Source organism: Dioscorea cayenensis, chromosome 9 (assembly GCF_009730915.1).
Source record: "Dioscorea cayenensis subsp. rotundata cultivar TDr96_F1 chromosome 9, TDr96_F1_v2_PseudoChromosome.rev07_lg8_w22 25.fasta, whole genome shotgun sequence".
Taxonomy (NCBI): domain Eukaryota; kingdom Viridiplantae; phylum Streptophyta; class Magnoliopsida; order Dioscoreales; family Dioscoreaceae; genus Dioscorea; species Dioscorea cayenensis.
Window position 1 is genome coordinate 12,265,325 of NC_052479.1, and position 72,089 is coordinate 12,337,413.

At 33.0% G+C, this 72,089-nt stretch overlaps 6 protein-coding genes and 1 long non-coding RNA gene across 8 annotated transcripts in view; 4 read left to right on the top strand and 3 right to left on the bottom strand.

Annotated features, from left to right (window-relative positions):
- Nucleotides 1-129: 129 nt before the first annotated feature.
- On the top strand, nt 130-965 carry LOC120268301 (ethylene-responsive transcription factor 3-like). Its single transcript, XM_039275748.1, has one exon. The coding sequence runs from the start codon at nt 304-306 to the stop codon at nt 925-927; it is 624 nt and encodes a 207-aa protein (XP_039131682.1). The 5' UTR covers nt 130-303; the 3' UTR covers nt 928-965.
- Nucleotides 966-3,293: 2,328 nt separating this feature from the next.
- Nucleotides 3,294-4,529, bottom strand: LOC120268487. Its single transcript, XM_039275877.1, has one exon. It carries the CDS (start codon nt 4,527-4,529, stop codon nt 3,294-3,296), a length of 1,236 nt encoding a protein of 411 aa, XP_039131811.1.
- Nucleotides 4,530-10,937: 6,408 nt separating this feature from the next.
- LOC120269414 (non-specific lipid-transfer protein-like) lies at nt 10,938-12,496 on the bottom strand. Its single transcript, XM_039276749.1, has 2 exons — nt 12,095-12,496; nt 10,938-11,106 (listed from the first exon to the last, which is right to left on the bottom strand). The coding sequence occupies exons 1-2, from the start codon at nt 12,469-12,471 to the stop codon at nt 11,097-11,099; spliced, it is 387 nt and encodes a 128-aa protein (XP_039132683.1). The 5' UTR covers nt 12,472-12,496; the 3' UTR covers nt 10,938-11,096.
- Nucleotides 12,497-25,645: 13,149 nt separating this feature from the next.
- LOC120269464 lies at nt 25,646-26,958 on the bottom strand. 2 transcript variants are annotated; one of them, XR_005539166.1, is made up of 5 exons: nt 26,818-26,958; nt 26,646-26,717; nt 26,459-26,568; nt 26,050-26,131; nt 25,646-25,803 (listed from the first exon to the last, which is right to left on the bottom strand). It is a non-coding gene; the product is annotated as an uncharacterized LOC120269464 (long non-coding RNA). The 2 variants fall into 2 exon arrangements; XR_005539165.1 differs by having other exon boundaries at nt 26,050-26,568.
- Nucleotides 26,959-33,749: 6,791 nt separating this feature from the next.
- On the top strand, nt 33,750-37,120 carry LOC120269444 (NOI-like protein). Its single transcript, XM_039276773.1, has 4 exons — nt 33,750-33,797; nt 35,951-36,508; nt 36,580-36,789; nt 36,869-37,120. The coding sequence occupies exons 1-4, from the start codon at nt 33,792-33,794 to the stop codon at nt 36,890-36,892; spliced, it is 798 nt and encodes a 265-aa protein (XP_039132707.1). The 5' UTR covers nt 33,750-33,791; the 3' UTR covers nt 36,893-37,120.
- A 17,354-nt stretch (nt 37,121-54,474) lies between these two features.
- Nucleotides 54,475-62,514, top strand: LOC120269385 (EH domain-containing protein 1). The gene is made up of 16 exons (XM_039276723.1): nt 54,475-54,682; nt 54,798-54,877; nt 56,675-56,743; nt 56,932-56,989; nt 57,119-57,171; nt 57,263-57,311; nt 57,388-57,446; nt 58,030-58,143; nt 58,271-58,373; nt 58,474-58,523; nt 59,745-59,873; nt 59,966-60,217; nt 60,382-60,461; nt 60,668-60,794; nt 61,168-61,311; nt 62,008-62,514. Exons 1-16 carry the CDS (start codon nt 54,598-54,600, stop codon nt 62,191-62,193), a joined length of 1,638 nt encoding a protein of 545 aa, XP_039132657.1. The 5' UTR covers nt 54,475-54,597; the 3' UTR covers nt 62,194-62,514.
- A 5,422-nt stretch (nt 62,515-67,936) lies between these two features.
- The window catches only part of LOC120269328 (tropinone reductase-like 3), a 6,014-nt gene continuing 1,861 nt past the window's right edge, over nt 67,937-72,089 (top strand). Inside the window, exons 1-4 of the mRNA XM_039276664.1 lie at nt 67,937-68,120; nt 68,192-68,308; nt 70,927-71,061; nt 71,160-71,285. Of these exons, the coding sequence (XP_039132598.1) occupies nt 67,998-68,120; nt 68,192-68,308; nt 70,927-71,061; nt 71,160-71,285 (501 nt within the window). The 5' untranslated portion in view covers nt 67,937-67,997. The remainder of the gene's footprint in view (nt 68,121-68,191; nt 68,309-70,926; nt 71,062-71,159; nt 71,286-72,089) is intronic.

The following is a 72,089-nucleotide window of genomic DNA, read 5'->3' on the forward strand; positions in this document are numbered from 1 at the left end:
AAAGAAAACCATCATTTTTATTTTCCATCTTTTTCAAAAAAACAAGGGCATTCTTGTATTTTCACCTTCACAAAAACCAAAGCCCAAAAAAAATTCAAAAATACAAAAAAAGGTGAGCGATTGGTAGAAGAAAGCAATCAACTCAGGCTTGTGTTTGAGCATATTGCAAACATAGAGAGAAAAACAAAGAAACAAAAGAGAAAAAAAAAAAACAGAGAAAGAGATCGAAGAAAGAAACCCTACCTCATCACCGCCCTTCTCGATCTCCGATCTCCGCCCTCGGATCCCGATCGCACGGCTACGATGCGCAAGGCGAGGGCCGTAGCGGCGGCGGCGGCGGCAGCAGCAGCAGCAACGGCGGCGGCGGAGGTGAGATCGGAGCTGAAGGAGACGAGGTACAGAGGCGTGAGGAAGCGACCATGGGGCCGTTTCGCGGCGGAGATCCGAGACCCATGGAAGAAGACAAGGGTTTGGCTCGGCACCTTCGACTCCGCCGAGGACGCTGCCCGTGCCTACGACGCCGCCGCCCGCGCTCTCCGCGGCCCTAAAGCTCGCACCAACTTCCCTTCTCCTCCTTCCCCCGTCGCCGCCCCTCCTCCTCCTCCCTTCCCTCACCCCCAGTTCACCTCTCCCCCTCCACCGCCTCGCCCAACCTCCAGCTCCCTCAGCAGCACCGTTGAGTCCTTCAGCGGTCCTCGTCGCTCCACCCCTCTTCTCCGGCCACCGTCCTCTCTTCACCCTCGCGCTCCCCCTACTGATGCCGCCGCTGATGACTGTCACAGCGACTGCGGCTCCTCCTCCTCCGTCATCGACGATGGTGACGCCGCTGCCTCGTCTTCTCTCCGCCAACCTCTTCCGTTCCGCTTCGATCTCAACCTTCTCCCTCCGCCGGACGACGATCTCCAGGCCACCGTTCTCCGCCTCTGAGCTCGATCCAGATCTGGTTTTCCTTCTCGATCTTGGGTATTTTTCATGATCGATATTATGATCTTGGATGGTATAAGAAAAAAAAACGGGTTGGTTTGTGGTAAAAGATCCGATTTAGAGGATCTTAACGGGTCGGATCTGGTTGATGTTTTTCTATCTTTCTTGTAAAAAAAAATTGATGAACATCTATCTTTCTCTAATTCAACGAATGATGAAAAACAAAACCCAAAAAAAAAAAAACTAATTTACTCCATCTATTTTGTTTTAAATAATTAATTAATAAAAAAAGGAAGAAAATGAGATAAATTTTCTCCTTGTTTAGAATGAGTTTCTTATTATTATTTTATTTTATTTTTTCTTAAAGTTGCTTGTTGTTTAAAATTGTTTGCCTTGGAAATGTGGTTAGGTTTTGTGGACCAATTTAGCTCAAGGTCTTTAACTTTTTGAGGCAATGTATTCAATCTTTTGGATGGGAACAAGCAACCACCATTTTTCTCCTTAAAAAAATTTATTAGAGATAAATAAATAATAGTAGGTTAGGTTAGTGTTTGTATTGTATAATTGTTTTTAATATATGTATATATTATATGGTTTGTGACTAATGGAGTTTTTAGGAGCCACTAATTTTAAATTAATCCAAGTGTTAGTAATTATTATTACTAATATATGAATATTAGAAATATAGGTATTATATTATTATTATTCCAAGGTAGGACCAAATTCTTGGCCACATATAAAATGGTGTGTGGTTTATGATTTATTGGTTGTGGGTTTAATTAATTAATATTTATCTAAAGAAATTAGAAAAATAAAGAAATAAATTTGGCGTTGTGTTTGAGGTTGTGTATGATTTGGGGTGTCTCATTGAAGCTTTCCAAGTGGAAGCTAATCTCAATAATTTATTTGCTCATTATATGAGCAAATAAAGGGGAAAATTATTATTAATAATATTTAGCTTTAATTATTATTATCTAAATGACTATATGTTGTATATAACAATTATATTTTTGCATAGTAACATAGTTTTATTAAAAAAAAACTCAAATAATAAAAATTAAAAAAAATGTGAGTCCAATTTTGGTTTTGGTCCTTAAATAAGATTTTAGTAGGTTTAAAAAAGAAAAAAAAGATTTGATCTTTGGACTAAATCTAAATTTTCTTGGTTGGAACTCTAATAATAATAATAATAATAATAATAATAATAATAATAATAATTTGCAGATGAAATAAAAATCAGGGTGAGTTTGGAATTTAGAGAAGAAAATAATTAATTTAATATTTAAAAGAATATAATTATAATATTTTATATGACCTAACAGTGATTCTGACTTTAAATCGGTCATTTAATTAAATACTATATACATAATACATATATATTTATATGATCAATAAAAATTATATCCCTACCACAATGGGGAACATCAATTTTAAATAATTTCTAATTAAAAATAAAACTCACACTTAAAGAAATAAGTTCTTCGAAAAAAATACCTTCTAATATTATAATTCCTGTAATTTTGAGTAATTCTTTTTATTTATCATGAAATTTTTAAATAGATTATATAAAATTAAAAAAAATAAATAAATTTACAATTTTAATAAAATACATCTTTAATCTTATATATATAACGATTTTAAGATAGACGCCTATGCTTGTGTGTGTATCTATATTGAAATAATTGTATATGTTTTAACTCAAAAAAATTATTATAATGTCCTATAAAATATTTCCGTCAATGCAATTTTAATTAATTTTGTTAAAAAACTATGAAAATGTTAAATTCTCAAATTATTTTTATTTATTTATTTATGATTTCTAGGAGTACATATAAAATGTATAGTTATTTGGTAGGTATTCGTTGTTGCCTGAATACAACAGTGAATTTGTAGGGGACCTCAAATTGGTAGAATTTCGAACTTCGACTTGGAGATCGAACAAAAGGAGTTGGAGTCTCTTCCTTCTTCAGATGCCAAGACCTGTAGCAGTGTGGGAAGTGTTCCCCACAAACACTCCGATGGCTAAGTCAGTAGAGAAAAACACTTGTCTTCCTTTGCTCCCCTCTTCTTCTCCCCCCCTCCTGATGTTGGAAACTTCATTAGCAGATAGCTTGAAGAGAGCACAGCTCTCATGTCATTAAGCAAAGGTCTTCCTAAGATGGCATTGTAAGCTGGTGACACGGACTTAATTACCATAAAATTTGCCATTCTTGTAATGTGACGTGGTTCCTCTCCTAGCGTGATCGGCAACTGGATTGATCCCATGATAGGAACTGATTCTCCTGAGAAACTAAACAGTGGGGATGACACCTTCTTCAATCTATCACACGATAAATTCATCTTCTCAAAGCAGTTCCAATAGATAAGGTTTACAGAGCTCCCATTATCAATGAGAATTCTCTCATCGGGAACTTCATAATGGTTGCGGAAATAACCATTGCATCATCGTGGGGCATGACTACATCTCCTTGATCTTCGGAAGTAAAAGTGATAGGTTCTTCATTCTCTTGTGTTTTCATGATGTTGTTAACTTCATAAGCTTGCCTTGCATAAGCTTTCCTTGATGAAGAGGTCTCACCTGCTAAGGTTTCACCCCCGATGATAACATGTATTGCTGGGTGAGATGGGTTGTTATCTAAAGTGGGGGTTTTCTCCCTCGTCTTGGAGTCTTTTTTATCCTTCATCCCCCTGTTATCTTCAGATCTTTCCTTTTTTGAGTAAGTCGGTTTCTCGTTTCTCCATGCTTCTGAGTAGACAAATCTGTTAAGCTTTCCTTGGCGCACTAGAGATTCAATCTCATTCATCGCCTTCTGCGATCTATCGACTGAGTGTCCATGGGTTTTGTGAAACCCCGCAGTATGCGTCCCCGTAAACTTGCCCATTGTCTTGTTTGCCTTAGGAGGAAAGGTGAGGAGCCCGGATCCTTCTATACTTGCTAGGATGGTAGAACGTGGTTGGCTTAATGGTGTAAAAGTTCTCAAATTTGAGTTTTGGAACTTGTCTGTGTTCATTTCCCTTCCAGCTCTTTCTCCTTCATCGCTCGTTTCATCTCTATCTTTTCTTTTCTTATCTCTCGTTTCCGAATTGATGTGCCTCATAACATCTTCCGAAAGGATAAACTTATTAGCTCGACTGAACAGATCTCCAAGAGTGAGGGGTTGATCTAGGGAAAGGGATTTTTGAAAATCTCTTGACCTTGTCCCTTGAAGCATTCCTGAGACGGCCACTGTGGCTTGAAGATCCTGTACTTCTAAGGTAGCGGCACGAAATCTTTCAACATAGTCTTTCAGGCTCTCTTTCTCTTCTTGTTTAATGGTCAGAAGATACGAAGCGTCCTTCTTTCTCCTAGCATTAATGAGGAACCCATCTATAAATTCCTTCCTCAACTGATTGAAGTTTGAAATTGATCCTTCCTTCAGATTATTAAACCATATGCGTGCATGCTCTGTTAAAGTAAGCGGAAATGCTCTGCACATGATTGCGTCCTCCCATCCATGGAGAAGCATCACTGCCTCATAGTTTTGCATATGGTCATAAGGGTCCCCCTTCCCGTAATAAGTTGTTAGGCGTGGCATCTTGAACTTTTTGGGTAGTGGCTTTACCATGATTTCTTTCGACTGAAAGGTACTTTACTTCTCGTGGTGTTTCCTCGGAGGGAACCAGACTTTCTTCTGCTCCAAAGACTGCTCAATCATCTTTTTAGATCACTGTCTCCTTTTATGCTAAAAGGTAGATTCCTCCGCATCTCTCTCAAACGCTCTTGATTCTCCTTTGTAGGTGCTTTCTACCACCTCTTGGATTTTTTCTGTGTTTTTTCCTGCTAGTGGAAGTTCAACCCTTTCTTGGTTATGAGGACGCGAATCACCTTGCTCTTGTTGTTCCATAGCTTGCTTTCCCTTATGATAGAGGTTGGATGGGAGTGTTGCTTGAGGTAGAGCTTGTTGGACAAAAGTGCATTAAATCATCCAACTTTCTCGTTATTTTCATCGAACTTCTTTTTAAGCGCTCATATTCGCTTAAGGGAATCGTTGGCATTAGTATCTTTTGAGGGCTCAGGTGGAACTTCTAATTGTTCTTGAAGGTTGACACTTTGAGGAATCATTTCATCTTGAGTTGTAGCCATTTGAGAGCGTGATGTCTGGGACTTCTTTGGTGGCATTAGCGTAGACTGAAGAGACTATACGAAAGCAAGCTTGTGTGATGGCCTTTTGATCGGTGTCCCACAGACGGCGCCAACTGTTGTTGCCTGAATACAACAGTGAATTTGTAGGGGACCTCAAATTGGTAGAATTTCGAACTTCGACTTGGAGATCGAACAAAAGGAGTTGGAGTCTCTTCCTTCTTCAGATGCCAAGACCTGTAGCAGTGTGGGAAGTGTTCCCCACAAACACTCCGATGGCTAAGTCAGTAGAGAAAAACACTTGTCTTCCTTTGCTCCCCTCTTCTTCTCCCCCCCTCTCTCTCTCACTTAAATGAGGGAGGCTATTTATAGATGTATACACAGTTATGTAAGTACTTTACGTGTTCGAGATCGTGGGTGCAAAGGGAGATTGTGGGTGTAATGTGAGTAGTGGGTGTGATGTGAGTGGTGGGTGTGATGTGAGATAGTGGAGTGCTACGTGGATTTGAATTAGTCCACATCAGTAGGTATTCACATAAACCCCTAAAATGTATTATAACTGATGTTTCATTTATTAAATTATTTGAATAGATGGACAAATTATTGAGATTACATAATCAGAATGAAAATTTGTAGATAGCTTTTGTTGCAAGCTCAGTTCAGTCCTAAATCGCCTAATTGAGAGAGAGTCTATATGCATATATAAGGAGGTAACCACACCCTATCAGGCCAGTGCTTTCGTTGGGAGCATGTGGTGTAGAGTTGGGTGAGGAGCTGACCAGCGGAGGGTTATGACTAGCAGCAAAGGGGTTGACTAAAAAATGATTTTTAACCAAGGACAAACACTGAGTGAAGTGTTGTTGAGTAAAATGTCATTGAGTTAAGCTTACCTAATCCTATCAAGCCGGTCTTTTGGGGTTATGGGTCTTCTATTGTGTACAACATCTGGCCTAGAGGAAGGGTTCTGACCAGCAAAGGGGTTGATCAGGGACAAATCCTAAATAAAATACCCTGAATGAAACGCTGTTGAGTGAAATATCGTTGAATTAAGCGGGGACGTCATGTCTGATCGAGGGAGCAATGTTGCAAGCTTGGTTTAGTCCCACGACACCTAATTGAGGGAAAATCCATTCACAAATATGAGAGGAGCAACCTCACCTTATCAAGCTAGTCTTCTGGGGATGTGGATCCCATGTAATCGAGCTTACAACAGCTATCATCTATCAAATGTATATCTATCTATAGATATATATATATATATAGATACGTGTCAACATAAATTTTTATTTTATTGAGATTTTTTAATAAAAATTTTCATTCGGATGATTTAATCCTTGTGGTTTTTCCATTTAATCCCATATTATCAATATTTTAATTATACACCAGAAATAATTCTGCCATCGATGGTGGCGGGATATAGGATGACATTGCGCGGGAACATGCCAACGGAAACATGAAGAGTGTGAGCTCGTCCCTCTCGCTCCCCAGCAAGCACTACAGTGCAAGCTCAGTCAAGTGTGAGACTTCAATTTAGATCTAAAACTAAAAAACTTAGAAACCAATGATATTTTAAAAATTTTAATAAAATTTAAGAATTTTTTAGGAATTGAAAGCATTGGCCGGACTTGCTATTTCTTTTTATTTAAATATATAAATCTTATACCAATCTATATAACAAGAGAGTTGATATTTTATTTTATTTTTTTAAATCATAGATTTTTTTTATACAATAGACGACAAGCACCCCCCATTTAAAAATAAGTCAGGAACATACACATATAAAGAATAGAGCTCAATGCCTATCCCGTGCACTCACCTTGCACGGACATGAGATTTGATTTCAGGTTCTCCCGAAATAAATGCCCTACACAAGTATCCGATTATCAATCATAGATTAAAAATTCAAATTCTTTGTAACTCGGAGATTAACCGCAAATTTTTAAAAAAAACAAAAAATTAAAAATGAATAAAATAAAATTTATAAAACTTATTAAAATTTGCACACATTTCAATTGAACGCATGTGGCCTCACTGGGCCAAGTTGAAGCACTGCTGATTGGTGAAGCAGAAGCACAAGTTCAAAGTTTATATATCTTCTCCTTTTTTTTTTCTTCCAAATATCAATTCATTTGAATACTTAGGTATATATATTATTCACTGATTTCACTAACGGTCTGTTTGTTTTGCAGGATTTACAAATACTTGGATGTGAAAATCCCTGGATTTTAAAAATTCCCCGTTTGTTTGAAAGGATTTCAGAAGTCCATGTATTTCCAGATCCCAAAAATGAGGGATTTTGGAATTCGGCCAAAATGGCCGAATTCCAAAATCCATGAGTTTTGAATCCACTATCTCCACTATAATCTATGTTTAAAATAACTAACCCACTATCTCCAACATTAACTTTATCACAATTAAATATTTTTAACTTTATCATAATTGATATATTTAATTAATTAAAATTTAAAATAAATAACTATAATTATTTAAAAAATTTAAAACACATTTGAAAATTTTATATAGTGAGATTTTATCTTTAAAATTTTTTTAACAACCTTACCTATTAATATAATATAAAATTGATATAATTATTATATCCATCATTTTAATAAATAATTAATATATTATATTTTATTAGAATAAATTAAGTATATATTAATTATATTAATTATATAATATATATTAATTATTGATATAATATATATTAATTATTTATATTAATTATTAATATAATATAATATTATTATATCCAAATTTACAAATCTCTCTAACCAAACACAAAATTCTGTGATCCAGTATTACAAATACATCCAACCAAACACTAGATTTGACTCTTCTGAATTTAGAAATCCAAGGATTTCTAAATACAAATCCACTGCATTTTCAACTACATCCAACCAAACGCCCCCTAAATGCTTGATGGTGCTAATTTACATAAATACCCTCAAAATCTCATACATTAGTTTATGTCCTACTATCCAGACTGATTTAACACTTAATGATCATGGTTAGATATCAAAATAACAATTAAATACTTTATATATATATATATATATATATATATATATATTTATATTTATTTATAAAAAAAAATCTTTGACCCTCTGCCTATTTATAAAATTCAAATTAAAACATTTCTAATAAAATAATGTTCAATTTTATTTTAATATAAAATAATAATATAATATAGGACATTTGAAAAGGAGGAATTTTGTATATTTATATTTATTTATTTTATTAAATAATTTATCTAAGTGTACAACAATGGGTTTTGCATATGCATATTTATATATTATTTTTTTAGATATAAGCTTATATGCACATTTATATCAACATAAGCATGTGTGCTCAACCTTGTCAAATTTATTTATACATCATATATAATAAATATAAAAATAAAAACTAGATTTATTACTTTAGATGTAAATCTTTCTGTGCTTACATACAACAAAGTTGTTTATGTTTTAATTTATTTATCTTAATTATGTTTGGTATGTATATAATATTTTATTAATCTCATTAATTTCATAGTTGTCCAATTATGTACAATATAATAAACCCAACCACCATTTCCTAAGGTAATTGATTAGCCTATTTTTCTTCCAACAGGGTTCGAATGTCTATATATATATATATATATATATATATGTGTATACACACTCATAATAATTTCTTTGAAGTGGTTCATAGACTAATATTTTTTCTTTCACATTTTCTCAAAGGTTAGATATTTTTAAATTATTAAATTGTATCTAGAACAAATTTGGGCATCACAAAACTAATGAAACAATAATAATGAAGGAATAGATGAAAAGGAGTACAGTAGTTCAATGGAAAATATCGGTTACCTCAAGCTTAATCTAGGCCTTGCCCCCTCATTCTTTCTCTAGGACTTTTGTGAATTTTTCAAGATATTTTGATATGTTTTGTTTTGTTGTCGGTGTTGTTTTTATTTTAACTTCATATCTAATAGATATTTTTTTGTCTCTATGATTTTTGTTGTTTATTTTTTTTTTGTTGGTGTGTTGTTTTGTGGACTCTTAGACTCCTTATTTTCTATTAATGGTGGTAGTGTATTCATATTATATATATATATATTAGTTAAATGTGAAAAATATTTAATTATATATATTTTTTTAAATTGAATAGGTTTCTTGTAGGACCTTTCCGGCCCATTTATTATTTGATAGAGATCTGTCAAGACTGTTCAGTATTTTCTTGCTCATTTTTTACAAACAATTCATTTTTATAGTAAATCTTTACATATTTTCTTGTTGACATAACACATGAAAGTTTTAAATTTATCAAAAACTTCCTTCCTTTAATACACACACATATATATATATATATGTACACAAATATATATACATATCCCCATCCCATGTTTGGCTGCGGATAAATTTGGTAAGCATTTTTTTAATTTTATTATATATATATACTTAATAATTAAATTTAGCAATTTTATTAATATTTAATGATATTTTTAATATTTAAAAATTACAAAGTTTTATTAAAAAATATATAATTTTTATTATGATAAATAATCTAAATATTTCCATATCTTTTCCAGCATTTCTATATCAGTCAGCAAATTTTAAAAAGTTTTGATTTAGTCCTCTATATTTAATTTTTGTTACAATAAGATCGCACTCACCTACCGTGTTAACAACTAGTACACATGGCTTATTGTATTATAAATCATGTAGACCTTTAGGTGTGATCTTATTGTAAACCACGTATAGTCGTTGTTAATACCGTAAGGCTAGGGACCCTTATTATAACAAAAACTAAACATAGGAAATCAAAGCAGAATTTTTTAAAGCTGAATGATCGAAATAAAAATGTACAGAAAGATCGGTGACTATTTAAGTTGGATACCTTTATTATTATTATTATTATTAATTCAGTCGAATCCTAATATTTTAAAGTTTGTAATTCTTTAATTTTTATTATTATTAACTCTATGGTCAACAATAACATTTTGAATAAACTTTGAACATATGTGTGTGATGAGAGGTATGCACAATACACTATTTTCATCTGAACTGACCTATAACAAACTTTTATAAAAATCAAAACACCACCCATGAACTCATCTGTGTCTATGTCTTTCTATCACCTAACTGTTGCCAGCTGAACGTTTTACAAATTGTCCGTAGTTGATGTATCCACTATATATATCATGTATATATTTATAATTTAAATTTCCAAATTTACTCTTTTAAATATTTTTATTATTTACACTTAAATTTTTTTATGCTCTAATGGTTAATGTCAAAATATCTGCCACTAATAGTGTGTGTGTGTATGTATACATATATAATTATTATTATTGTTGTTGTTATTAATGCTCATTGTTCCTTGAAACTCTTTTATGGAAGTTCATGTAGTACAATGTACACCAACACCCACCTCAGTCCACACCATTTATATGGAGATCTCAGAATCCAGAGTCCATAACTTTGTACTGCATCACTTATTAATATTAGCACTGATCATTGATCTCTCTCTTTCTCTGCATGCTCTGCCAGCTAAATTTATTATAATGATCAGCCAAAGAGGCACACTTTCTAATTCCATGTCCATGTTTTTTATTTTTAATTTTTTAATTTAATAAATTGGTGACAAGCATCTTTTTTATGTTTTGCATTGTACTTAAAAGATTTCGAACTCGAGACCTCTCAAACACAAGCAAGATAGAAAACTACCAAAGCTATACTTTGGTTCCTATGTTTTTTATTTTGTCTCCAAAGTTTCTCTCATTATAATTATTATTAATTTGCTTCTCTTCATCTCTACCTTATTACTGTACTACATGCATTAATTATATATACATGTAACATATATGATATATGTTAACTTGGGAAGACATATTCTTGATTGAAAAGAGGAAATTAAACATAGAGACCAAACTACATCGTCACTCAAACATAATACATGCATGATAGTAACTAAAGACACACAGATAATTAGAGCAGAAGAGCATGAACTTCCAAATATTCTAGTTCTCTTGTAACTCTAACTCCTTTCCATTCCATCCATCTTCCATGCTTCATCCAATCCTGCATGAATTATCAGAAGTAGAATTGAAGTTAAATGTTTATAGTACCAACCTCTTCTAATATAATGTTTATTGTATAGGAAAGTGAAAAATTAAGAGTTAGCTTTATGAAGCATATATAGAAGAATAGCACTGGGAAAAATATATAGAGAGAAACTAAAGCAAGAACAAAGAATGATATAAGGTAAAATCAAATGTAACAAATTAATTCTTTTAATTAGAAGTGGTTTATCCACCTTTTCAAAAAAAAATGTAACAAATTAATAACACAAGCACTTAACACAGAGAAAACCAAAATCAGGTACTGTTAAAATAAAGAATGGCAGTGAAACAAATATCAACTAGAGCACTGAGAGAGAAAGAGAACAAAATTCATGATCATAGAAGTTATAAAAAGTTCTAGAAAAATAATAATAATAAGACAAATATAAACTAGAGACCAGAGAGATAAGAACATAATATTAGTAGTATTAGAAGAAAAAGAAGAAGAAGAAAAATATCAATGAAACAAATATACACAAAGGTAACCAAAATCAAGAGTAAGAATAACAACAAAACAAATATTACACACAGAGAGGAGAAGAAGAAGAAGAAGAAGAAGAAGAAGAAGGAGGAGGAGGAAGAGGAGGATAGCGGTTAAATTAAGAATAAGCATAAGAATAAGAATAAGAATTCCAAGTATTGGCAGTAGAACAATACAAAAAAAGAAGTAATAGAAGTATTAGAAGAAGAAGTAGAAATTGTACTAGTATTAACTATATAAAGTAAAAGTGGAAGAGTACTCCTATATATACTAGAACAAGATCAAGAAGAAGCAGAAAAGGAAATAGTAATAGTACATAATAGTATAAGAAGAAGTGGAAGTAATACTAGTCCTAGAAAAAGAAGAAGATAGAAGTATATGTTAGAAGAAGAAGAAGAAGCAAAGAATAACAACGGAACAATTATATATCTACAGAGAGAGAGAGAGAGAGAGAGGGTAAGTTTACATGGAGCAGTTGACATTAGAGTTGATAGAAATAGTAAGGTTGAGCTTGCAAAAAGATGGCAAATTTTTAGCTCTCTTTGGGTTAACTCCAAAAGAAGGTCCAGTATCCTTGAAACACTGACAAAGCTCCCTTCTTGCCTCCACCGTTTTAGCCATCTTTTTCAACCCTTGCGCACTCGCACAGCACTGCGCGCTCGGATCTTCAGCCCCGTCTCCGATCAGGTACGACCCACACGGTATCAGCGCGTTCACTGCATCACCACATGACACTCCCTTTGCATGCTTTGCCATTACCAACATTCCCACCATGCATGCCACTGCCATGCAACCCCACCATGATAATGATGTCGTTGCTGCTCCCTTCATCTTCTTCTCCATTCTCCAAAACCCAAACCCTCCCTAACCCTAATTATGGTTATGAGAGAGTTTTGTGAGTTATCTCAACCTAAGGAGCTATTTATAGTGGTTTGAGTCACAGTGTTTGGTTTGAGACTTTAATGCATTTTCCTTCTTGGAATTTGTAGTCACAAATTTGCTCTATTTAAATTTTAGGGTTTTTCTTAGTGATTTACTTAATATGGATTTTTATTTGGAAAGCATGTATTTGTTTTAAAATAAAATAATACTCCCTCTGGTTACTTTTATTTATCTATTTTAATTATTTTATATAAATTTAAAAACTCAGTTAAAATTAATTCGTAATCTAAAATTTATAAAAAAAAATTATATTATTTTTTTAAAAAATACTTTTTATTTAAAATATAATTTAACAACATGTGTAGTTGAATATGATTTATTGAAAGTTGTAAAAGTACATAAAATATAAAATATAAATTTTTTTTTAAAAAAATATTTAATGTCCATAAATTTTCTAATTTGACAAATAAATTAAAAAAACATAAAACTAAGACAGATTAAAAAAAACCGAAACTAGTATATTAATTTATTTCAATTAGCAATGAAGGAGTTGACATTTTAAATGTCAAAATTTTATGTAGGGTAATTTAGGGTATCCACCCCTAGCTATCATCTTAGATTGATAGCACACCTCTGTATTATTATTTGTTTTGTGATAGTTTTGTGTTAACTTCACTGTGTTCACTTCAATCGCTTGTAATGGTATTTAATTTTTAATGATGTAGTAGTTGATAATAATGTGAAGTCACATATAGAAAAATAATTATTTTATGCTTGCATTATATATATATATATATATATATATGTTAAAATTAATTATATGACTATATAGTAAAATTAAATAAATTAATATAAATTAATAAAATATTATTCTCTCCGGTCTTTTACTTGTCCCAATTTAGAGTTTTTTCCCCTATTTACTTGTCTATTTAGAAAAAAATATTGTTTTTTCAAATTTATCATTTATATTTAATATATTTCTATAACTTTAGTAAATACTCCCTCGGTTCTTTTTTATCTGTCGTGATTAACCGAATCTCACATATTAAGAAACTTAGTTATTTCACAAAATTTTATAAAAAATTAGTTATCTTTCCAAAATTACCCCTAATTCATATCTTTATATTTCTTTCTCATATTTAATTCTAAGAAGATAATTGAATATTAATACTAGAGGTAATTTTGAAAAAATAATAAAAGGCTTATTTATGTAAAAAAATGACAGATAAAAAAGAACATGGATTTATGATAAATAAAAAGAAATGGAGAGAGTAATATTCAACTGCACAGTTTATTAAATCATATTTTAAATAAGGATAATTTTGAAATATTAATATAATTTTTATAAATTTTAGATTATCAACTAACTTTAATTAAGGTTTTTAATCAATGTGAATTAATTATATATAATTGTGTAGTAATATTAAAAAAATTAATATAAAATTAATAAATATTAATTCTTAATTATTTTTTTTAAGTTAATTAATTTCCCTTTGGTGTTAAAGAAGAGAATGGTTGCATTGAAGAGAAGTGGTTGGAAGATTTATGGTGAACCTATCCAAGAAAAGAACCTTGGAAATGTGAGGACTCTGCAAAGAGAATGGGATATCAATGTTTGAACATTAAAGTAAATAATATTTAAATTTGGAAAAAAAAAAATGGGAATAGCTTTCAGGTCATCCATGCATTGATTATTTGTATTATAGGTTGGCAGGTGAGTTGGAGGTAATGGTTATTAAATAGAGGGTCATTAATTCTATCAAAGAAATATTAATGGCAGCAGGACGGGGAAAAAATATTTTTAGAGGACCAAATGAAAAAAAAATCATGAGGGATGAAATAATAATCTTCATAAATATTTTTAAAAATATAATTTTTATATTACATATATTTAAGTTTATAAAAAATGGAGATCAAACAATATTTATTTATAAACATTTTTTTTAAAACATAATTTTTTAAATTTTATATACAAATTTATAAAGAATAAAGTAATAAACAAATAGATTTTTATAAATACTTTTTTAAAATATATGTAATAATTTATACAAAATAATATTATATCATGGAATCACTCAATACACTGTAAACCAGAGATAGAGAGACAGAGAAATTATGAGGTTCATGGGTGGCGCTCGCGAACCGTACGGTGGTGCTCGGCTCCCTATCAACGGAGCTCGCGGTCGCGCTAGGAAACCTCTTGGTGGTTCTGGTGGCGGTGCTCGCCTTTTCACGTTGGACCTCGTAGAGACTCTCGTGCCTCCGCTCCCTCACACCACTTCATCAGCGGTGCATCTTCTGATTCTCCCTCCCAACCTCCTGAAGCTAGAACATTGACAAACAAGAACTCTGCGGTGAAAGATGGCGTCTCCTTCGTTGAAGTAGTTTGTCACTCTCCTCCCCGGAGAGCTCTCGTCCTCCCAAGTCAAAGTTGGATGCTGGCCCTTCTTCCTCGCTGAAGAGTCGCCGCTCGCCGGAAAATGATGAAATTTGCAAGAGATGCTTAAGATCGGGTCATAAAATTGAAGATTGTCGTCATCAACTTACATGTCATCGCTGCTCGGGGACTGGGCACTTCGCTGCTAGATGCCCACTGAAATATTCCAGCTCCGGATCTCTACCGGAGAAAGATAGATCGAAGAGGCCTCCGCCGACGTCCAAACCTTTGCTCCATGTTCCTGTTACTCGTTCTATCACTGAATCTCATTCTCTTAGGGTTTCGTTGCCCATCTCTGAGGCCATCATTCAATCTAAAGAAGACTTAAAGAGAAGGGTGATTATCAAAGTGATTTCAGGTAATGCGAGTGTGCGTTCTCTTCATAACGCTTTGCCGATACACCTGAACACCGATCAGTGCGAAAATATTACTCCATATGGCGATGATTTCATTCTCACCCTATACTCAATTAGAGCTGTTGTTTCTATTGTTAAAAAGGGCCTGGCTTACTCTAAACACCATTCATGGACCTTGCACCGTTAGCCTCTCTCATTGGACGCCAGAATTTGGCTCTCACGCCGTCGCCGCCGGTAACTACAACTGGGTGTGAATCTCTAACCTGCCTCTCCACTGTTAGAATTGGGACTGTATCGTCATAGTCTTGAAGCCTTTGGAAGATCTCATCTTTGTTCAAAAAAAGCAAGACGTCTCATTGGAATACATGAGAGCTTTGGTGAGGCTTAAGTCTCCCACATCTTTCCCCTTGGAGATGACTATCGATGTGGGTGTTAGAAGCTTCAAGGTCCGTCTTGTTGATGACGGTGTTCCAATCATACGCTCCAAGATCGTGCACGACCCTGTTGCTCAGAAGAACTCTGACGTCTCCGCTTCCTCTACTACTTTGAAGACGCTACCAATATCCGATAATAGAGCTCCTCCTGTTTCTACAAGCAAGACACGCGCACCTCCCGTTAAGCTCAGACCGGCTTCTATAAGCTTAGACGACATCCCCTTGGCTGAGGGGAGTCGGAGCTCCGGTGATCGGCACAAAGTGGTCCCCCAGATTCCTCCGGTTTCTCGGGCGAGAAACGAGGAAGGGGACACATTGTTAATGCATAGCGGCTACGTGATGGCTGAACGCATAACAACCGCTCGGGTGCCTCAGGATCGTACTCCTCCAGATCATCTTGGATCCAAGTTGGTGTCTGATGTGCCTCGTGATCAGGATCCCTCTGATTCCTTTATTATTTCAAATTAAATTCCTTCTTCTGATAATAATTCCAGCAATACTTTAGCATCTCCCTGTGATAATAATTCAATCATTCTCAACATTACACAGGAGAAGGACTCACCTCGGGAATTGAACCCCACTGAGATCCCAGCACTATCTCAAGTCGTTGTAGTCCCTGATTGTGATAATAATTCACTCATCACCAATGTTTCTCTGGAGAAAACATTGCCTCGGGATAAGAACCCCACTAAGATCCTTGCACTCTCTCAAGCCGTTGAGATTTTGCCTCGAGATAAGACCTTATTAATCAAAACACAAGCTGATTCTATTCAATTGAGCCCACTTCACACGAACCCAATTAATATTAAGCTTGATTTAATTAAGAATCCAATTTCAGCTCCTATCCAAGATACTATTATTGGTAATTCTAAAGGCAAGGAGATATTAATTCCAAATGATTCTGTTAATCCTAATAATGTTGAATTACCATCTCATTTGAAATCATAACCTCCGAATATTTCAATACCTGAGGGATATAAATGGATTTTTATCCATGGAGGTTGGACTTTGGTTCCAAACGTCAATTCAAATAAATTCTACACACAAGATCTATCCCCCCAATCACTCCCACGAGTGCTCATTCGACGATGAACTTGTCGATTGGGGTGACGACGATGATTTCCCTATTGAAGAAATTGCAGATGATAACCTTATTCTCAGTGAGGAGAACCTCTTGCAATTAGATGATAACTCGGAAGATTTATCTGCTATTCAATTGCCTAATTATGAGGGGTTTCTCCTAAGTGGTTTGGAAAATCCTACAGACACGGGTACCGAGATGGCTCCCGCCACACTTCTACCTGATAAACAAGTTGCTGATTCCTCTTCACATTGCCAGGCTCAGAGGCAAGTTAGAAGAAGCGACAAACCAAAGAAACCTTCAGGTCGATGGAATGAAGAAGCTGGATTTATTCCCCATCCACCCAGATCTTCTAAGAAAAAAATCCCTGAAGATCTAAGAGACGGTACGCCCAATATTATAAATTATGTATTTACTTCTTGGTCTGATGCTCAATTCTTTAATTATAGCAATGCATGCGGGGTGAAATTCTTAGGCTCACCTGATCATAAATTCAAATGTTTGGATAGAATCTGAAAACTTGAATCTATTAGAACTGAACCTTCTTCATATTCGTCAGGATCTCATTCGAGATCAGACAACTAGACCATTACCTTTACTGATGTTAGTTTTATGCTGGAATGTTCGTGGTCTTGGCAGACCCTCTAAACGCCACCTTGTTAAAGATATCATTTTTAATTCTCGCGCTGACATTATTTGCTTACAAGAAACGAAACTTCAAGATATTCATCGCTCAATTTGGAGATCAATTGGTGGTTCACGTCTGAACACCTTTAATTTTCTCCCAACTCAAGGTACTTTGGGTGGTATCATTATAGCTTGGGATCACTCTCAAGTTAATGGTACCCTCATTCACAAGGGTACCTTCTCAATTACAATTGAATTCACAAATCATTCTAATAATTCAATATGAGCTTGCACTAGTGTTTATGGTCCTAATGCTAGCTCACTTCGTATAGAATTTTGGAAGGAACTGCATACTATCAGAAATCTTCATGCATTACCCTGGATAATTTGCGGAGACTTCAACACTTTATTTACCTTGGAAGATATAAATAAAGGAGAATTAAATTCTAGAGATATTGCTAATTCCCAAAAGCACCTTGGTGATCTTAACCTGATTGATCCCCCTTTACATGGGCGGAACTTTACATGGACAAATGGACAAGCTGATCCTACCTGGGTCCGTCTGGATAGATTCCTTTATTCTCACGACTGGCCCCTATTATACCCTAGATCCTATCAAAGTGCTCTACCTAGAATTGGCTCTGATCACTCTCCAATTTTTCTAGAATTTGGAAACCATCAATCCCGCTCCCGTATTTTCAGATTTGAAAAATCTTGGTACACTAATGAACACTTTGAGAACCTAGTCCACAATTGGTGGTCTGCTATAAGCTTTGAAGGCTGTGGCGCCTTCATCATTTCTAAAAAATTCACAAACTTGAAAACAAAACTACGCATTTGGTCGAAAGAGACGTTTGGAGCTTCCAATATTCAAAAAAAAAAAAAATCTGCTTTCTGAATTAAATTCTCTTGATTCCCTACATGAAAGTAGACCCCTCACTGAGCAAGAACTTAATCGTTTATCTCTTATCCATTCGGAGTTTTATACTATTCTAAAATAAGAAGAAATCTACTGGAAACAACGTTCTCGGATTACTTGGCTCAAAGAGGGTGATTCAAACACTAAATTCTTTCATCTGCTAGCTAATGGTAGAAGGAGCAAAAACTTCATTCCCCGCATTCGCAGTAATGAACTTTGGATTGAAGGAAATCATGAAATTGGTAAAGTCTTCACTGAACACTTTCAAGCCGTGCTCGGTACTCCAATTAACCACATATTCCTACTCAATTGGCAATATCTATTTGAGTTCAAGGATAGAGTTGACCTCTCTTCCCTCGAACAACCTTTCACCATCGAAGAAATTAAGCAAGCTGTGTTTGAATTAAATGCGGATAAGGCTCCTGGACCTGATGGTTTCCCGATATTCTTTTTTCAAAAGCACTAGAATTTCATCCATGAAGACCTTATTAAGCTTTGTGGTGACTTCTACAATGGTTCTATTAATTTTGAACTCCTTAATTGGGTTCACATCGCGCTTATCGCTAAAACAAAAGCTCCTATTGAGGTTTCAGAATTTAGACCTATTAGTCTCATCAATTCTACTTGCAAAATCATTTCCAAGATTCTCGCCTCTAGGTTGAGTAAAGTGATTAATTTTATAATCGATAATTCTCAATCTAGTTTTATTAAAGGCAGATGCATCGCAGATAACATTATTGTTGCTCAGGAAGTGATTTTTAATCTTCAGAAAAAGAAAAGACTCGGATTTGCTTTTAAAGTTGATTTTACGAAAGCCTTTGATTCACTAGACTGGAATTTCCTTCTTGAGATTCTAGTGGCTAGAGGCTTTGATAATCGCTGGATTAATTGGATACATACCATTCTCAGTACTGCAAAAACACAAATTCTCATCAATGGTACTACCCAAGGGTATGTACGCTGTAAAAGAGGTTTAAGACAAGGTGATCCCTCTCACCTCTTCTTTTTTTGCTTTAGCGGTCGACGCTCTCGAGCTATGTTCAATCACGCTATTAATTCCAAAGTTCTGGCAGGAGTTCAAATTGACCATGTTAATAGCATCATCATTTACAATACGCGGATGATCTAATAATCTTCTCAACTGGAGGGCATGATGATCTTCAAATAATCAAATTAATTCTTTATCTCTTTGAAGATTGCTCTAGACTTTCAATAAACTTCTCGAAGAGCTGTCTATACTCTACAAATTTTGGATTTCAACCTCACTCTTCTTCTGCAAGAATTTTAAATTGCAATAGGGATTGTCTTCTATTACATACTTGGGAGTTCCCCTCTCTGGAAGACGGCCTAGACGACAAGATTGGACAAAACTTATTGATTCTGTCCGATCTAGACTCACTCCCTGGAAAGCTTTATACCTTTCCCTGGGGGGTCGTCTAACCCTTATTAACTCCGTTCTCTCTACCCTACCTGTTTACTGGATGTCGGTATTCAAACTACCAATTTGGGTTATTCATGAGATCGACAAGATTAGAAGAGATTTTTTATGGAAAGGGCCTGATCTTGGATCTAAGGGTATCAGATTAGTCGCTTGGAAAAGGATTTGCTACACCCGTTTCATGGGTGGATGGGGAATTCTTGATCTTCAGGAGTTCAACAAAGCCTTACTTGGAAAAATGGTGGTGGAAGATCACTACTACATCGAATTCTTGTTGGTCTAAGATCTTAAACGCAAACTACTCTTTTAATGGATCACCTGGAAACCTATTTCAACATCCACCAAGAAATAAATCCTTCTTCTGGGTTGGGATTAACACCGTTCTTACTCCTTTCCGATCATGCATAAATTACCAAGAGGACTCTTATTCCTGGCCTCTCGAAAAAAATGGTATTTTCTCTGTCAAATCATTCTACAATTTCTTAATTGACGGAGGGCTTCGAAGTCAACTTTATCCTCATTTCTGGAAATCCAAATCCCCAAGCAAAATCACTTTATTCTGCTAGTTGGTTAGAGAAAACAAAATTCTTACTCTTGATAATCTATTCAAAAAAGGTTGTAATCCTAATGCCACTGACACATGCATTCTTTGTCATAATAACTCGGAAACAGTGGAACATCTTTTTCTTGATTGCAAATACGCGGAGCGTATTTGGTCCTTCTTCAAACAAAACCTTGATATTGAGTCTTCCCCATCCTCAGTATCTAATATTTGGACCATTTGGATCCCCTCATTAACTTCCTCTCGTCGGAACCTGGGGGACCTCTGTTCTAGAGCCATAATCTGGAATATTTGGCTTGAACGAAACAATTGCATTTTTAACCTTACTTGCCTACCTATTATTTCAATTTTATACAAGTCTGCTAATATGCTGCTTTCTTGGCTTTCAACAGATTTAGAGAACCTTCATCAGGATACCACTGAGGCCACTCAAAGGATCAAGCGCTTTCTCAAGTTCCTGGGCACTAGACCCACTGATTTCATCGGCGATTCGGTGCATACTGCTGATCAGGAGTAGTCCTCCTATCTTTGTAGCTTGGCAGGCTTGTGTCTCCAGACGGTTGACTTCGCCGTCCCAGCTTGTTTCATTTTCTCTTTCTTCCTATCTTGCTTTTGCTCACTGTTTTCCTCATCTCTGGTGAGGATTTCAGTATGTTAATTTCTTTTAGACTTTTCTTGTTCGCGACCTTTTCTGTTGTACTCCTCTGCTCTCTTCTTTTTTAATAAATTGGTGGTTTATCCACTTTATTCAAAAAAAAAAAAAAATTAGATCCATAACTTCTCTTTCAACTTCTTAAACTATATAAAATTTTATTTATATAATAAAATTATTTAACAGTTTGACACATATATGTCATAGTAGGACATATCTCTTGTATTCAATGTGTGGGTATATATATATATATTAATATATGTGTAAAGGGATGAAACCAAGGGGCATGACCCCTTCTCCCACCCCTAGCTCAGCCCCTGAGTGACAGGTTTACCTAGGTTCATAATAACATTTTAGCTCATATGTTTTTCAATTTTATATATTTAAAATATTTCATGTTTTTTTTAAATTAAACTTTAAAGGTTCATTAGACACGAAAGATTTTAAGAGATATCATATAACAACTTCTATTGTTATGTGGTTAATTTACAAATAAAGTGGGAGTACAATACAAACTATTAAATCGGTGCAATATAACTTTATAATTTTATATAACTTTTTAATTTTTTTGTACCGCCAAAACTACAATGCAAAAATTTTATCGAAGTGCATGACAACTTAAAAACAAAACTGTCCCTATTTAAAATTAAAAATTACACTACTATATTACAAAAGTGATAGCATGATTTATTTATTTATTTATCTCTTTATAAATTTATTTATTTATTTGACTATTGATTTATTAATCTAATAGGACTAAAATTTTAATGAAAGTCTGTTTATTGTAGATTTAAAGTTTTAAAATTATGTTGTATTTGGATTTAAAATTACTTAGTCTATTTTATAACTTATTGCTATGTTGTTGGCCCTCATTTTTTTTATATGGAATTTGATTATATTTTCATAAATTATTGTTGTGGTTTTTTTTGTCAAAAAAAAAGGTATTATTGTAATTTTATAATTTTGTGTTCAATACTTATGCAAATCAAATTGTTGTCAATTCTTGGTTTTATAATTTTTATAATTTTTAAAGGGTCATTAAGCCACCATCGCATTGTCTGGATAAAAGAAATGCACAATATATATATATATATAACAATGAAATCAACAAAACCAAAAAAATATAAAAACTATATTGAATATTTGCAAGTATAAAAAACCCAATAAACATTAGGACTAACTAAATTGATGAAAAATGTACTTAACTTTTAATATAAAACTATAAATATGTGTGTTAGAATATTGTATGTATATATAAATGTATAAATATGGTTGATATCTAACAAGGAATTCTATTTGATAAGTTCCTATAAATAATTTATGAGATGTTGAGACAATATGATGTCAATTATTTAGTGTTCATGCTCATGTGACCCTTAGAGTCCGTTTGATTCGTTAACGAGAACAACATAAGCAGTACAATATAAATAGTTAAAATATAACACAAGTGCTTGTGATGTTCTATATCTGTTTTTCATTGAACAGTACAAATTTTTGTGTGTTATTTAGGAGTTGTTTGGCATCGTTTTTGTTTTGTTTTTGCTTAGTTTTTGTGTGTTGAAAGACATGCTTGTAATAAGTGGGTTAGGTAACTATCATGTTTGCTACATGATAGTTTGGTAAGTGTCTTGTCCAACCATGGTTAAGTTAGCTAACCATGGGTTTAGTTACTTAAGGGTTAAGTCTCTTGGAGTCTATATAAGGCCCCTTGGTTTGTAAGAAGAGGGCATCTCATCCACCCTTATCTATCTTGGGATCCTTGCATCCTTAGTCTCATTCTTTGTATCCCTCTCATAACTACAATGCAACAAAGAAGTCCCTCTTTGTTTATACATCTCTCTATCCTTAATATTTATGCTTATGCTTCCTTCTCTCTAATTGTTTTAAGCAAAGGTTCCGCCCTAACCGTTACTTCACCCCGGATGACCCCGGCATCCAGAGTAAGTTGAACGGCATCCCCAACATCCACATCCCCGAGGAGCAGGCGCATGTGGATCGGTAAAAAGTGGGATGCACAGTATTTTAATCTAAATCATTCAACCAATTTATGCACAGTAACTAAAATAATCTCAACCGTCCAAATCCATTTCTACTAGACCTACAGTGCAGAACACAAAAACTTAAATAAAACCCACAACACACCACACCAACAATAACTGAAACAATCTCAGCCGTTCAAATCTATTTCTATTGTGGACCTACCGTGCAGAACATAAAAACTTAAATAAAACCCACAACAGACCACACCAACCCAGTTGAACGAAGTACTATGATTGGTCACTATTTAATCTACCAATTTATCTTTATCTCTCTCCTCCCTAGAGAACACTTTCTATATATACTAGATTAAAAACCCGCGCTAACGCTGCATGTTGAATATATTCAATATAAAATATTACAAAGATAGTATCAATTGAGGGAAAAAAATACCATTGTTTATGTCAATTTTTTAAATCATTTTGAAGTATATCTGCAAAATGTGAAGGATTGTGGAATATATTATTGGAACATGTTATTTGCATAAGTATTTTTTTAGAAAACGATGGATTTGTGGTTTATTTATTTTCTTTAGGAAAGTAGCTTTTTTTTTTTAATCTATACTCCCTCCATTACTTTTTATCTGATTCCTTTTTATCTGTCATTTTCTAATATCAAGAAGCATTTATTATTTTTTTCCCCCAAAACTACCCTAACACTCTATTCAATTCTCTTCTTTGAATTAAATATGAGAGAGAAATGTGAAGATATAAATTAGGGGTAATTTTGGAAAGATAACAAATAAGGTATGTGAGATTCGGTTAATCACGACAGATAAAAAGAAATGGAGGGAGTATTTCAAATAATAGTTTAGTTATTTTATTTAGGAAATTAAATTTTATAGTTCATTAATATCACAAATTAAATTTAATTTGTATTTAAATAAAAATTTATTTTTATGGATGTATAGAAATTAACATAAGATAACATATTAGCATACATAAATTTTGTTGGATAATATGGTAAAAAAATTTTGATATAACAAATTATTTATAGATTTTTAGAAGTTAAGATAAGATAACCTATCAAAACAATTATTTGGAAAACAAAAAAATAATTTCACGGATACATCATTTATGGTATTAATAATAATAATATCTTAAAAATCATCATTTATATAAGATAGGAGAGAAGAGCTTGAATTCCTCCACCAATTATAATGAAAAGTCTAATGTATCCATTTTATTAAAAAAATAATAGTTAAAATCATTCAATTTACCTAATTACTTGTTTATATTTTTTTTTTAAGAAAATAATTACTTGAAAATATATGTTGTTTAAATTCTTATCTATATAACATAAAAATTATAGAAGTTCTATTAAAATATATATATATTAATCGGTTAAATTGTATTATCTATAAAAAAAAGATATGGAAAGTTTTATTAAAAAAATACATAATTTCAATTTGAAAACAAACTAAACTTTTTCAGTATAGAAGGAAAATATATCTTGTTTAAATTCTTATCTCTATAACTATTATATTATATTATATTACATTATTTTAACTTTGGATTATAGAAGTTCTATTATATATATATCTACCGGTTATATTATATTATCTATGAAAAAGATATGGAAAGTTTTATTAAAAAAAAATCCATAATTAGAATTTGTAAACAAACTAAAATTTCCCCACTTAAGCATCAAAAGAACATATATTTTGTTTAAATTCTTATTTTTTAGGTTCAATGTAAGGAGTGTTATTTAGAAAATTATCTATGAAGTTTTCACGTGCAAAGTGCTACTGAAAGTTAATTTCAAGAAATCATTGTCATTGGAAGATTGCCAACATGCTCTTGTAGTTCAAGCATTAATATTATTGATTGAATAGATATCACACTCATAATGAGAAACATGAGTATCATTTACATAAAACTTTAGCTAAACAATAATTATATCTATTAGACATAACTATGGTTAGCAAGGAGATTTTCTTTTGTATTTTATATATATTTTTTTCATTTTCTAAATATTTTATTATCCAAAATTTCATCATTTGACACATTATCCTAAGTTCTATAAAAATCTCTATAACTATTATATTATATATTACATTATATTCACGTCAATATATATATATATATATTAAAGTTCTATTCAATATCATATACATTTTTTGAAAAAATTATATAATAATAATAATAATAATAATAATAATAAAAATAATAATAATAATAATAATCCACCGGGGTTTACATGCACTAATGCTCTCCTATAAATTGCTTCACGTCAATATGCACAATTTTTTTTTGGGTTAAAACGTGAGCAAAACTTACTAAAAAAATTGAAATTATTGGTAGAATTAAACATTATTGGATATTAATTTGATCCTAATTAGTCAACTGTTTTTTGAAAAAAAAAATAATAACATGAATATCATAAATTTTATTTATCAATTATCCAATAAAAAATGATAATAACTATACAATTTACCTCGTTTTGGATAACCTCAATCAGTACCTAAGCAATCTTAATTTTGGGTGTGAATTATGTAGGGATCAAATGCAAAAACTAACTTTGCAGTAACATACTTGAAGGAACATCCTTTTATTAGTAATGAATAATATTTTTATTTATTTTATTTCCTGTATATGTACATAAAAAGTCAGAAATTTACACTGAATGTCAAAAGTGTCAAAACTTCATATGATCACATTTGCAACAAATTATATATCTACACCATATCAACAATTATGGTCATTCAGCATATTCAACAATTTAGACCCATGTTTATCCAAAAGTGGGGCCTGCCAAGAAATGAAATTAGATTTAGTTTAATAAATCAAAAAGGACTTGATTTTCAAAGTTATCTGATTGTTAATTAAAAATCAATCAAAAAGGACTGAGTTTTCAAAAATAACTAACTGATTTCATATAAAAAGAGTATTTCTCTACCACCGTATCCATTCTATCCTATTATCAAGGATCATGCTTTACAAAGAGAAATAATTAATAAAACAAAACAAAACCAATGAATGAGTTTGGATGTGTACCTGTCATTTATCTTGCCTCTCCGTCGCTGCTCTGAACGTGCTGGAGCAATGCTCCTTCAATCCATCTTCCCAGTCAAACTCACTGTATAAACATCACTCAAGAGATAACATCAACCATTAATCAAGAAAATTAAATAAGAAAAAGAACAAAAGAGCACAGCACTGGTGGATCATGAACTATTCATCTTAATTACATTTCATAATCATGAAATTTCTCAAGAACAAAATCAACCCCACAGCATAACATCACCTAGGGGAAAAAACATCAACCTTAATTCAAGAAAAAGAAAGAACAGAAAAAACACAACAGTGATAAATCATGAACTGTTCATCTTAATTTCACTTCACAACATGAAATTATCTCAAGAACAAAGCCAAAAATAAAAAATAAAATAATAGAAGGAGAGACCTTTATGGGAGGCACCGTCATCCTGTTTGCTCCAATAAAAACCAAGATAAAGAAAAGAAAGACAAATCTATTACCTTCCTAAGTCCACCAACAACCTCAAAGCAATATACCTGAAAATCAAACCATAAAAAAAAACTTAAACAAATAAAAATATAAATAAAAACAAAGAAGAACTCCATGCACTTACAGCTTTTGAAGGTTTTGGAGGCATCGTAACTCCGACGGAAAAACGCCGGTGATGTTCTGCCCCTTCAGAGGCCTTCAAATCAAATCAAATTAAACCTTTTTTTATACAAAATAAACCCCAAAAAACACAAAATTAAATTTATAAAAATTAAAAAGAGAGGGAAAAAAATTACATGGAAACAATTGACTAAGTGTTATCTGTGTGGCAATGGCAAGTAATAGAGCTCTCTATATCTTGGAGTGCACTGGGAACGATCCAGTTACCTTTTCTGGTGCAAGGATCAACGGTGAAGTTCCAATTATTCTTTCCCATAATCCCTCGCTATTACTCCCGAGCTTTCACCGCATTAATTACACAGAGATATATTCATTTCCATATTATATATATATATATATATATATATATATATATATATATATATATAATCAAACACAAACAAGATCGGGTATAAAATAGCTCATCTGATGGTTTTAGCACTCTCTCTGTGTCAATAAGCTTCTAGGTTTCTCCGGTAACGCTGGGGAGAGGAACAACATGGATCACAAAGAGAATGAGGAGGAAGAGCTTGATCAGATGGATAGCCATGGCCACGAAAGTTGAGAGAGGAGATGATGAAGAAAAAGAAGAAGATGGTGATCTATCATAAAAGTCACAAAGCATCACTCATAAACTGCAAAAACGGCTCTGCAACATTCGAACTCACATAAGAAGCAAGCAATCCATTAAAATCCGGCAAAATATTCAAGCCAAGTTCATCACAAAAACCAATGATAAAACACAACTGGCAAATAAAGGTAGTACCTTTGGAGGTCGGAAACTGTTCACCATCCTTCTCAAAGTACTCCTTGATCGAAACCAAAGTCTTCCCTCGAAACTCCTGCAATGTCACCCTCCTCTTGTTGGAATGCTGCAAGACACAAACCATTAAAAAAGGTCTCAAACCAAACAAAAATCAACAAAAACCAAGCTATCAAATCTCAGAATCACCCAGCAAATGATGAGATTGTCGTCGTCGTCAAACTCCTTCTCCCCACGCTTCCCTTCGCCGTCCTGATACCTCTTATCCTCCTTCTTGGGCGTCCTCGACCTTCACTTTGCTTGGATTTGAGGAAGGACTCAACCACTGATCGTACAAAGTGCTTGCAGCGGCGATGGGAAAGGTCGATGCTCGAGGCGCTACGCGCGGTACCTGACCTTGAACTCGGTGGTCTTCTCCATGTCGGTGGTGCTCAAGAAGTCCAAAACCATGTCAGAGATCTTCTTTTTCATCTCCTCATCTTTGCCGATGTGATCAAAGAGCACAAAGAGAAATAAAAAGAGAGCGAGAAAGAGAAGCCCAAATCTCGTCGCCCTTAAAGCTAGAGGAAACCCTCTATAAATTTATCTCCAAGCCCTCGGTGCAAACCCTCTCCAGCTCTCTCGGTCATTGTTACTCATCCTCTCGAGAGGCTCTATATTTGTCGTTGCTTTCATCTAAAGGCGGCAGGCTGAGAAGAAGGTCTCCCATCTCGCCGCTCGCCGTTGTTGCTGGATAGAGTTAGAAACTGCTGTTAGGGGCTAGGGTTGGAAAAATAAAAGAAGTAAAATCTACCATTGATTACAAAGGGAGTGAAGATGAGAGATCCAGGCCGCTGATTGTCCATCAAAGCGTAGATCCAAGCCGTTGATTGTCAAAAATGCTGAACCAATCACAACGGACCAAATGCCCATACCAGAAAAAGCTTCAAAAATAGTGTTTTTGGGGGATAGGATTAAGATTTAGTATATATATGTAATCAGAATCCAATCCAAATCTAAACAAAGATTTGGATTTTCAAAGATATGATTTCCTATAAGAAAAGTACAAATTCTATCCAGTTCATATAAACTTCATACTTATCAAAATTTAGATTTTCAATTTCCTATAATAAAAATACAATGTTAACGTGTATATTCTATCCAATTCATATATCAACTTCATACTTATTAGAGAAAATCATAAGCTAAAACAGATGGGAAGCAAACAAAGCATATAAACAATTTAAAACCTCCCAATTATATGATATGCATGCAAGCATCAGAATAATGGAAATGAGCCTCTCAGGAACTTACCTGTTCATTGGTGAATGTACGTTATTGTTATTCCAGTAGATGAATGTGAAATGCATCATTAGACAAACGAACACGGAAGGACAAAATCAGAGACCAAAAAAGTACCAGGTCTAAACTTAATCACAACAAAGAACACCACTCCTTCAGGTTTATGAATAACAACCACTGTTAATCCATCAAATTAACTGTGTACTCCTCGCAGCATGGACACTTTACAGCATGGGATATGACATGTATGAAAAAGAAAATATAACAATAACGGTAGTAGTAGTGTTATCACAATCATACCGATAATTTATTTATAAATGCGAATGTCTTGTCACCTTTAGTTGATTAATCTGAGCCTAAAGAGAGTGCAGGTATTCTGTTTCTCCAGCTTTATCAGCCAACAAAGCTTTGTCTTCTTCTTCCAAGGATTTAATGTCCATTTCTTTTACTTCCAGCTATACACATTCAGATGAGCATAATGTGGAAGTCTTAGAAGCATAACATTTAAAAAGAGAAAAGATGTATAAAATACTTTTTCAGATTTAGTGTTGAACTCACTGAGTTTATTGTTGAATTGTTCAAATTGTTACTTGGACTGGCAAAGAGTATAAAATCAATTTGGTTTTGTGCACGAGATACTTGGATTGGATGGAAGGAGAAATGGTGGGGAGGTGGAGAAGCTCGAGAGGGACCAATGCGGCTGTCTTTGACAGAGGAGAAGGGTATGTAGTGGGGGTTCTCGTTCTTGTGCTTTGTCTTCGTCTTCTTCTTCTTCTCGTCCTCGTTAGCCAACAAACCCTAGCAGGGGAAAAAAAGAGTATGGGGAGATTTGGGGATTTAGGGTTAGGATTTCGGCTAGAGGGTTGATGGGCAGCTAGAGGACGGAGGAGAAGGGTCTGAAGTGGGGGTTCTCGTTCTTGTGCTTTGTCTTAGTCTTTCCTTCTCATTATCCCTCTTATTCTTATTCTTCTTCTCGTCCTCGTTAGCCAACAAACCCTAGCAGGAGAAAAAAAGAGTACGGGGAGATTTGGGGATTTAGGGTTAGGGTTTCAACTAGAGGGTTAATGGGGAGCTAGAGGGGTGGTATACTGAGCCAGATTTACGGTTAGGGTATGGCAACCATGGTGAGCGAGGATGGTGAAGTTGGTGGGGAGATAGGTGGTGGTCGAGGGCAAGGGAAAGGAGAAGGAGGAGGGGGCAAGGATTGGATGGAAGGAGGGATGGTGAGGAGGAGGAGAAGCTCGAGAGGGGCCAAAACGGTTGTCTTTGACATAGGAGAAGGGTTTGAAGCGAGGGTTCTTGTTCTTGTGCTTTGTCTTCGTCTTCTCCTTCTCATTGTCCCTGCTTCTTCTTCTTCTTCTTCTTCTTCTTCTTCTTCTTCTTCAAGCTCGAGAGGGGCCAAAAAGGTTGTCTTTGACGAAGGAGAAGGGTTTGAAGTGGGGGTTCTTGTTCTTGTGCTTTGTCTTCGTCTTCTCCTTCTTATTGTCCTTCTTCTTCTTCTTCTTCTTCTCATCCTCATCCGCCAACAAACCCTAGCAGGGGGAAAAAAAAGGAGAACGGGAAGATTTGGGGATTTAGGGTTAAGGTTTCGGCCAGATGGTTGATGGGGGAGCTAGAGAGGTGATATACTAAGCCGCAAGAACTCAGTAACAAAACAAACACCCAACCAATACCAGATGGGCAAATGTCCTCTCAAAAATCAATTGAAAGAGAAGATTTTTAGAGAGGTGGTATACTGAGCCACAATAACTCATTAACAAAACAAACAATTGAAAGAGAAGATTTTTAGAGGGGTGGTATACTGAGCCGCAGGAACTCATTAACAAAACAAACACCCAACCAATACCAGATGGCCAAATGTCCTCTCAAAAATCAATTGAAAAAGAAGATTTTTAGGGGATAAGTTTAAGAGTAAGTGTATATATATATATATATGATTTAAAATCATGGAAAAATGGGATAATAGACACAAGAAAATTATGTTGCCTAGTAAAAGTCGTTTAATTAATGCGGGACAATACCAATCAATTTCAATATTTCTACTTGGGCAACATCTTAACATACTAATCAAATAGTGTCTAATTAGATCAAATCATCTTGTAAATTAAATATAAACTCAAAATGTGGCAAATAAATAATATGAACTAATTTATCCCCAAAAAAAATCCAATGACCATTTTACCCTTAGCCATTTTGTGTTTTCCAACATCACATGATAATTTTTCCAAATAAATTATACTAAAACATATATATATATATATATATTATACTAGAAAAATTCAAGACATTTCTAATAACTTCTATGTTTTCTTCAATTCATAAAACTGAAAATAATGGTCAAAGATTTCAACTAAGAAGTGCCAAATAAATACTTCAGATACTTACCTTTATATATCATTGTCTTAACATTTATAACATATTTATATAAAAACTTTTATTTAGTAAATTTTTTTTATATATAGAAATAGAGTATACAAACATTTGGATTAATTAGAGTTGAAACCGGACCCAACCGGCTTGGCACTAAGAACAAACACCCAAACCATTATTGTGGTCAAGTCTGACCATGTTGTTCCATCTATTAAAAACAGACTGTGGGCTTAAAATAATTGAAAACAAAATCCAATGCATAAAAAGATTTAATTATTATAAAAAAAATAAATAAATAAAAAGTAAAAAAAACACATGTGTTAATTATTTTAGGACAAATAATTTGTTTTAATTTGTGAAATCTATTTTACAAAAACAATTCCAGTAAGTTTTTAAATAAACATGACAAAAACATTTTATATATTTATTTTGTCATCAAATGAGTTTCATGTTTAACACTGTTATTCATTGAATAACATTTAATTCATTATCAAAATATTTGTCCTTATAAATAAGGAATTAAGTACTCCACATCATTTAGGAACATATTAAAATGTGGAATTAACATTTTAACATATTTGTATTCTAATATTATATAAATTTTGATGTTTTTATCTTAAATTATCTTCGACACTAACATCTTATGCAAAAAAAATTAATATTAATAAATTAATATATCGTTTGTCATTACTGAAATATTACACATATCATTCAAATACTTGATATTTCTTTTCATAAAAATCACAATATCAAATAAAGAGAGATAATCTCTCATATACATTGGTTTTGTTAGATAAATAAATAGAATTCTTCATTTATATTGGTTTCTATTTGTAATTGTTTATTTGTGACAAGTCATTAAAAGTTATAAATATATCCGTTGTTTGTTTTAATATGCAAAACTATTATTATTCTGGTAATTCTCTTTTTTAATTTGAACAATTAAAGTACGTAGAATAATAAAAAAATAATAATTTTTACAATCTCAATAAACAGCTGCTCTTTTTTTAACATCACAGCGCTCTCACTCTATCAACATAATTTTCTTTAATAATGATATTTTTAGAGTTTTTAAAAATATGAAAATTATTTAAAATAACCAATAATATAATCATCGGCAGAGGGAAAAAAAAAAGATGTCAATGATAAATGGATTTATTCATTGGTAGGCAGGATCTACTGTAACTGAATCTTTTTTTTTACATAATAAATGATAATCTTAGTAAACAAGCAGTGGCATATCGACAAATGTCATTATTGTTACACTGACCACCAGGCCGTGAGGCTTTCCCACGGGACACATGACAACTGCTGGACAAGTAGTTTCTTACTTTGACAGTTAGTGAGCATACGCAGATTCAAAATTCATCGCGTCGAGGTATTATATTATTATAAAATATTATTCACACATTATTTATTGGGACTAGATACTATATACTCGGGGTTGTATTCTTTGTCCATTTAGAATTGTATGACAGAGGATTTACTATCATAAGATTATAGTCTCTAATGTATCATTTTCAGCACATACGGTTCACTGTTATTACTTCATATGTTACTATGCCCTATATAATAAATTTTTAAGGGCTCATTAAACTATCATAATTGCTACATCTCTATACTTATATGTCCCGTCCTTTTGGCACCTTATGTGGCCCATATATATATATATATATATATATATGTGGCAAAACATCTTTTATGGGTGTCCATAAATAAGAAATCTATGGATATTTAATTATCAGTGGTTGGATTGCAATCCAATAGTTGATATTGATAAACAATACTGTGTGTTATACTATTCCAAACAATAACTAATGTAATTATTACTGTATTAACTATTGTTTATCATTGTTGCCCGTTGGATTGAGATCCAACGACTGATAATAGACGTCTATAGGTTATAACCGCTCATAAAAGAATGGTCCTCTCTCTCTCTCTATATATATATATATATATATATTTATAACGCATAATAAATAAATACCAATGGCCTTTGAGTCAATTGGTATCGAGTCCTTTGCGTAGGGCGTTCATTTTGGGGAGGACCTAGGATCGAACCTCATGTCTTGCGCAAAGTGAGGGCACGTAGGTCGGCGTTGAGCCTTGCTCTTCACACGTGCAGGTCTCTGAGATTCCGGTGCTTATCGCCTTTAAAAAAATAAATAATAAATAAATAAATAGATGAACTTAGAGTAGTTTCAAAATGCCATCTTTCCTATTTTTCGAACATTATCAAATTCAAAGACAAAGAGTTGAAAAGATTCCAATAACTTCTTCTAATTTCATTCCATTTTCATGCAGCTTTGTTTGCTTGTAGAGCTATGGAAGAAAAACAAAGAGAGAAAAATAATAATAATAAAAAACAAGGCTCAAATGGCAAAACAAAGATACCAAAAAAGACAGCTAACAAGAGCATCAAGCCAAATAAAAGAAATGAAAAGAAAAAAAAGAAGAAGAGAGAAAGAAGAGATTGTTAGATTGCAGGCGAGTTGGAGCAGTTCAGATGCATGGATTTCGTCAAGACTTTCGCTTTCACTACACATTCAACACATTGGAACCATCGAATGAATGGACAAATGCACCACGCCATGGCATCAATCATATTTACTTGCCTTGCTTCTCTTCTGGAGTTTCTTCAAGATTTTCTTTTGGTTCTGCAAAGTTCCTGCTTTTGAGTTCATCTCTGCAATATTAATGGCTGTGAGTAGATGTTGTTTCTTTCTTTTGTTATTTTAATTTTTTGTTGGAAAAGTTTATGCGTTGCTTGTGTTGTTTTTAATATCATTGATTTTGGTTTTTGATGGTATACTATGTGCTAAGTATGAATAAAGGTGAGTTTTTTTGTGTGTATTTAGTGATTATTTTGTTCATCTTTTGTTGGGGATAATATTATGCCACTGACTCATGTTGCATTATGTGACAAATGTGAATAATGATGTGAGATTTTTGTGAGTTTTTGGTGATTATTTGTTGAAGCTTTCTTTTCCCATTATTGCTTTCATCTTTTGTTGGGATTTTTTACTTTTGGTGTTGCTTTTATGTTTTTCATGTTTATACTGCTATGCTCTAAATGATAATAAAGGTGAGATTTTTGTGGGGGGTAAAAATCTTAAAAGGTCACCAAACTATACTCATGTTTCACTTTGGATACCAAACTTCAATTTGTATCTTTTTTTATCACTCTACTTCGATTTGATTTCAACGAGAGGATATTCGAAGGATTCCGGTGAAAAATATGTCAAATGTGAACACTAGATAAGTTACATGGAGAGCATTTGACACATCATATGTTGATTAGGATTAGCATTATCACTCCCAAAAGCCACATCATTCATCCAAGTGCCATTAAATTTTATGTTGACATGACTTTTAGATTGACGTGGCTAGTCCACATCAACATATGACAAGCCCAAATGCCTCAACGTGGTTTATCCGGTGTCTACATCGAGACATTTCTCACCAAAATCCATCGGGTACTCTTCTGTTGAAATCAAATTGAAGTAAGGTGACCAAAAAGATACAAATTGAAATTTGGTATCCAAATTGAAATATGAGCATAGTTTGGTTACCTCTCAAGAGTTTTTGTGATTGTTTTGTTCATCTTTTGTTGCGAATAATATTATGCCACTGATTCATGTCATATTATGTGACAAATGTGAATAAAAGTGTGAGATTATTGTGAGTTTTTGGTGATTATTTACTCAAAGCTTCCACTCCTATTATTGTGTTCATCTCTTGTTGGGATTTTTACTTTTTGTATTGCTTTTATGTTTATGTTATAAATGTGAATAAAGGTGAGATTTGTCTGAGTATTTATGATTATTTTTTAAGCTTCCTCTGCTATTGTTGTGTTCATCATTTGTCGGGAATATTATAAGCCAAATTTAAATAAAGGTGAGGTAATTCTTCTGATACTTAATGATTGATTAAAGCTTGATTGAATTATTTTGTTCATCTTTTATTGGGAGTGTTTCTTTATGTGTTGCTTTTATGCCGTTGATGTTAGATGTGCCAAATGTGAATAAAGTTAAGACTATCTGAGTTTTTGAAGATCTTTGGTTGAAGCTTCATCCTATTAATTTGTTCATCTTTTATCGGGAATGTTTTAGTGTTGCATTTAGTTACTTGATTTTGACCTTTCTTGTTATATTATAATCTAATGTGAGTAAAGATGAGATTTTTCAGAGTAAATCTTTATGTTTTTTTTTCAATGTTGTGTGTGTTGCATTTATTTCCTTGATTTTTGTTCTTCACGTTTGTACTATTTTCTAATGCAGATTAGTGAGAGTTTTCAGTGCTGTTTCTATTAATGCCATGACATTCAAACTTATAGTTTCTTTTCTTGTGTTTTTTTTTTGGGGGGGGGAATTATATCTATTGTGTTCCAATGCCAGATTTTGATTTCAGTAACTGTCATCTATTTTGTGGATGATGATTGCATATTCTGCAGATATTCATAGTCTTCAAGTCATTTTTCTGTTCTTTTTGTCGAAATTCACCACGAAGATTTGAGTCTAAAAAATCCGAGTACCTTTTTACATCACTATCGCGAGCGAATTTTGTTATTTGATCTTTGTCTGAACAATTCGAGGCGCCATAAGAACAGTTTTTTCGATGCATATGTTTTTCGTCGTACTCCCACTAAATCCATACTCTTGAACATATTGATTTTGATAGCTTTACCACTTTCATAAATTTCAATAGTTTCATACTCATGCAAACTTTATGTAGGATTTCCATATGGACAACTTAATCTAGTATTGACTAATCATGTGTTTGTATTTACAATTTGCTCAAGAATTACTTGTATTCATTATTAATCAACTCTTCTGCATTTCTCATGTTGTTTTCAGCAAAAGGCTCATGTTCCAAAGTTTGGTAATTGGGAAAGCGATAACGTTCCATACACAACATACTTCGAAAATGCAAGAAAAGACAAAGGTGCCGGAGGAAAGATGATCAATCCAAATGATCCTGAACAAAATCCAGACGCATTTGTATCCGGCATTTTCCCTCAAGCCTACAAATTCACAAGGCCACAACAAGATGACGATGAGTCCTATGATTTCGGCCATGGTCATTTTGCTAATGTCTCTCAGAGTAAAACCATGCATTCAGTAAAATCGCCGCAGAAAGAAAATTGTTTCAGAGATGATTCTGCATTCCAAGGATTCATGAAAGTTCCGTCCCCCCAAAACTTTACACATCAAAGAGGTGACTTCGATCCAAAAACTAGTAAAGCTCATAAAAGTGGCAAACCAGATTCCACTGAGAAATACAGCTCTGATGTCGCACTTCTGTCATATCAAAATCGCCGTAGCCCTGCTCATTACTCTCCTGAACGCAGTTATATGCTATCACCGCCACGACAAACTACATTGAAATCTGAAAACTATCTTCATAATTCTAACGTATGGTGAAGTTTTTTTTTATATATGATTGATGAGGTCTGATTGTTTGTTTGGTATTGCGAGTTTTGTAGCCACAACAGCATCAGAGAGGAGTGTCGGTGCCGAAATTTGGTGCATGGGATGAAAATGATCTAAAATCAGGTGAAGGTTTCACTATCATTTTTAGCAAAGTTAAAGAGGAGAAGCAGATGACTGCTGCAAGATTACCGGCAACTCCAACAGAGCCAAAATTTATTCCTGCAACACAACAAGAACACCGTAATTCTTCCTTTCTATCAAAGGTGTGTGTGACATTTGACAGTAAAATTCTTGGCAAAAGAATGACTGGACAAAGACTTAAATTGTTCTTTAATTTTGCAGATATGTTGCTGCTTTCAAGCTTAAAGTTATTGAATTTCATCTGTCTCGTTGTGCAATGTTCGATCTTGTCGAGTTGCTGATCTGCTTTGATGTCTTCTAAATGAGAAGAAAAGTAGAACTAATTTGGCATATGTTTTATAAACAAGTTATTGTGATTATGGAGAATGTGTTGTTGTTATGTGAAGGAATGCATGTTGATATGTTTTCAAAAACAATGTGTTTGTTGTATTCCTTTGCACATACTGAAGTAAAAAAAGAGAACATCTTTATATCATAAACATTTGGTTTATGAATTTGGATTCAGTTTGGACATATTGAAGGTCTCATTTTCAGTACATATGTCAACAGTATTCAGCTCCAAACTAAATAACAAGTAATTGCTGAACATTATTTTTCTCTGTGAAAATTTAAATTACAGTGACCTTGCCACAAGGTCCAAATAACAGATACAAATGTAGCAATGTGATATTTAGTTTTAAAAAGCCAATCAAGCCTGGGTTCATAACCCAACCGTATTAGCGCCTTTGTCAAAGGCGTGGTGTAGAACATTTAAGTGTCCCGAGTTCAAGTCATGTTAGACTACCCATGGTGTTAATAGGTCCCTGGTGTGGATAAGGGTTTGCAATCCAAACTCCACGTCACCTAGTGAGGGCACAAAAATTAGATGACTAATTCTCGATATGCGCACGTGCCCTTAATTAAGGGCGGGTGTCGTATTTGTCAAAAAGAAAAAAAATCAATCAACAACAAAAAATTGTAAGAATAAGAAATACTTGAAACTAATCTAAAGAAAAACCTCTGATTGTAGGAAGTATTAGAAATTAAATTTACATAATGGTAAAATTATCTAAATCCAACTCCATAGTAACAAAGAAGGTTTGAAAATAAATGGGAATATCAAACATATATGAATTAAGTTCAGTTAAACAGAATTAACAGAATTAAGCCAAAGAAGAACAGTTCTTGCAGGACTTGGTCTCATAAATGTCCAAACAACCATAAATTTGAACCCAAAAACTTATCAATCTGATTTAATAATTGCAAAACAATATTAGGCATAAAAGAAATTTTTAGCTAAATGGAAATTGAGAAAACCCAATCCTTAACTCAATTTTATAAAGCATAGATGTCTTTTCTATTGCCATCTAATAAAGCAGATGATAAAGACAACAAGGAACTATTGAGAATAATTAACTTTTCAAAAGAAAAGGTTTAAAATGCGCCTAACCACAAGGGAGAAATACAAACCCAAGGATAAGTGAAAGGAAAAAAAACCTGCTGAATTTCCAAAATATTCTTACTATAGGAAGAAAATATTTATTACACCAAGAAAGAAAATAGACATTGAACTAATAATTAGGGTAAATATAAATATTAGCCAGAGTAACTAATAGTTCTCAAAAAGCCTTTTGATTTTATTGTACTAATCTCACCGCGAAAAGTGTTTTATAAAAATTTTCATTGCCCAAAATTCAAAAATGCCAAGTAGTAGTGTCAAAAAAAAAATTCTTCGCTGTGGGACTAGGCTTGCATCCCTGTCGTTGCGTTTGCTGAGTGTGTGCATATGAGCCAAACGATCAATTGTTAGTGATGTGTACACTTTATTATAAAACAAAAGTAACTAATAGTATAAATTTGTTAATTTAAAAAATATGAATTTAAATATATAAACTTGGATGTCTTGTCCTATGAGACTAAATTTTTTATGTTGAATACAATGTAAATAATATATTTGATTTATATTTAAAATAGCATGGTATGTTGGTTTATTATTCTATGTTTGGTTTATTTGGAACATTGCTAGTTAATATAAATTGCAGAATAGTTGTCTTATTTTGCATTCAAACTTGATGTGATCCCATGGATGAGAATCAAATTAACAATGTGGTTGGCAATTAATGAGGATAGAGAAAGAAGAAGAAACAATGTAGGCCTTGATACAAGAAATCCAAATGTCAGAGCAATTCATTGCAGAGATAATGGTAAGAATTACATTCCATTGAGATGTCATAAGCTTTTTCCATAATAACTTTTAACAGATGTAATATTTGATTTAAGTGTGTAATTCAATCTATTAGCAAGAAGCTTAACTAAAATTATATAACAAACATTACACAATAAGAATTGATGGAAGTTTGAAACCTTTTTAAAATGAATGCTATTCTTTTTTAGGTATTAAAATCAAATAACGAGTTTTAGGAAGATAATTCATCCTTAAAAAAATAAAAAAGTCATAGAACACAAAGAATCACTAATTTTAGGCTAATAACATTTATAAAATTCAAAGTCATACATATTATTTAGGTTCAAGTCAATCCAACATTTTAAACTAATAAAATGAGAGATCAAGACTTATATATTTAAATTTATAATTTTTCCAATTAATCAATAAAAGCATTAGTTACTTCAATAAGAACAAAAAGTTTTTAAAAACTTCAGTTTTAAACACCAAGAAATAAAAGGAGAAGCTCCGGAGAAGATTGGTATGTTGGTAAAGTAAAACCAATATCCAAAAAAAATGGCAATATAAACCTTTCAAATATTTGAATAGACATAATTTATATTTTGAGTTGAAATCTCAATCTTATTTTATAGATTTGGTTTGTGTCGAATCAATACATTAATTTTATTAATTTGTACGTTAATATGAATAAATGAATTTATAAAATTTTGATTTTTTTTCTTTAAAAAACATAAAAAATAATTATAGATATTGTTGTGCATGGTTCATAAACAAAAATAAACGGACAGATGTGGCATGAAGTGGAATGAAATCATCTGTTCTATTAGGTGAGCATGGTTTGATAGGTTGAGAGTGCAGAGGCAACACCCATACAAAGGTAATTTGCATATGATTAAGATTATAATTTGGTAATCTTTGTAAGTTGTATTTCGATTTAGATTGGTTTAGAAACGGATAAGTTTATAATCGAGTTATGGTCCTGATAGGATTTGTATCTAGACTTAATTTTTTTACCTACCTTAGTCATTTGTCTAATGAGACAAGTGAATAAAAGAAATGTGGCTGCTCCGCTTCTATAAGCATTGCCAAAACTCGTAAATTTGGCGTTGTCTTTTTGGTCTCTTGATTTTAAAAATGTTAATATCTTGATAAAAGTGGTTAGGCTACATTTATCTTATTAAAATGTAATAGTAAAAAAGAAAAGAAAAAAACTTAAACTAATAACCATTGTTGAAGTCCAAATTATACAAATATAAAAATTGATATAAATTTTTAATACTTTAACAAAAATAGAAATCTTTCTTTAATTTTTAATTATCCCCGATCTTTGATCACACGTTACACAATCTGAATTAAGGTTATTCCATTAACTTTTTTTAAGCGCATTTCATTATTCAAAAGATATATTTTAAATAATTAATAATAAAAATATATCTTTAATTTTAATTTTAAAATATTTATTTCTTATAATATTACTTAATGATCAATTCCAAATAAAATTTCTCACAAAAATTACATTCAACCGCACATCAACATAACTAATATCATACTTCAACAAAAATAAATATCTTTCTTTAATTTTTAATTATCCTCGATTTTTTATCACACGTTACACAATCTGAATTAAAGTTATTCCATCAACTCTTTTTAAGTGCATTTCATTATTCAAAACATATATTTTAAATAGTTATTAATAAAAATATATCTTTAATTTTAATTTTAAAATATTTATTTCTTATAATATTACTTAATGATCAATTCCAAATAAAAATTTCTCACAAGAATTACATTCAACCGCACATCAACATAACTAATATCATGCTTAATTAATCCACACCTTCAATTAATCTAATGGATTAGTTTTTGGCGATGATTTTTTTTTACCTGTCAAAGTAGACAAATCACATTAAAAAAATACACAAATAAAAGAATTAATATCTTAATCAATTTTTTTATCGAGTATATTAATTAAAATGCTGCATCAGCAATGATTTGTTTTATATTTTAAAAAAATAATATACATTAATGATTAAAAATATGAGAAATTTTTTATGCAAGTTGACCAAATCTGCATTTTCTTAAGGCTGGCAAAAATTAAAAATTTTAAAATTTAATTATTAAATATATTTATGTAAATAATTAAATGCCTTGAAAATATAAGATATTTGATTGAGAAATACTCCTTTATGTTCTTTTTTATCTGTCAAGGTTAAGGCTTTGCTTGGCTGAGAGGGTTTGGATGGACTGAGGAGGGTTCATAAAGTAAGGGTTCTTTGAACCCATGCTTGGGAGAAGGGTTTAGAAGAGTTTGTAAGGGTTTTGGGGGATTGAAAACCTCCCATTTCCCTCCATTTATCAACCCACCAAAATGGTGGGTTGGGGAGGGTTAAGTATTTTTTTGACAATTTGGCCCTTATATGATTTTTATAATTACTAACTTTGCCCTTTATATTAGGTTTGAACCAATGTTAGCTTCCCATCACTCAGTTGCTTGTGCTTTCTCAGCCACCAACCTGACTGTTCGCAGAGGTGATTTTCCTAGCTTTTATTTATGCTATTTGGTTTTTAATAGATTCAAATTGCATGCTTGATGATGGTTGCTTGATGTTGATTTTCTTTATGTGGTTTGTATGTGTTTTGTTGTAATCAATGTTATGATTTTGATGATTGTCGAATGATTAGTTTGGTTCAACAACTTATAATTTTGATGTTTGTTTTGCTTTGAAACGGAATGGTTGGTTGTTTTCTTGAAGCGATTTTATTTGAAGTTATATTTCTTGTTCCAACACGTACCCAAACTGTTAAGATCTCAAAATCTAGTATTTATAATCTTAACAATAAAGATTATGCCTGGAAATCTTAAGATTGAATTGAGACAAGGTTGATCAATATTTGATTCTTTTCTTCTTTTTAATGGGGATTTTTATGTCTGGACATGTTTAAAGTCAATGTGATCCAAACAAAGCATCTTGAAACTAAAATTAGAATAGAACCTGCACATGATAGCAAGATTTAAGTTGTTGAACTAAATTGTTTTATAACAGTTTTATGATGTGATATTAAATTACCATCTATAATTGTCCAATGTCTAGGACTAGCTTCAAAGAAATTCTGTCATTTTATTTTTACCAGCTTGGTCAGATTGATGTCATCATGCATAAAGAGTTTGCCAGCTTTAATGCTGAAATTAATTTTCTCCAATAAGTTGACATTGAATGGACAGTGCAGGGAGATTCAATGAGAAGTCCAAAGTAGAGATTTCATGTATTGTTTATTGTGCAATTTCAAACACAATTCCATTTTATCAAAGTAGCAGTTGTTGAATATAATATATGATAATTTATTTTTAATTCAAATTTCTGCACTTTTGATTGCTTTTAGGATTCTCATTGAAATTACGGTTGATCTTGAAGCATCAAGAGCTTGCGTGTTAATTACTTCAGGTTTGATTCTCTTAATTATTATTATTTTTGGAATGCTTTTCTTCGATATCATTTTAGATTTCGTAATAGATAAATTATACGTGATTATGATTAATATTTGACTCAAGCATGTAATATATGAGAAGTTTTACTTGGTATATGTTAATGACTATACTTTCTTGTTAATTGTCTTTGGAGAATGCGTTATTTTTGTGTGAATCATTAAGAACATGTTTAGTTTAATAGATAGCATATTTGCTTATGTTTTTTTAAAAATATTATGCAATTTATGTATAGATGACAGATCAAAGAGAACGGTTGGCAAAAATTCTGTTGGTTAAATTTTTATTGGACAATTCCTTTTTAAAATTGCAACGATTGCATCACTTAGCAGCAGCTCAAGTAGTTATTGCTGTGATTGGTTGGATTATGTGCTATATCAATGATCTTCAACATATGTCCAGTCAAATCACACGTGAAGTTAGGCTTCAAGGAGACCGATCAAGAAATGAGTTAATGTCACATTTGCTTTCAAGCGACTTATGTCAAAACATGATAAGAATGACCCCTACAGCTTTTCTTGGATTATGTGATATGTTAGTCAGGGAGGGTGGTCTTAGGCCAACTTTATGTGTATCAGTCGAGGAGCAAGTTGCGAAGACACTTTATTTATTAGGACACAATGTCTCCCACCGTGAGTTAGCTTTTTTCTTCCGCCGTTCTAGTGAAACAATTTTTCGGCATTTCCATAATGTCTTACAAGCTATTGTGGAATTAGAGGATAAATTTCTAATACAACCTGATGGCTCACGCATCCCTTCGGAAATATTCAACACCAATAGATTCTATTCATATTTCAAGGTAATAACGCTCCCATTAAATTGAAAATTACAAATTTATAAATTTATTACAACAATATGTATGTTTGAAGTGGATGAAAAAAATTATTGGCAGGATTGTGTTGGTGCCATTGATGGAACACACATACGTGTAAAAGTTTCTAGTGTCGACGCCCTAGGTATTATGGAAGAAAAAATATCCAACACAAAATGTATTGCCCACATGAACATTTGATTTAAAATTTACTAATGTGTTACCTGGGTGGGAAGACACATCGTCTGATTCATGAATTATGAAAAATGCATTAACTAGGGTCGTTCCTCTTACAATCCCTGAAGGTATTTGTTAATACATTGTAATACTATATAACATTTCATAGACATATATACACACAAAATAATAGAGAAGTTTATTTTATGCAATAGGTAAATATTATCTTGTTGATGCTGGGTTTATGTTGAGGAGTGGGCTTATTACACCTTATAGAGGGGAGAGGTATCACTTAAAGGAATATTCAAGAAATTCACCATGGAATGCACGTGAATTGTTCAATCTCCGCCATGCATTTTTAAGGAATGCTATTGAACGAGCATTTGGCGTTGTCAAGAAACGTTTCCCTATAATAGGAAGCTCGACTGAGCCCCATTATGGGTTAGAAACACAAAAGGAGATTATTTTTGCTTGTTTTATTTTACACAAAAGGCATTATGGTTTATTTAGATGTTGGAGCAACTTACATGTTGCTTAATTTGAGAACAATGTGTTATGGTTTATTTAGATGTTGAAGTAATGTATATGTTGCTTAATTTAAGAGCAATGTGTTATGGTTTATTTAGATGTTGAAGCAATGTGTCATGCAAGGAAACAATGTTGTGATTTATTTTGATGAAAAATTTAGGTTACAATGTAGGAGCAATGCGTATGTTGCTTAATTTGAGGAAACTATGTGAATTATGCGTGGTTTATTTTGTGGTTTTTATGAAAATTGTTGTACTCATTTGTGTAGTTTTTTTGATGCTACATAAATTTTATTATGTATTTTGGTGCTACAGTATTTTTATTACATTTGTCGATTTTTTAAAAAAATATTTTGATGAAATTTTATGTTGGAATAACAAAGGCCCAAACCAAAAATTTTGATTAGTTGTGCAACCACAAAATTAAAAATAATCTAAATGCTTATGCTTTTAGCAATATAAGGGTATTTTAGTAATAATAACACATAACCTTACTTTCCTTTACTTACAAACCAAACACAAAATGATAACAACTCTTACTTTACTTTCCCTCTCCCCCCCCTCCCCCCAAATAAAGTATGTAGTCAACCCTTCCTTTTTCTTCCCTTCCCTTCCTTTCCATTACTTTATGAACCCACCCCACATTCCATCCAAGCAAAGCCTAAATGAATCTAGGAGTAGTAATGGAGCGAGGTCGGAGCGGAGAGGCCCCTCCCCGTCCCCATCCCCGCCATTCCCCATCCCCATCCCCGTGGGGATCTCCTCTTCGTGGGGATCCCCACGGGGATTATCTATTTACAAATATACTATTACATTTTGGAACATAAAAACTACTCTATATAGATATACACATAAAATTATGATAACATCAAAACTACTCAACATAGAGCTCTCATGTCTAATTTTAATTGTTATTAGTTTAAAATAAATAGTTTATGTGATTAATCCAATTAAATTAAAATTAGAATTTTTTTAAAATTATTACTTAGGCCATTGAATTTTTTAATGTTGGAAAAAATTATACATACATACACACGCAATATATATATTTAATCGGGTTGGGGATTCCCATGGGGTGGTGAGGGCATTCTCCACCTCCGTCCCCATTTAGGAAACAGGAATAGATTGGCCCTCGTCCTACGGGAGAGGGATTCGGGAGAATCTCTGTCCCTGTCGGGTCGGGTCCCTGCGGGCATCAAGAATTCCCGTCCCTATTATCACTCTTAACAGAATCTCACATATTAAAAAACTTAGTTATTTCACAAAATTTTATAAAAAATTAGCTATTTTTTTAAAATTACCCATAATTTATATTTTCATATTTCTTTCTCATATTTAATTCTAATAAGAGAGTTGAATAGAATGTTAAGAGTAATTTTGAAAAAAATAATAATAAATACTTCTTGATATTAGAAAATGACAAATAAAAAGAAATATGGATTTATAATAGATAAAAGGAACAAAGAGAGTACTTGTTATTTTCCAACCAAACCATGTTCAATGTTGAGAGTATTACACCAATTAATTCCAACATAATTTAATGGCTTAAAGCCTAACATACCATTTTCAACTAATTAATTTGTCAATTTTGCAATGACTTTAAATATCAGTAATTTAAATTCATCAACCAGTTGAACTTTGATCATGAAAGGAATGGAATATTCACTGACCATTATACTAATTAATTTTATAAAAGTTATTATAATTATTAAACACTTATTAAATTTTAATATAAAATATAATTTATATTAGTATTAATTAAATCAATGTTCAATGAACTCAAATAAAAATTTTCTCAAAAAGATAATTTCTTTTTATAAATATAAATAAATCATAGTCCTTAATCATTATCATGAGATAAAGCTAAAGGTTCAATCTTTCACGTGAGAGAAAAAATAGATAATATTTTAAAATAATTATTATTACCTACCACTCATGAGACAACAAAATATCTAAACAAGTAATACATATTTATAAATTTTAAATATAAAGTTATAATAATTAAACATAAAGATAAAAGCATAAGTTTATGGGGCATTCATTTCAGGGAAAGTGACGGGAAGTGGGGGAAAGTGGTCTGACTTCTCCCACTTTTGGTGTTTATTTATGCTGAAGTGGATTTTGAATTAAGCCCACTCTAGTAATTTTTTTTTACTGAAGTGGGGGAAGTGAGTCAATCTATAAAAACTAACTTCTTTTCATTTCTAAAGTCTTTTTTGAACTCATAGAACTTCATATAATTAAACTAACTTCCTTTCCTTTCATCAGAAGTCCTGGAAGTGATATCACTTCCCCCACTTCAGAGAAATGGCACTTCCCTCACTTTCTGGCTTCCTCTCACTTACAGTAAAATGAAAGGTTTAATCCCCTAATTAGTCCCTATAAGTAGGCCAACGTGCCCTTTTAGTCCCTCTAATCTAATTTGGCCTCCAGAAGTCCCTCTATTTTTTGGATTGAGAAATCTTAGTGTAGAAGATAACAGACATTGGTTTCACCGTCAATAATTGCTGACGTGGCATTTTTTTCAGATTAAAATATGATGAAACTAATTTTAAAAACCCTAAATACAGATAAGTGACTAACTAACTCTCACTTAATGTTTCGGATCTGGATCCAAATAGGATCCAGACCCGAAACATTAACAACCTAAATCCTTCATCTTCATCATCTTCTTCTTTCTCCATTAACCCTTCCCTCCATCCCGTACACCCAAACCCTTCAAACTTGAGCCACCGGAGTAGATCCGTCAACAACCACCTTCCTTGATTGTCCTAACACAACATCAATTGAAGCCAAGGATCCCAACTACCAACATGTCTGAAGTTTGCATGATCGGAGATCCCATAAGCCAGAGACCTTTTTGAAGATAGTGAGACCTTGAACAAGCCCTTTGAAATCCTTCATCTTCATCATCTTCTTCATCTTCTTTGTCCATTGCCTCTTTCCTCCATCCCGTACACCCAAACCCTTCTCCCTTGCAACCACTGGAATAGATCCATCAACAACCACCTTCCTCGCTTGTCCTAACACAGCATCAATTGAAGCCAAGGACCCCAACAACCAACCTGTCTGAAGCTTGCATAATCGGAGACCCCATCAGCCAGGGAAGTTGAACAAGTCATTCGACAACTTTAATCGGCCCAAGAATCTCCTTTGTGAAGTGGGCAGGCAAGTGTTTGTTTTGGGTTTTATGTTGTTGTTGTGTATCAAAACTTCATTTCATTAAAGATTATTGCTATGATATTTGGAATGGAAGTTGGGTTTCAGATTGAAAAGACTGAAGACTCCAAGATTTTTGTTTTTTTTATGCTGCAAATGTGCATAATCCCTTCTTTTTTTTTGTCTAGATTTGATATCTCTACCTACACATGATATTAATATGACGCAGAGAGTAGTTTTATATCAATAAAAGCATACTACAACCCCTTTCAAATGTAGCGCATTATATACTTTCTTGTTAATCCTTGCATATGTTGTTAATTTGATTCAATGGATTTAATGTTGTCAACCCTTTCTATTAAAGATGATTTAGTTAAACTAGAAGATTTAATGCAATACACAACAATCTTGAACAACTACATCTAATTTATGTGGTCTACCATAGGACTCAGATTTGTCTAGGTAGGCAGGACCACCATTAGGATTGCTCAAATTATGAGTATGTAAAAAGAAAAGAAAAAGTTAACTAACATTGAGAAGTGTAGTGTTGATGGTCCACTCCATGGCCCCATGAGATAACATATGGGACTTAAGAAGAAAAACAAAAAAAATAAAGAGCATATGAGAGTGAGAGCATGGTTAGGTGCATGGTCAACATGCTAGGGGACCAAAAAGGTTTTTCTAAGTACCTATCTTTTTTTTTTAAATTTTTTTCCTCATTATAACTTTTATATATAATCATGGGTGGAAAATGTGGAACATGACTATTCTATTGAAAAAACGATAGGACAAAACTTTTGCTTAGTTGCAACCTTAGTTTAATGACATTAATAATTTTGTACATTACAAGAGAAACAAGGACCAAACTAATCTTGTTCAGCTGAGTCATGCAAACCAAAATAAGATGAAATAATGTCTACTAATTCTAAAGTTTAGTGTTAGGGATGGGAAATCATGTAACACCAACATCATGTAACACCATGCAAACCAATAGGGATTCATGGGAAATGTAACATCATGTGCACATCATTCATTAGAAAAAAAAATTCTTAGAGTAAAAGCATACTACAAGGCATTTCAAATGTAACACATTATATATTTTCTTGCTAACCCTTCCATATGTTGTTAATTTGATTCAATGAACATGTTCACTTGGACTTCTTTTGTCTCTCTCTTTTGACTTTAACTGAAATGAGGTTGTTGTTGTTGTTATATCATTTTCTAAAAGTAACTTTTCGTCATACTTCCACATAAAAGTGCTTTAGTTTTATGTACCTCCTGCTTGAATAAACAACTCCTTCTATATAAGAAAGAACTAGAGAGGTTTGTTCTTCTTTTTTGCTATTGTTATCATACATGGGGGTTAATGTCTAGTGGTTATAAGCATTGGTAACTTGCCTATTTTTTTCATGGCTACACTTTTTAAAATGTCCATGGTCATTTATTTCACTTTTTAACTTGCCTATTTTTTAAAACTTCTAAGATCCTTAATATTTCCTTCAGTACATGGTCATTTATTTCATTTTTTTTCAAGATATTCTCAGCAGTGCTGTTAGTTAGGTAGCCAAATGTGCATCATATATTTAGTATTTACTTGAGCAATATTTTAAATTGCTAACTTTTACTTTTATTCTAGGCCGCAATTGATGTAGAAAACATACTGTCATAGTATGTTATGAAATAGTTCTAACTGTAATATAAATGGATTAACTGCATTGTCTTAGTTTTATAATTCATGCTTGTTAATGCTAACCAAGATAAGATGAAACAATATATGTTAATGCTAAAAGTTTGGTTTTCTCATAATGTTTATGCCCCATTTATATATATTTTGAGTTTATGCACCTTATTTTAATGTTGTAGCATAACTACTTAGTCCTTGTAGTGATTGAAGTAAATTAGTAGTTGCATAGAAGTGAGTTATTAATTTAGATTTTTGTTTTAATGCAATACAACATGGTTGGCTTCAATGGGTGCACTGTAAAATATTATCATGGAGGGTCCTTGTTAAGAGAAGGGGAAGTTAGTTACAATGGTGGGCAAGTAGATGAGTTTGGTGTGGACCCCGACAAACTGTGCCACTGGGATCTATTAGGAGATCTTTAAGAACTAGGGTATGATATTAAGAAGACAGTAGAATTGTTCTATTTAGATGATGAGAAATGCCTACCAGAAGCATTATTAGCTGATTCTAATTGAGATGGTGATCGTGTTGTTGATAAAGATGTGGATGAAGCTCAGGCTATCATTTTAGATATTGATCAAGACAATTTTAGTGACAATAGCAGTGAGTCAAACAAAGATAATGAGGAGACACTAGTAGATGTCCCATTTATAGAGTACAACTTGGATGCTGATGAGGAGATACAAGAGGCTAGGAACAAGGTCATAAAATTTGTTCAATTGAAGAAGACATTACAGGAAAAAGAATGTGAAAAAAATAGTGACAATGGTGATAGAGACCAAGGTACAGAAAGAGATAGAGAAACAGGAAATAATGTGAAACAAGTTGTAGATACTGGCAAGGTAATTGGTTATGAAAGTGAGTACTTAGATAGTTCAGATCCTAGCAGTTATGAAGATACAAGTGAGGGTTCTATTGGAGATGATGCAAGAAGACATAGGTCCAGCAGGAAAGTGTATGACCCATCTATTCCCTTGGATGATTTCTTTCTAGATCTAAGGTTCAAGGATTTGAAAAATTCAAAAATGAACTGGTTGAATTTTCAACAAGAGTTGGGTTTGAGTTTAAATACATCAAAAATGATGCACTGAGGGTTAGAGCAAGGTGTTTTGCTAAAGGTTGCAATTAGTTGATTTTGTGCTCTTGGTGTAGTGGCAAAAAGATGTTTGTCGTGAAACATTATGCCTCACAACATTCTTGCCTCCTTGGAGCTATAAAAAATAGAAGAGTGATAGCTCCAATTGTTGCTAAAATGTTTGGGGAGATCATCACTGCCATGCCTTTCATTAGGGCAAGGCATTTGAGGGCACTAGTAAGGAAAGAACTGGGCGTCTTCATCACCAATAAGGTGTGCAGAAATGCAAGGGATCTAGTACTTAAAAAGATTGAACAACAATTCAAGGAGGATTTTGGGGTGATACATAACTATTCATTGGAGTTGAAGACAACAAATCCTGGCTCTAATGTGATTGTTGAGTCAAAAAGGCAACACCAGAATGAATTGCCTACTTTTCAAAGAATATACATATGCTTGGCAGCTATTAGAGAGGGATTCCTTGGTGGTTGTAGGAGAATCATAGGATTAGATGGGTGTTTTCTAAAAGGTTTGCTAAAGGGGCAATTATTGGTGGCCGTTGGACGAGATGGTAACAACTAGATGTTTCCAATTGCATGGGCAGTTGTACAGGCAGAAACAAGCGAGCCATGGACTTGGTTTGTTGATTTACTGAAGTCTGATCTTGGTCTTGTTGATGGGCTTGGATGGGCATTGGTCAGTGACATGCAAAAGGTATTAAAAAAAACTCTTCACAAGAAATTTATTTCATTGACAAGAATAGAATTTGTAATTTTGTTATTGTCTTCCTTGTAGGGTTTAATCCATGCTGTAAAAGATCTTCTACCCATGATTGAGCACATGATGTGTGCAAGACACATTTACGCAAGATGGGGGAAAAACACTATGGCAAGGAGTTTCAAATTAAATTTTGGAGTATTGCTAGGTGTAATAACCAGCCCGAGATGCAGAAACAGTTGGACCAGATGACTAAACTTAAAGGAGGAGAGACTGCTGTGGAAGAATTGCTAGAGAAATGACCAATTTCAAGTTGGTGGCAAGCCTTTTTTAATGATTTTGTCAAATGTGAGGCAATTGATAATAATATGTGTGAAACATTTAATGGTGTCATTCTTGAATCTAGAAGTAAACCAATCATTAGTATGTTAGAGGATATTAGACAATATGTCATGACAAGGATAGCTATCAAAAGAGAGTATACTAAAAAATGGAGGTGTGATTGTGGGCCTAGTATAGTCTCCAAGATTGAAAAAGAAAGGCAAAAGAGTGCTAAATGGCAGGTTGAATGGAATGGGGGTGCATCCCATGAGGTGTATTGGGATAATTTGATACTAAATGAAAGAGAAGGGTATGTTGTTCTGCTGGCAGACGAGATGTGCTCATGTGGAAAATGGCAGAAAAATGGCATTCCTGCCAACACTCACTAGCTGCAATTGCTTTTGTTGGAGCAGATCCACTAAATTATGTCTTTGATTGGCTGAAGAAAGACATGTACCTAAAGGCATATAGCTTTGTTGTTAACCCAGTGAGAGGTAGATCATTCTGGCCAATAAGTGCAGAAGGGCACTTGTTGCCTCCTATGGCGAGAAGGATGCCAGGTAGACCTGCAAAAAAAAGAAAGAGGGAGCCATTGGAAAGCAAAACCAAGAGCAAGACAAAATTATCCAGGGAAGGAAGGTCATTCAAGTGCAGCATATGCCATGTAGAAGGGCACAACAAGTTGAATTGTCCAAAAAGAGCATCTTTCTTGGTGAGATTTCTTACTGTCTATAAGGTTAATAATATGTTTATATGCAAAAAAATTATTTTTTTTTTGTTTTAATCTTAAAAAATAATTGTGCTTTTGTAGATTGACAGTAATAATAGTAATCATGAACCAACAGAACCTACTAATGTCAGTTCAGGCGGAGAGGTAAATCAATTAGGAGAAGCTCTTGATGCAGGAAAATCAAAGGAGAAGAGTAAAGAAAAAAGAGGCATGTCTGCTACATCCAAAGAAAAAAAGAAGGTACCCACTTCTAGTCATACTTCATTCAAATTTTTGAGAGTATGAATTAGTTTAATTAATGTGGTTTTCAATAATTTTGATGTAGGTCATGCTCATAGAATACTGAAATTTATTTTTTCATGATCTATAGGGTGCTTGCATTGATGGAATTGTTATTGGAAGGGAAGCTCTCAAGTCCACTGCATTTATTTCTCCTAGTGAACTTATTGTAAGATTTTTTTTTTCAATGTTTGGTCCCAACTAAATCAATTACTTTTTTAAAATTGTGTTAACATATGGTACTTGCTACTCGTGATGATCAGAGGATGGTGAATAGAGGGGCCACTCATGGTTAACAGCAAAAGCAAAATGAACAAAGTCAGTCTGCAAAATTCACTACTTTAGAATTATCAACACAACAAAGCATAACAACTGTTGCAACTAAAGAAAAATTCTGAATTATGTACAGAATGATGTTTTGGGAGTGCAATTTTTTGTTAGCATGGGTCTTTTTTTGTCAAACTATTGCTTAGGGTTACAATTAAAAGTTGTACTTCACCACTTTTTAAAACAAAATATCTTATTGGTGCTTGTTCTTATGGCTTGTTGACTATAACATGTTATTGTTCTTCATTAATTTTTGTATACATTGTACTCAATGCAATGCAATGAAATTATTATAATCAGAAATGCTCATAATTTTATCAGTTATAAATTTAATGCAATTATTATAACATAATATGTAATTGTTGAATTTTTTTCTCAGGATGCTTGTTTTGCTCTTGTTGATGAACAAATATTCTTAATTAGAGTGTGATTAATGTGATTAATAAGCTATTAGAGTGTGATTAAGAATCTATTAATTGGATTTAATTATCCTCATGGGTAGTAAAACAAAAAGATTTTCCATTTATAACGAATGATTGAATTTCTCATACACAACCTCTTCATGTTCATTAAAGAATTGTTTTGATCATCCTTGATAAAAGCTCAAACTTCAATTGATAAATAAAAATTTAAAAACAAAAACATAAAGACAACACAATCTTCCTTCTTTGGACTCTTTGAGTTCGGATTGAAGGCAGGTAGATTAGCACAAATCCTCCTTGTCTCCTTAATCATCCGAACAAAGTCATTCAAGTTTACTTGACTAGCTCTCAAGTTCTCAACTATCTTTGATGAGTGGATGGGCAATATTTTTGTGATTGAGGCTTTGTTGACTGTTGGGAAAGATGAGTTAGGTGATGGTTGATGGATATTTGCCGTTGTTCTAGGGGAGAAGGTGGTCATGTTCTGGTGGTCGCAGAAGTGACAGTGGTGATGTTCTAGGACGCGATTAAGGGTTTGGGTGTACGGGATGGAGGGAAGGGTTAATGGAGAAAGAAGAAGAACAAAAAGAAGAAGATGATGAAGATGAAGGATTTAGGTTGTTAATGTTTTGGGTCTGGATCTTATTTGGATCCGGATCCGGAACATTAAGTGAGAGTTAGTTAGTCACTTAACTGTATTTAGGGTTTTTTTAAATTAGTTTCATCATATTTTAATATGAAAAAAATGCCACGTCAGCAATTATTGACGGAGAAACCAACGTCTGTTACCTTCTGGACTAGGATTTCTCAATCGAAAAAATAAAGGGACTTCTGGAGGCCAAAATAGATTTGAGGGACTAAAAGGGCACGTTGGCCTACTTTATAGGGACTAATTAGGGGATTAAACCTAAAATGAACTCCCCCTTATTGTCCATTTAATAATATTTATGGGATATAAAAGCATATATTAAAAAAATAAATATACAATATTTATTTCTATGGATGGGTGATGGTTAATTAGTGAATTTTTTTAGAGGCATATTTTTTTTTCAAATAAATACTTAAAATTTCATATTTTGTTAGTTTTAATAAAAGTAAATATTTTAATATCAAAAATTATTTTCAATATTATTAACAGAATTAATATTTTACGTTAATTATCAGAAAAATTTAATAATAAATTAAATATAATTTTTTATTTTTAAGCTTAAGCTAAAAATGAAACCTGAAAATTTGAAAACTAAAATGCTCATACTCAACTGTATTAAACTCATTGTAAAAAATAAGTATGAGACATTTACATGGTATGGAGTGATAAAATAGTGGTAACAGATTTCTTAGATGTAGGCTTACTATCAAATCCCATGTTATAAAGTGAAAAACATGCTAGTTGAATGATAAATTCTTAATCTCGTGATATATATATATATATATATATATATATATATATATATATGTCATTTTCATAAAAAAATTTCAACTACTCTCATCATTTCATATTAACCGTCACATTTAACCTTTGCACAAATGTTAAGATGGTCATTAAATTTTGATAAAAAAACTTTTATCACAACACATTTTTAGTTTTTTTTTAAGGTTTTTGGAGTTATTTAACCCCTATTGATGCTCATACTATCCTCTAACCAGAAGACAAGTAAAATTAAAAAATAATAATTAATGTTAATATAACTATGAAAACTTGAAAAGTGGTAAATAATTTTTTTAAAAAATTTCAAATACGACAATTAAGAAATTTGGGTAAAAACAATTACAAATAAAAAAATAATTAATTTTGGTTAATGGGCCAAGCAAAGTGGCCATATACGTTGGCAAAGCACCTCACAACCCACAACACGCGGTCCAGAGATCTCCACGCAACGTAACACGTAATCACAACCGTTCAAACCCAATCAAACGGCTCACAACGATCCATGATTCCGTAATAGCGGCATTTTTTCAAACACATCTCGAGCGCCATCGACCTCCCCGCTCGCCTTTCACTTTCCCCAATTCCCCATTCTCGTCTTGGTTTCTCTTCCTAGATCTACGTCTCATGGATCTCATCACCCCTTCGATCAGTTCTTGCTCGAAGGAGCACCAGAAGATCTATCAGCAGTGGTTTTCCTATGCAGATTCAGGTCTTTTTCGTCTCTTTTTTCAGTGATTTGTTGTTTTTATTGTCTTTTTCGGGGGTTTTTGTGTGGGTTGTTGGGAATTTAGGGTTTTTTGTTTTGATTTGTTTTGGTGTTGAAGATGGTGATGGGCGGATCACGGGGAATGATGCTCTCAAGTTCTTTGCCATGTCGAAGCTTTCGCGGCCTGAGTTGAAGCAGGTTTGGATTCAATTGATTGTTTTCTTTGTACGGTGTTCTTGTTGTATTCTTAGTTTTTGTTGTTCTTCTGAGATTTTTGATTGAATTGTTGGTATTAGGGTTTGGATTTTTTTTCTTCTTTGTTTTCGTATTAAGGTCTTGATTTATCAGCATAAGTTCAAATTATTTTGTTTTGTGGATTTTTTATGTTAGATTTCTTGTTTTGCATGGATTGGCTTTTGGAATCCTCTTTCAGCGACCAGTTTTAGGATGCTGCTTAATGGTTTAAGCTATCTACATGTCAAAGCAATGTTATATGACTATTTGCATGTTGTTCATTAAATGGCATGGCTGTTGATTTGCTCTGACAGATTAACAAGTTCATTCTGAAGGGTAGCATTGCAAATTTTTCATTTGAATGATTTAAATTGAATGAATGGGTTTTCTTATTTATTGTTTATTGTTTATTATTTATTATTTATTTATTTTTAACTTCTGTGAAAGGAGTCAAATGGTTTTCTAGATTGAAACTATTGTCGACTAGATTTATTGACAATGAGCTAGTGACACTGACGCTTAAAAGAAGTAATATGTTTATCATGGATCATCAGGGCTGAGATGCTATTATTAACTTTGTTAGCATCCTATGTGATGGTGTTGTCCTCATTTAATGATTGTTTATTGCTAAAATATTTCTATTATAAGAAAAAGACTGTCCTTGATGGAATTGTTTTCAACTTTAAAGTGGATCACAATGATGAAAGATCATTTCTGATATTTCAGTAGTGAAGCAAGAAGATAGCCTGATAGTACACTCTTAAGCTCTCACAGTTGAAATTTGAGGAAGTAAAGTAAGTTACAAAATAGAGTAGATGCTTGTGAAAATTTTAAAGAATGGAGGTAGATCATTGTTTTTTAAACCCAAAAAAAAAAAGGAAAAGTGCTATGAATGGAAGCTTCATACATTACAAAATAATTTCTTAAGTTCATGGTGTTGTAGTTCCTGTTGCCAATAAATGATCCTCCTTTTGCTTTGTTGTCAACTCAATATCTGTACTGATGCCCTGCATGCAGTCTTTGGTAATCATTTCATCTATGCTTGCAATAGTCCTTCACCCTTTAGGAATTTGTGGAAACTAGTCTTTATGTTCAAGGTCGATCATGTGTCTTACATGTCCCATTTATGCCTACATGCAAATGCAATATGTTCCTTTGCTGAAGCAATAGTTTCCGAGTAAAAGCAGAGCATTTCTTTGTGCTGGGTCTACATCTCTTAACATATCAGCTACCGGAGATTTAGCTGTCTTGTCAGGAAACACAACTTTTGGTCACAACCTAACATTGAAAAGAAACTTAAATGCTTTCAGTCCACATAGAGAAATTTTGTTTTCTATGACGTGCATCTCTTGCAAGCCTTGATTTTGTTTATATAGGCTATCCAATGTATGAAATGCTGTTCTAAACCTGATCATTGGGTATAGAAGCATATGGTTGTTACAGTAGTACTGCATTGGTTCAAAACACAACAATAAACACAATTGTCTTTAGAATTTTATTCCTCTGCATTTTTTACATTGTTTGACAATCATTTGCAGAATATGTTAGCGTTCCATATGAGGAACAGTAGGGGTTGATTCTTGGTTGAAGCCAATATTTTCTTACTCTTTTTGTTCATCTAACATTTGTTAGCCCTTAACTTCTTTTCTTGCTTGTATATTTATTTCTACACAACAATGAATGGTACATTTATAGTCTTCCGGAGTTTTATATGATTGATAAACCTGCATCTTGATAGTTACCTTCTAATTTCTTGTGAAGATTTGGGCTATTGCTGACTCTAAGCGGCAAGGTTTTCTTGGCTTGCAAGAATTCATCACTTCAATGCAGGTTTTTTGTTCTCTTTCTTTCTTCTTCTTCTTCTTCTTCTTCTTCTCTTCTTCTTTTATGTTTTTGTTTTTGTTTTTGTTTTTGTTTTTTAACTTATTTCAAAGTTGTTTTATGTCTATACTTTCTATACTTTCAAACTAACCAGAAAGAACTTTGCCTTCCTCAATGCTACCTTGTTTCTATGACAGCTTGTTGCCCTGGCACAAGCAGGAAATGAGATTACAAAGGACACCATTAGCAGTGCAGGTGAGCTGTAAACAAAGAACAAACATTAGAGAGAATGGACAGTTTTATTATCATAATCAAGTCTTACTTTACTTTCAAAACATTTTGATCTTGTTTTGTATACTGATTTAAAATTTATTCCTGAAACAGATTTGGGGAGCTTAAACCCACCTGATATGGAAGGTTTGGATACACTACTAGCTGTATGTTTACTTCATTCACCATTCATTATTGGCAATGTCCTTCCCTTGTATCAATTTAGGATCTCTAACTTTTTGCCACTCTTTGCTGTAGAAAATGAAAACTAAGCCTTCACCCAAGAAAAGTGATCCTGATCTAGATGGTATGAATCTTTTAGGTAGTGCATAACTTGTGTTGTCAAGTGCAACTGTTGACTTCATCTCTTGCCAATACTGCAGGAACTTCTCAGCCCCAACGACCATCAGCTAATTGGTTTTCCTCAAAATCTTCGAAAAAGGTATTTCCTTTAAAAGTTTCATTTTCTCCGCTCTCTTTTAGGTTATTTCCTTTAGATGCAAATCCCGTTTAGTCTATTCTAATGCTATTAGAGCTTTTATAAGTTTTTTTTCTTGAATCTGTTGACTAAAGAAGTGTTGAATAACGTGGGAGTTTTTTTTTAAGCTTCATACCCCGTTGGTTTGACGCAATTATTTGATTTAGAGGTTGTGAAATTACAGGGATGAGTTATTTCGTGTAAAGACATGCTTTACATGCTTTTGCGTATTTATGATTTAATATACTTGCTTTCAAGTTTTCCTCCAAATACCTGTTAATGATTGCTATATGTCTTTGCCGGTTAGCTGATTTACCTTCATTATCACTTAACTAATTGGTTTATAATGTTCTTTAATTTCCACTACTATATTTGTTAAAAGTTGATTTTTTGTAACGTGACATATTGTAGTCTGTAGGCATGAATCCTGCTTGTGTCCTTAAATGCTGAGCCCAAACTTGTCTTACGCTGGAACTTTATATGTTTCTTGTCTTGCATGAGCTGCTGGTGTTGTTTGATTATGATGCTGTTTCATGCTTTGGTGCAGATACCCTTGAGTTCTGTTACATCAATTATTGATGGGTTGAAGAGATTGTACATTGAAAAACTGAAACCTTTGGAAGTTACTTATCGCTTCAATGATTTTGTCTCTCCATCGTTGGTGAGTTGAGATCGTATGTTCCTGTAATTGGTCCTGCCTTGTCAGTAAATCACACATCCAATCACTAGGTCTTCTGGAGATAATGGTTTATCATTTCATCTCCTTATTTATTTATTTATTCTGGTAGACAAATAGCGATTTTGATGCTAAGCCCATGGTTATGCTTTTGGGTCAATATTCTACCGGGAAGACAACATTTATTAAACATCTGTTGCAATCAGGCTATCCAGGTTGGTTAAGTTATTCAGTGTACTTTATTTGCTTATATGTTTTTCTTCAATCTACATAAAAAAAAAGTTTAATATGTACTTGCTGTATTTCTATGTGTAGGTGCTCATATTGGACCAGAGCCTACAACAGATAGGTTTGTTGTTGTTATGGTATGTCAATGCTCCTTTTGTCTTAATCCATTGGTGTGATGTTTTGACCTATGAATTCACAATTCTTCACTATATTATTTCCTTCATGTAAATCATGCACACAGTTTTGTAGCCTGCTCTTGTTTGAAGTTGTTTTCTAACTAACAGCCATGCAAAATGCATCCTCCTAGCCATGCACAACTGAATTTACGATAGCCTGGTCATTGGGCAATGTCTAATTTTTGTTTAGTAAGGTTTGAAGTTTCCTCCAACTGCTTTTTTGTGCCACTAACTTTTGCTCATTGTCTGACAGTGAATTTGGAGAAGGTTTTATGAAATTAGTCCTGTGATAATCATAAAACTATATGAAGAGCCAATATATGCAATGAATAATAGGGAAATTTTACTCCAAGCACTCAATTTTGCCTTTTGTGGTGAAATAGTTGATGGATACATTGAATGTGGTTCAGCAATGGAATTGCTTTTTGCAAGTTAAAACTAAATCATGAGCTCACACATTATGCTTGTATTTCCGGCGGAAAAATATAAAATATCGTTACTATACTTCCTTTGGGAAATATTGTTTTCTGTGGGAACGTATTCCCTTAAATTCCCTTTCCTGTGTTACCTAAGTGTCATAGACCCACATCACTTATGTTGCCTCTTTTTTAACCGCTACTATGTTCTGCATAGGGTAACTTTTGCCTGACCTTCATTTTTGTCTAGGGAAATTTCTAAGGCCTTGTTTCGTTGGAGTTTGGGATAATGAAGTTGGTGGTTTGAATTTGTATTGGAGGAAAAAATTTATATGAAGTTACTCTTGGATTGCATGATGATCTTGCCTGTGATGCATGCATCAAAATATATAGGGTGCTGTATTCGTTTACATTGCATCTTTATTTTCTTGGCTGCGGTTGGGATAATGGAGTTAAGGTTTGGTTATTTGAATTTGTTTTGGAGAAAAAAAAAATTATCTGAAGTTACTATCAGATTGCATGATGATCTTGGCTGTGGCTCACACATTTTTAATCATGCTAAATACCAACATTTTGTTTGATGTCTTCATTGTCTTTGCCTTTCTTTCTTCCTCCTTTGGGAGTTATGATCATTGGTTTAGTATAATGGCTCCAACATAAATTGAAGTGTCACCTGAACTCAACAATGCCACTTCTGACAAAGGAGTTGGTTTGTGAGGATCACAACCAAAAGCTTTAGCTAATGTGGTTTCATTTTTTTCTGCAGTCTGGTCCTGATGAAAGAAGCATTCCTGGAAACACTATTGCGGTGCAAGCAGACATGCCTTACAGTGGACTAACAACATTTGGAACTGCCTTTTTATCAAAATTTCAATGTTCTCAGATGCCACATCCAGTATGCTTACATTTTTTTTTTCTTTTATGAGAAAGTTTATGCACAATAATTTGATTTAGCTTTTGAAGCTAATTTCTATTTATTTTTTGAAGCTCCTAGAACATATTACATTTGTTGATACCCCGGGAGTTTTGTCTGGAGAAAAACAACGAACTCAACGCAGCTATGATTTTACTGGTGTCACCTCATGGTTTGCTGCCAAGTGTGATCTTATTCTTCTTTTGTTTGATCCTCATAAACTCGACATCAGTGATGAGTTCAAACGTGTTATTGGATCTCTTCGTGGTCATGATGATAAAATCCGTGTTGTTCTTAATAAGGCAGACCAAGTTGACACTCAGCAGGTAGAATGAAGTGGCAATTATGTTTATCTTCTGTCCATCATTATTAGATCACTTTCATATATCTTGTTTCATCATTGGCATTTTCCTCATATAATAGTCATTAGCTGTCTCGCATTTTTCTTCTAATTATTGCAAACTAAATTGTCTTTGCTATAATGTTACAGCTAATGAGAGTATATGGAGCATTAATGTGGTCACTTGGGAAGGTTCTAAACACCCCTGAAGTTATGCGTGTTTATATTGGGTCAGTATATTCACTTTCAATCATTTCTTGTGAATTCTATGTCCAGAAAAAAACTATATTCAAGGCATGCAGCTTGCATTCTGTGGTTTTTTTTCCTCGTCACAGACACCCTTGCTGTTAGTTTTATTTTAGAATTTCATAAATGGTTTAGTTCTCTGTGCTTTGTGATCAATGGTAATGTGTAGTTTTTGAACTATTCTCTGCAGCTCATTTAATGACAAACCAGTAAATGAAGCAGCCATTGGTCCAATTGGGAAAGAGTTATTTGAAAGAGAACAAGATGACCTTCTTTCTGATTTGAAAGATATTCCTAAGAAGGCTTGTGATCGCAGGGTAAGTTCATTTATGACTTTTGATAAAAGTTTTTTCAAGCTATTGAACTGATTTTTTTTTTTTTAATTTGAGTTGGTAAATGTTACTCCCTAGTGAAGTCTCCTAAATACCCTTTTGCTGTCATTCCTCAGAAATGCAGTGAAATTTTCTGTTAATTTGTTTAGTTATGGTTTAAATACATTATTGAAGTTGATGTAGATTTATAATGGTCTATAAACATTAGTGGCTAACCTTAATCCTAGCAAAGATTGATTACATTTGCATTTATGCCATCATAGAATTTGCAAGATAGCATAAAGCATAATCCTGTTTTCTGAGTGGAGCTGTTCTTACAGATACTATCTGTTTATAACTTCTATTTCTGTATTTGCAGATAAATGAATTTGTCAAACGAGCAAGAGCAGCCAAGATTCATGCCTACATAATCAGCCACTTAAGAAAGGAGATGCCTGCAATGATGGGTAAGGCTAAAGCTCAACAACGGCTAATTGATAATCTGGAGGATGAGTTTACCAAGGTATTAACTCATTCTAATCTCACATTTTAGCAAATTTTGAGGCTTATCTCAGTGTATAATTTAAAGATTATGATCATATGCATTCTAGCAATTTGTTAGAGCATTTTTTCCCTGCAATATTCTGAACCATGAGTGTAGTTAACATATTTGATAGCTGAATGTGGAACTTACCTTTCCACTTTTTAGCAATATTTGCAATCACATTAAACTCTGTTTAAACTTTTCTATTTCATCTGTTTAACTTTAAATCTATGTGTCACGTCATTTTTAGCCTGATCATCATCCTTCTGAATAATTGCCTGAAGAATTATCAATCACTTTTAGTCAATCCTACCTAATGTTTACCAACCCCAGGTTGTGTTGATATGTGTTTGCCATAACATTGCACATTTAATCCTACTTGTACTGTACCAATGCGTGTTTATAACACAGAATTTGAATTTTTCTTTTTCCCCTAGTTTCTCAGTTAGTAATAATCCCTTACAATATGCAGTGGGGTTTCATTAGCCTGCAAAGACCTAAGTACCTTACTATCCTACAAAACAAAGCCACTGAATACTGAATATTGCTCCAATCCTACACTGCTTGGAAACTTATTGGACCTTCCCATCAAACTCTAGTGTTCAGGACTTTATTTAATATCTAATGGCACATAGTTCCTTGCATGCAGAATCTGACAAATTATTTTTTCTACAGGTACAGAGAGAGTTTCATCTACCAGCAGGGGATTTCCCCAACACTGAGCACTTTAGAGAGGTGCTAAGCGGCTATAGCATCGACAAATTTGAGAAGCTGAAGCCAAAGATGATACAGGCTGTTGATGACATGCTCGGGTACGACATTCCCGAGCTCTTGAGGAACTTCCGTAATCCCTATGAATGATCCATGCAACAGCAATCCATAATCAGCTTTGTGAAGAAATCTTCGGAAGATGAGTTCTACATGGATTTCCTTCTGCAGCAGGACACAATTAAATTGCAGGGTCTCTTCACATTATTCTGTGACAATTCATTGCATTGTTAGTGTCAGGTTTAAGTTTCATAAAATCATCAGTCTATCTTTACAATGAGAATGTAAAACTGCGGAGAAATTTTATGTGGAAACTGCATTTTTTGCAACTGTGAGGGACTGTAATATCTATATATATATATTTGTAGATCAAATAAACATTTATATATCTAATATGAAAGCAATGTGATTTGTGTCGGCTTGTATATAGTTAATTACTCTTATTTTTCAATTGTGAATTTTTAATCTATGGTTGCTCATATGCTGCATTTTTGAGGTTTGCTTGAACATTCAAAGTGCATGGAAGTTCATCAATACTGCTAATCTTTTGATTCTTATTAGAGCAACTCAACCAGCAAAGCAAATAAAGCAAAGATTAAAATATTTTAAGAGATTTATGTGTAAAAGAGTATGGCAGGAATTTTTAGTGTCAAATATCTAGAAGGTACCAATTTAATTTCTAATTTGCAACACTATTCAATACTAATATATGAACAGTAATTTGATGTAATCAAGAATATCAAGAGATTAATTGGATTTTTAGTTCCTAATTTGTTCTGCAATTAATCAAATTCCAATTAATAATTTTCCTTAGCATTTACAGACAATGACATGAGACTTAAGGATTGAAATCTATTATTGAAAAATACATGCATTTCAAGCTTCTTAAATGTAATTATTAATGAGCCAATGCAGAGAGAAGGTAGCTTTGGACATCCTCATGAAATGAAATCACTTATCAAGTTAATGCAAAATTCCTGCTGAAGTTTATAAATTCATAAGAAATGAGAAACAAAATTTAAAACTATTAATTAGTCAAACATGCTCCAAATGTAAACCGTATTCATGGCCAAGAACTTACTTTCACACAAGCAATACAACAACTGCTATATACATCAAAGATTCAATAGGGAATATAATGCAAAGACTAATCTTATGAATGAGAGATGCTAAATGAAATAGGATAAATTTTTTGGATGGGTACCGTACTATAGTCATTTTTTATTTTAAATATTAAACTTCAATTTGTTTTATTTTAGTCACCAATCTTTAATTTGTGTTCATTGGGAGAGTACCGAGGGGATTCTTTGGAGAATTTGATGATATATATACCAGATTTGTCATTTCAACACTAGTTTGCATGTTATCTGCATATGTAGATATGTCACATCATCAAAAGAGGCACATAGCTAAACTTATTGACCAATTCATCGAGCCGATGCAGCATGTATTGTGTCAATAAAAGCGACCAGGTGGCCTTCTTCAATGATGTGTCATATTTGTGTATGCAAATGGAGGTGAACTGGTATTAACGTGGCAAATCTGGTGTACATGTCATCAAATTCTCCATGAAATCCTTTTGGTACTCTTTTAGTAAACAGAATTTAAAGTTGAGTAGCCAAAATGATATAAATTAAATTTCAATGCTCAAAATGAAAAATGATTATATTATGGTATTCACTCAAGATATTTACCCAAATGAAATGCATAACTCAATTGACATTTTTGAAGTAGCAAAAACATAAACAATGTCATAATTCAACAATACATTGAACAAGTCTCAACAACATCATAATTTGTTGACAGCGGGCCACAGGGATGGTGAGCTCAACCCCATATTCTGGTTGGTCTGTGCCAATAAAACACTAAAGAAGCAATGAATGGTTTTGTTTATTGAGAACCCATTTAGGGAATTATCAAGGCTACAGACAAAACATGAGATGGACTAATTACGACGGTTTATTGATTTTCTAAGAATTTATTAACTCTGTTAATAGGCACATAAGGCAATGAAAGTACACCATATGCATACGCCCTGAAAATTTGTAAAACCATACCAAGTTGAATCATGCAATTTTGAAAGGGCAAAATGCGACTCTTCCCACAAGAGACTTATTTAAAATCCATTTAAAATAGTATATAGTACTTATGTTCGAGAATATTGGGTAAACAATATCTGTTACGGTATTGTGACGTAAGATTTTGACCCTGCACATATCCATCCACTTTCAATGTGACAATTTACTATCTTACGCAGTAGTTGTCATGAATGAGTATTTTGTTATTATAAAAAATTATCAAGATTTTAAAAATTAATAAAAAAATATTCAAAAAATAAGGGATGCGAGCAGTTGGGAAAAAAAAAGAAATATGCATATCGAGGGATTGACCAGGAAAGTTGTAAACTTGTAGGACCAATAGCTAACATTCTCTTATAAAAAAGGCTGTTAACACAATTGAGAGTGTGCTTGGGAGGGGGTTTTTGAAAGTTTTATAAGGTAGGGTTATGGACCAACTCTTGTTTGGATCCACGGTTATATACAGGGTATGAGAGGGTTAAATGCAGGGTTGAGAAATCTCCATTTAACCATATTTCTCAACCTTCCAAATTGTGGGGTTGACAAAGTTTTGATTTTTTTGGACAAAAATGCCCTCAACCTTTCCAAACAATTACATCTTTGTTTATTTAGGGTTAAGAGTTTTATCAAAAATGCCCTTAACCTCAACCTTTCTAGACAAAAATGCCCTCAACCTTTCCAAACAATTATAAAAATACCCTCAATCTTTCCAAATAATTTTCAAAAATCATATTTATTTTTTTAAAAGCATATTTATGGTAAGAGAATATTTTTTTTTATATTTTTTTGTTAGTAGTTTACAATAATATCTAATAATCTCATTACAACATACTTAGGTATTTTAGTAATATTACCATAAATCTTTACTGTCTATTACCTTCAATTCAAATATTATAAGGTTTGATAATCTTTATTTACCTTACCTTGGCCCCAAACAAAATATAACTTAAAAACTCCACTTTCCTTACTCCTTGTTTGATTGGGGGATTGTGGAGAGGTGGCAAGGGGGTGGGAGGAGTGATGATTGTTTGAATGGGGGAGTAAGAAGGAGGAGGAGTTTTGAAGGGTGCTTCATCTCTCCAAATTGGGGTCTTTTGAAGAGGTGGAACTATTTAAAAAAATTTTAAAGTTCAAATATCTATGAAAAAGACCAAATTACCCTTTATTAATTTATTTAAGAAATTACCATAATTTTTTAAAAAACCTAATTTCGTCTCTCATATTATTTTTGTTTTTTCTTATTTGTTTTTAATGTGTCAATTTAATATTAATAATAATATAATTTTTATATAATAATAATATTATTATTAAAAAAATATAAATGCATATTAAAAAAATGATTATAGTATTAGTTTAATAATAATATTATTATTTATATATTAATAATAATATTATACCAATAATATTATTACTAATATTAATATTAACAAAATTGATACAAAATAATCTTAAAAATGAAAAAAAAATTATTATGATCAATTTTATACAAAAAATTAAATTGATAAAATACACCTCTCATCAACCCTCTCTTTACTTTTCCTTCGACTTTTGATTCTAAATAAATACTGTGTAATTTTTTCTTCTAACAAAATAAAAAAAATAAAAAAATAAATTATCCTTCCGCATTGCTCCAATCAACAAAATATAAAATTTTGTCAGACTCTCCCTTGTCCACTCATGCTTAGAGGGGGGCACGGGCCTGGTAATCGGGCCCGGCGGGCCCAACCCGGCCAGCAGTGCCGGATCAGCGGTCCGGGTTGGCCCGGCGGGCCCGGCGGGTTACGGGTCACCTTCCGATGACCCTGACCCGGCCCGGACAAAGAAGAAAACCGGCGGGCCGGGCCAAAACCCGACGGTTCACGGGCAGGCCCGCCGGTTTTTCAAAATTAAATCATAAAATTTTAAAAATAATAACTTATAAATATAAAAAATATAGAAAACTTTAAAAAAAATTAAAACATTGGGAAATTACTTAAAAAAGAACTTAAACCACTTACAAAATTAACAAACAAAACCAAGAGAACGAGAGATGTAATCTCTAAAAATAATAGAATAAAAATAAAAATAACTAGAGAAGAGAGAGATGCTTAAAAAAACATTGATGAAAAATGAAGAGTTTCACTTGAAGGTTCATCTTTTTTTCAAGAAAAAAACAAACAGTTTAGTGAGTTTTTACTTTGGTTTATTCTTCTCTTTGTTGTTGATCTCATCATCCATGTTCATTATTTACACCCCACTCATATAGAGAAAAACAAAAATAGAAAAAGAACAAACTAACTCATGCCCAAAAATATACCTCACAAAACCATAAAAAAATTATTACAAAGTAAATAACTGAAAATAAAAGAAAATGAGAGAGACATTAAAGAGAAAAATCATCATAAAAGAGAAAAAAATAAATAAAAAAATAAATAAAAAGAAAAGGGAGTTTCATGAGATTTGGATCTTATGTCTTCACTTCCTCCATCCTTGTTCATCACTCCCACATACACCCAAACCCATCCAAAGAAAGCAAAATAGAAAAATTCATGACCAAAACCAAAAAGAAAGAAGGGCATGAGAATTGAGAAAGATGGGGAAAAGAAATCTCATATTTTGAGAAACATGAGCTGCAACCTATATATATATATATATATATATATATATATATATATATATTAAAAAAACAAATGAGAGAAAGGATTAGGTGGGCGGCATGTGGGGTGGGCCGGGGATGGCAAAAACCAATATAAAAAAATTTAAAAAAATAGGTAATAATTAAATGATTTTTTTGTGAAATAAATTTTTAAAATATCTTAATAAATGTTGAGTTTAATAGTTTTTTTTAAAAAGGCATATTAATGGCAATAGAGTGTTTGATGGTCAGTGACTCAGTGGTCACATGCAGCACAGAAATATTTTTTTATTTTTAAAAAATTAAAAAATAGGTAATAATTAAATGATTTTTGTTAAATAAATTTTAAAAATATCTTAATAAATGTTGAGACAAATTAAAATAATTTATACTAACTAAATATAAATTAAAAACCTGCATTTAATTTATTTTCCTAATAAACCTAATTAAATTAAATTATTTAGATATTTTTTAATATAAAAGAAATCAAAATTCATATAATTCTTCAACTTTAAATCAAAGTTGACAAGCAAAATTTATACATTTTTAAAAAAATAATAATATTTTTATTTATTATTATGTTATCAACATAATCCAATAGCATTAAGGTTTTTTATGTATGAAATTAAACAATGGATTAGAGATAGATTTCAAATCTTTAAATGTTTTGATGATGAATATTTTATTTATATTATATAATTTATTATTTAATAAAATTAATTATTGAAAAATTATCATGATTTTTTATGGTCTCATTTTTATTAAATTTTGGTCTAACTCATCATGTTATTAGTGAAAAAATAACTAATTTTTTGACTTCTTAACTCTATTATTTATTGTCTAATTTAAACACAATTCTAATCCTCATGGAACTTGTAATTTATCCAATCATCCATTGCTTATTACATCTTGATATATACATATATATTCCACATCCTACAGGTAGATTTCTATAACTCAAGTGGATGGTCTTTATTTTGTTTGCCAACAAGTGTTAGGTTCGATAGAACTGGCCCGTTTAAACCCGCCGGGTCAGTGACCCGTAACCGGCCCTCACTGTAGCGGGACCCTGTTTCGGGTCAAAGTTTTTCGAACCCGTGCCCCCCTCTACTCATTCTTATTCCCCTCGCTCCCCTAGTTCTCATCTAATAAGCAAAGCCTGAGTTTAGAGACCAAGAGGGCAAGAGGGCAAGAGGGAGAGAACAATGGCGAGGAGGCTCGAAGGGAAGGTAGCGATCGTGACGGCGTCCACGCAAGGCATTGGCTTCTCCATCGCCGAGCGGTTCGGCCTCGAAGGAGCCTCCGTCATCGTCTCTTCTCGGAAGAAGGTTTGTTGCAATCTCTGAGCGCACACAGCGTGAGTTTTCATGCTGAGTTGTTTGATCTGTTGGATTTGCAGAGAAACGTGGATGAGGCTGTTGAGAAGCTCAAGAAGAAAGGGATTGAGGCCACGGGAATTGTTTGCCATGTTTCCAATCCTCAACAGAGGAAGGAGCTCATTGATAAGACCATTCAGGTTTGTTTGTTTTCATTGATTTTTGTGGATAAAGAGAATTGCTAGAAGTAATATGAAATTCCTCTTTTTTTTTTTTTCTGATGTTCTGGAATGAGAGCTAGGGAAATTTTTCATTGAATGATGATAAATATAATTTATTGAAAATATTGGAGAGGATGTGTTTTATTACAAGGTTGCAGGAATTTGTGTTTTATGTGGAAATAATAATTTTTGTTGCAATTAAAGATGATAATGAATCTTATGGATACATCATAAATGAATTGAGTTGTTCATAGAGAAGAGCATTTAGGCTTTGTATTTTCATTGAGTTTTGTTGACAAAGAGAATCTAAAGTGTTTTGTTTGTTTGTTTTTTTTCCCTGAAATTTCTCATGTTGTATTAAATTTCATGTTAGGTATGTAGATAGGGATCAAAATAATGGGGAACGAAACTTTGGAGAATAATGGATATGTTTTTTATGTTTAATATAAGTTGCCTAATTGATAAGCAAATCATATCAAATAACAGTTCGTTTGATAGAGCTGAAATCTGTGTGTTTAGTTACTGAATTTTAGCTGCATGCAAGCTGCTGATTGATTCTAACATGATCTCTTTGATTGGTTGTTGAATCAAGACGCTGATTGATTGATGCTTATTTGTTCTAACACTAGTGGGTAAGTCATCATATACGGAAGGGTCACCCATATATAATTGACTGTAAAGATTGGGGATGCTGTTCAGGATGTGAGTTAACACAAGATTGGAGAATTTGTACGTGATTTGAAGATTTAAATATTGTCGAAAAAGATAGCCTTTGATTGTAGAACTAGATAGCTTGAAAAATTTGTCAAAGGACATTATGGATGCATCATAAATGAGGTGGTTGGCTCTTTCTCTGGTGAATATGTGAGGGTGATAGTTGAGGCATTTGAAGTACCAGCTAGTATAAAACTCAAGTGCTCTGCCGGTTCTGGGACTATTCCTTTCCTGCCTTATGAAAGCCCTCCAATCACATGAGATGATGACAATATCACTCTTTTCATCTTAATTTAACCAATTAAATATACTCTTTTTCTTTTTGACTTGACAACCTTTAGAACCCTGTTCAAGTAATGATTGTTATCTAAGATATTTTGCTCCAATTTCTTCACTGGATAAAAGAATAAGCGCCAAGCAGACTAGGCACCTAAAATTTTCAAAGGGAGAAATTTCCCTAGAACTTCTTAGAACTCAAGACTCAAAGTCTTTTTTTATGTTTATGTTTAAGTTTATAATGTTCTTGCTGGATCCTTTATTTGAAATAAATGGTGGATATTATGAAAGATGAATTAATTAACACAATCTTGGAGAATTTGTACTTCATTTGAAGATTAAATATTGTTGAAAGAATAACCTCTGATTGCCGAACAAGATAGTTGAAATAAGTGTCAAAGGACAATAAGCATCCATCATAAATGAGGTGGTTGGCTCTTCCCCTGGTGAATACAAGAGGTGATAGTTGAGGTATTTGGAGTACCAGCTAGTATAAAACTACGGTTCTCTGTGGTTTCAGGGACTATTCCTGCCTTCTGACAGACCTCCAATCATATGAGATGATGATAGTAGCACTCTTTTCATCTTAGTTTAACCAACAGGCAACAGAATATACTCTTTTTCTTCTTGACTTGACAAAATTTGGAAACCTATTAGAGTATGATTATTTTCTAAGGGTATTTGCTCTAATTTATTCATTGAATAAAGAATAAGTGCTAATCAGTCTAGGCACCTGAAATTTGCGGAGTTAGAAAAATTTTCCCATAGCTGCTTAGACCTCAAGGCTCAAAATTTTATTTCTATGTGTATGCTTAACTTCATAATGTCCTGACTGGCTCTTTTAGTTAAATTAAATGTTGAATTTTATGTGTGTGCTTAACTTTATAATGTCCTTAGTGGCTCTTTTAGTTGAAATAAATAGTGGATTTTATGACGGATAAATAAATTATCTTGCAAATATCTCATCAGTGAGAAAGCTTTGAAGTTTAATTGGTGCTTATGCATCATCTATGTTATCTGTTGCCAGGAAGGTCAACTTCATTCTTAAATAGAAAATGTAATCCTTTTGCGAACATGATGGTTTCTGGTTGCACATTTTGCTTTTTATTAAGTAATGATCATCTTTCACGAATTTTGGATTGTTCATTTTTTTTTTTTATTTCTCAGGATTACACTTGCATAAGGATCAAAAATCATAGTAAAGTGTAACATGTTCAAACTAATGGATGGTCCAAAACGTTAAATCATAACTCAGCTTATTATTTAAATGTAGACATGATCTATTCAACTACTTCTTAAGGGCATTCAAGATTGAGATTGTCAACTATTTTTGTTTTGAGCTTGCTTAAAGTGGCAGCCCATCATCTGGTAATTGAATCTGTTCCTTGAAGAGGTTGATAGAGAAGGAAAGACTTATTTGCAAGGCTATGATCTTAAAAACCATGCAGCTGACTAAATGTCATGCAGAAAGAAAGTTAATCCTAAGCAATGCTACTCTGCAGTAATCTTTTGTGAAGGATGATGTAATCCTATGTCAATCAATCTAGCTTTGTTGATTTGTATTTGCATAAGATATATTACTAATTATAAATGTGGCTCCACTGCAGACATATGGGCACATAGATATTTTTGTGTCAAACGCGGCAGTTAATCCAACAGTGGATAACATTTTGGATTCCCAAGAGCAGGTTCTTGATAAACTCTGGGAAGTTAATGTTAAAGCAGCTATTCTTCTTCTGCAGGTATTGATTAATGTCCAATTGCAGCCATTTAATTGCTGGGATTTGTAGTTACATCTTATTGTTAGAGCTTTTTTTCAACTCTAGCTTGTTTTATTTAGGCTGCTGCTCCCCACTTGAAAAAGGGATCATCTGTTATTCTAATATCTTCAATTGGAGGTTATTTTCCACCTGCAAAAATGTCCATGTATGGTGTCACAAAGACAGCTCTTCTTGGGCTTACGAAGGTATTTTATCTAGCAGTTTATTTACCATCCTGAACTGTTAGTTGTAGCACAAGAGTATATGGAAATGCTTTGTGAGTTTCTGTCAATGGCACCCTCAAAAGATATTGTTTTTTCAGACCTATCATGGACTTTGTATTCTCTGACTTGAAATCATGGCCTTTGTCCTCACCATCCTGAACTGTTAGTAGTAGCACAAGAGTAAATGGAAATGCTTTGCGAGTTTGTGTCCATGGCACCCTCAAAAGATATTGTTTTTTCAGACCTATCATGTACTTTGTATTCTCTGACTTGAAATCATGGCCTTTGTCCTCGCCATCCTGGGGTCCTTATGAGCAGGATGAAACCCAAACATGAACCATAGGTGTCTAGAAGTTAGGATATATGGTTGAGAGGATCAAATACATTGTAAGTTTATAAAGATGAATAGGAACCATCCTCTGCCTTCCTCCCCCTAAAGAGAAGATCCTTCTCCTGCAGGATCTTTGTCAACTTTTCTCCGAGGACTCATTGATTTTTTTTCTTCAACAAGATGGCTAACCAGTTTTGTTGAGGATGGATGGATAAAAAATAAGGAAACTTTAGTTTCTCAGCCAAATGCAGTTTTTGCCCTCCATGGATGTCAACAAAAATTGGATTGCAGATTATGTCATTCAGATTTGTTTCACATGCTGTGTCTATCACCACTATTAATAATATATACATTGTTATTTTGTAAATTGTTGTTTTCGATTATGTTGTGGGTTCAAGTAAGTTTGTGCCTTGAGATAGAAAATTTGTTAAAATTAGCGCCTTCCTAATAGCTGC

Excerpts from the sequence above, each read along its gene's own strand:
- LOC120268301 (XM_039275748.1), top strand. The coding sequence starts at position 304 with ATGCGCAAGGCGAGGGCCGTAGCGGCGGCGGCGGCGGCAGCAGCAGCA.
- LOC120269385 (XM_039276723.1), top strand. The coding sequence starts at position 54,598 with ATGGATCTCATCACCCCTTCGATCAGTTCTTGCTCGAAGGAGCACCAG. Across the intron at positions 57,172-57,262 it reads GTTTGGATACACTACTAGCT|AAAATGAAAACTAAGCCTTC; the intron begins GTATGTTTACTT and ends TCTTTGCTGTAG. Across the intron at positions 60,462-60,667 it reads GTTATGCGTGTTTATATTGG|CTCATTTAATGACAAACCAG; the intron begins GTCAGTATATTC and ends TATTCTCTGCAG.
- LOC120269444 (XM_039276773.1), top strand. Across the intron at positions 36,509-36,579 it reads ACTATCTTCATAATTCTAAC|CCACAACAGCATCAGAGAGG; the intron begins GTATGGTGAAGT and ends CGAGTTTTGTAG. Across the intron at positions 36,790-36,868 it reads ATTCTTCCTTTCTATCAAAG|ATATGTTGCTGCTTTCAAGC; the intron begins GTGTGTGTGACA and ends TTAATTTTGCAG.
- LOC120268487 (XM_039275877.1), bottom strand. The coding sequence starts at position 4,529 with ATGGTAAAGCCACTACCCAAAAAGTTCAAGATGCCACGCCTAACAACT.
- LOC120269414 (XM_039276749.1), bottom strand. The coding sequence starts at position 12,471 with ATGGAGAAGAAGATGAAGGGAGCAGCAACGACATCATTATCATGGTGG.